This window comes from Ascaphus truei, chromosome 20, assembly GCF_040206685.1.
Source record: "Ascaphus truei isolate aAscTru1 chromosome 20, aAscTru1.hap1, whole genome shotgun sequence".
In the NCBI taxonomy this organism is placed as follows: domain Eukaryota; kingdom Metazoa; phylum Chordata; class Amphibia; order Anura; family Ascaphidae; genus Ascaphus; species Ascaphus truei.
The window spans coordinates 30,752,692-30,824,780 of record NC_134502.1 but is presented as its reverse complement, the minus strand read 5'-3'; the positions used below and the strand labels follow the sequence as shown (position 1 = coordinate 30,824,780).

The 72,089-nt window shown below is 43.0% G+C and overlaps 7 protein-coding genes across 7 annotated transcripts; 6 read left to right on the top strand and 1 right to left on the bottom strand.

The window, feature by feature from the left end:
- Positions 1 to 517: 517 nt before the first annotated feature.
- On the top strand, positions 518 to 2,870 carry LOC142471169 (olfactory receptor 1E16-like). The gene is made up of 3 exons (XM_075577956.1): positions 518 to 1,470; positions 2,078 to 2,108; positions 2,460 to 2,870. Exons 1-3 carry the CDS (start codon positions 518 to 520, stop codon positions 2,868 to 2,870), a joined length of 1,395 nt encoding a protein of 464 aa, XP_075434071.1.
- Positions 2,871 to 14,434: 11,564 nt separating this feature from the next.
- LOC142471167 (olfactory receptor 6B1-like) lies at positions 14,435 to 16,744 on the top strand. The gene is made up of 3 exons (XM_075577955.1): positions 14,435 to 15,387; positions 15,789 to 15,845; positions 16,618 to 16,744. The coding sequence occupies exons 1-3, from the start codon at positions 14,435 to 14,437 to the stop codon at positions 16,742 to 16,744; spliced, it is 1,137 nt and encodes a 378-aa protein (XP_075434070.1).
- Positions 16,745 to 28,057: 11,313 nt separating this feature from the next.
- On the top strand, positions 28,058 to 29,014 carry LOC142471166 (olfactory receptor 6B1-like). Its single transcript, XM_075577954.1, has one exon. It carries the CDS (start codon positions 28,058 to 28,060, stop codon positions 29,012 to 29,014), a length of 957 nt encoding a protein of 318 aa, XP_075434069.1.
- Positions 29,015 to 39,542: 10,528 nt separating this feature from the next.
- LOC142471165 (olfactory receptor 6F1-like) lies at positions 39,543 to 40,499 on the top strand. The gene has a single exon (XM_075577953.1). The coding sequence runs from the start codon at positions 39,543 to 39,545 to the stop codon at positions 40,497 to 40,499; it is 957 nt and encodes a 318-aa protein (XP_075434068.1).
- Positions 40,500 to 43,197: 2,698 nt separating this feature from the next.
- On the top strand, positions 43,198 to 44,089 carry LOC142471418 (olfactory receptor 6J1-like). The gene has a single exon (XM_075578224.1). It carries the CDS (start codon positions 43,213 to 43,215, stop codon positions 44,059 to 44,061), a length of 849 nt encoding a protein of 282 aa, XP_075434339.1. The 5' UTR covers positions 43,198 to 43,212; the 3' UTR covers positions 44,062 to 44,089.
- Positions 44,090 to 51,258: 7,169 nt separating this feature from the next.
- LOC142471164 (olfactory receptor 11A1-like) lies at positions 51,259 to 52,215 on the top strand. Its single transcript, XM_075577952.1, has one exon. The coding sequence runs from the start codon at positions 51,259 to 51,261 to the stop codon at positions 52,213 to 52,215; it is 957 nt and encodes a 318-aa protein (XP_075434067.1).
- Positions 52,216 to 60,227: 8,012 nt separating this feature from the next.
- Positions 60,228 to 68,553, bottom strand: LOC142471417 (olfactory receptor 11A1-like). Its single transcript, XM_075578223.1, has 2 exons — positions 68,445 to 68,553; positions 60,228 to 61,203 (listed from the first exon to the last, which is right to left on the bottom strand). The coding sequence occupies exons 1-2, from the start codon at positions 68,508 to 68,510 to the stop codon at positions 60,247 to 60,249; spliced, it is 1,023 nt and encodes a 340-aa protein (XP_075434338.1). The 5' UTR covers positions 68,511 to 68,553; the 3' UTR covers positions 60,228 to 60,246.
- Positions 68,554 to 72,089: the final 3,536 nt, after the last annotated feature.

Genomic DNA, 72,089 nt, shown 5'->3' with positions numbered 1-72,089 from the left:
TGATTGTCCCCAACATGCTACGCCTCATATGGGGAGAAGGTGGCACCATGTCTGTTGCTGGCTGCATTAGTCAACTTCACTTCTTTGCTTCCTGTGGGGCTGCAGAGAGTCTCCTCCTCACAGTGATGTCCTATGACCGTTACCTGGCCATCTGTCACCCGTTGCGTTACACAACCATTATGAATTTTAAGCTTACAATCTGAGTGATAATGTGCGAGACTTACAGGGACAGCAGGCGTGTATTCCACCTTTATCCTGTAAGTAATAATACATGATTTATTGTGCTTGCATCCTCCAATTACTGTATGGGGCAGTGGGGGAACATGGGGTTTAGGAGAACGAGAGCAGTAAAGACAAAGGAGTATAAAGAAGACAGTTGAGAGCAGAGAGAAGGGGTAATAGCAATGGCATAATGGAGGGGCAGTGGAATGGGTTGTTTTACAACCTTTAACCCCATCTCATCTCATGATATCCCAAGTATCGAAGAGGTAATTTGTGTTTACTCTGTTAACAGGCGATGCTAGGGAGGAATCAAACAATAGTCACAGAATTCCTGCTTCTTGGATTCCAGACTCTTCACAGCTTTAAGAATTTACTCTTCACTGTGTTCCTCGTGATTTACATTATGACCATAAGTAGTAATCTCCTGATCATCACATTGGTGTCAACTAGTCACCAACTCCACTCTCCCATGTACTTCTTCCTTGCCCAATTGTCCTTATCCGACATCCTACTCACAACAGTGATTGTCCCCAACATGCTACGCCTCATATGGGGAGAAGGTGGCACCATGTCTGTTGCTGGCTGCATTAGTCAACTTCACTTCTTTGCTTCCTGTGGGGCTGCAGAGAGTCTCCTCCTCACAGTGATGTCCTATGACCGTTACCTGGCCATCTGTCACCCGTTGCGTTACACCACCATCATGAATTTTAAGCTTCGCCTGCAGCTGGTCATCTGGTCTTGGCTCTTAGGTTTTATGTTTATATTACTCTTAATTCTTCCGACCAGTCAGTTACAGTTCTGTGACTCCAATGTCATTGACCATATCTTCTGTGATTTTGCTCCGCTTGTGAAACACTCGTGCTCAGACATCTCCTTCTTAGAAATTGAAATCTTTGTGCTATCCATCGCTTTAGCCCTCTTGCCTTTTGTTTTCATCATTGTTACCTACGTATGTATCTTCCTCACCATCCTCAGAATCCCCTCCACCACTGGGAGACAGAAAGCCTTCTCCACCTGCAGTTCTCACATCTTTGTTGTTTGCACATATTATGGGACTGTGATTACTATCTACGCTTTTCCATCAAGAGGACACTCATTTAACTTTAACAAGGTCCTATCTCTGCTCTACACGGTGGTGACTCCCTTCTTCAACCCCATCATATACAGCCTGAGGAACCAGGAGATAGAGGCAGCCCTGAGGAGAATGTTTCACTATTCAACAGGTTTCTGGCATGAAAGGAGAGGGAGGTAACCCAACATATGAACCTCATTGTACTGTATTGAAAGTAAGATGATTGATATTGAATTTGTGTAGGGACCTCGGGAGTAGTCACTGTAGGAGGACAGATGACCTCTGCCTGATAAGATTTATATCAGGATGTCCTGCCTTCCCAATGGGAAGAGTCACAGTATAGTTAGATGATCAGAAAGCTGTGTGCTGGTACCGGTACATGTACAGTTGTAGATAAGGTTATTACTCTCACAGGCGCATTGTGGTGGGAAATGTTCTTACAGTATATTCTGCGTTATCACTGACATTAAATCCCATGGAAACTTTGCTTTATAACATGAAAATCTATGTGATCAGTAGGTAAAATAATGCTTTTTACATCTGTCACAATGACTTGTATATTTCATGTATTGTAGTCCATCTGTATTATTGTCAGTAGAGATAATAATTTAATAGATATAATTAATGTAGATAAGAAAATACTAGATTGTTATCATATTAATAGTGATTATAACGTTATAGATATGTATATTATTATTATAATATTGGTATTCTTGCAGAAACGTATGTGGTACATGTATATGGTGGATGCAACCACAATACATAATGTATTATTACTTACAGGATAAAGGTGGAATACATGCCTGCTGTTCCTGTAAGTCTCGCAACATATCACTTAGATTGTAAGCTCTTCAGTGCAGAGATTTTATTTCCTATGGAAACTTATATTATGAGTTATCATAAGACAGTTTGTGTTATCGGGAGGAACAATGAAGCCTTCTACATTTGTACTCATTATTCCAGAATAGAAGGTGCTATCTATCTAGAAGATGTAGATTATTTCTAGAAGGAGTGTAAAGGAGACAGTTGGGAGAAGAGTGAAGGTGTTAATGCAAATGCATAAAGGGAGGGACAGTGGAATGGGTTGTTTTACAGCCTTTAACCACATCTCATCTTAGGATAACACAGGTATCGAATAAGTAATTTGTGTTTACTCTGTTAACAGGCGATGCTGGGGAAGAATCACACCATAGTCACAGAATTCCTGCTTCTTGGATTCCAGAATCTTCACAACTCCAAGATTTTTCTTTTCTCTCTGTTCCTCGTGACTTACATTATGACCATAAGTAGTAATCTCCTGATCATCGCATTGGTGTCAACCAGTCACCAACTCCACTCTCCCATGTACTTCTTCCTTGCCCACTTGTCCTTATCCGACATCCTGCTCACAAAATTTATTGTCCCCAACATGCTACGCCTCATATGGGGAGAAGGTGGCACCCTGTCTGTTGCTGGCTGCATTAGTCAACTTCACTTCTTTGCTTCCTCCGTGGCTACAGAGAGTCTCCTCCTCACAGTGATGTCCTACGACCGTTACTTGGCATCTGTCACTTGTTGCGTTACACCACCATTATGAATTTTAAGCTTCAACTTCAGCTTGTTATCTGGTCTTGGCTCTTAGGTTTTAGGTTTATATTACTCTTAATTCTTCTAATCAGTCAGTTGCAGTTCTGTGACTCCAATGTCATTGACCATATCTTCTGTGATTTTGCTCCTCTTCTAAAACACTCGTGCTCAGACACCTCCTTCTTAGAAATTCAAGACTTTGTGCTAGCCTTCCCTTCAGCCCTCTCGCCATTTGTGTTCATCATTGTGACCTACGTATGTATCTTCCTCACCATCCTCAGGATCCCCTCCACCACTGGGAGACAGAAAGCCTTCTCCACATGCAGCTCTCACATCTCAGTTGTTTGCACATATTATGGGACACTGATTATTATGTACAGAAGGGCCCCGCTTCTCGGAGCTCTGCTTTTCAGCGATCCGCCGATACGGTGGTGCCGAGAAGGGTTCCACTTTACGGCGATTTTCGCTTTACGCCGGGCCCTCAGAACGGAACCCGCCTTATTAGTGGGGCCCTCCTGTATATTATTCCATCCAGAGGACACTCATTAACCATAAACAAGGTCCTATCTCTGCTGTACACGGTGGTGACTCCCTTCTTCAACAACATCACAAACATCCTGAGAAACCAGGAGATCAGGGCAGCTCTGAGGAGAAGGTTACACAATTCAACAGATTTCTGACATGAAAGGAGAGGGAGGTAACCCAACATATGGACCTCTCTGTACTGTATAGAAAGTAAGATGATTGATATTGAATTTGTGTAAGGACGTCGGGAGTAGACACTGCTTAGTATGAGGACAGATGACCTCTTCCTGATAAGATTTATATCAGGATGTCCTGCCTCCCCAATGGGAAGAGTCACTGCATAGTTAGATGATCAGAAAGCGGTGTGCTGGTACCGGTACATGTACAGGTGTAGAAAAGGTTATTACTCTCACAGGCGCATTGTGGTGGGAAATGTTCTTATATTCTGCGTTATCACTGCCGTTAAATCCCATGGAAACTTTGCTTTATAACCTGAAATTCTATGTGATCAGAAGGTAAAATAATGCTTTTTACATCTGTCACAATGACTTGTATATCCCATGTATTGTAGTCCATCTGTATTATTGTCACTTTATAGATACAAGTCATTAATATACAGTAGATAAGAAAATACTAGATTTTAATCATATTAACAGTGATAATAACGTTATAGATATTATTATTATTATTATTATTATTATTATTATTATAATATTGGTCTTCTTGCAGAACGTATGTGGTACATGTACTGTATATGGAGGATGCAACCACAATACATCATTTATTATTACTTGCAGGATAAAGGTGTAATACACACCTGCTGTCCCTGTAAGTCTCGCACATTATCACTTAGATTGTAAGCTCTTCAGCGCAGAGATTTTATTTCCTATAGTTTGATTTCCTTTATTGTATTTATTGTATTAGATTTCCCTGTATTGTATGTATTGTGATGCGCTGAGAACACTGTGTGCGCATTATAAATAAATATAAATTTTACATACACACAAACATAACTAAAAATAAATCATTGTGAATGCAGCATTGCTGTGACTGTTATTGTTTAATAATGTCTTTAGGCCGAGGCTGAGACTGAAGGCATTGAGATATACATTGAGATAATATATACAGCTCAACCCTGTTAGAACGCGATCCGTTACAACGCAAATCCGCTTATAGCGCGGTGCGAGCGCGGCGCACAATTTTCGTATTTATGAGTACTTTACCACACGATTATTGGTGTCTTAAATACTTTATTGTACAATGCATACAATTGAACATTATCTCTAACGCGATCCGCGTTATAGCACCTTTTTTAATTTTAATATTTTATGTGTAAATTCTCAAAAATCCTTTGCAAGTGTATTCATCTACTAATTTCTAGTTAATATGGGACCTCTAAGGATGTTCTCTCACTCTTGTTCCTTTCCATTATTATCTATTATCTATTTTCATTATTATTCATTTTTAAGTTAACTATTCATATTGTAATGAGTTAGACTATATATTTAACATAATTTTCTCTCTCTCTCACCTCAACTCGCTGTTTTGTTTTTGTTTTGTTTTGTTGTTTTCTATCGCCGTTTTTATTATTATTTTATTATATTATCGCTTTATCATCTATCTATATGAGTCGATTTATTCATATATTTTAAGTTTTCTATCTGATAAATAAAGTTTAGTAATTGCTTGATTTGCATTTAAACACAGAGTTATGTACTCCATGTGAGAGAACCTGTCAAATTAATCAACAATTAGTTAACCAATTACCGAATTTGCTATATAATTAGTACATCCATTATGGAAGTTATACTGCTCCAGATGAAGCTGGCGCCAGTCAGCGAAACGCGTACAGCTTCCATTTCCTGCGCAGTAATCCCCGCTTCAGAGGAGAGGAGACCGCTGTACTACGTACCTGTTCCTTCCCCCGCATTACCGGAAGCTGTCAAGCCCCAAAACGGATGCGACTTCAGACGCCGCTCGAACACTGTCTGACTGCGGGAGTATTGGAGAGACGGTCCGGTCACCACTTCTCTAGCGTGAGATCTACTGCTTCACTATTTTATGTGCCTATTTTACTTGTACACATTGTGAGTACACTTCTTACCTTTTATTGCGATATAAACCTTTTTGCTGGTCTGCACTATGGTCTCTTTTCTGTTGTGTTTCCTCATGAGTTGATCCAGAGTGCATGCCCTCTCGAGTTCCTGCAACCCTGTTCCCTGTTACACGCTGACTCTTCACCTACTTTTTGTCAGTAGGGAATTCATCTGAGCCAAGTTTTCTTTTTTGTCCATTTTTGGTGATTTTATTGCCCTATATATGTTTGCTCTTTTTTTGGGATGTTCCTGATTTATCGCTCCCTTCCTACCCTGGATATACTGATACTGAAATCATACTTAAACAATAAAGCCATTTAACCGCGGTAAAGCCATTTTGCCTTTGCGGATCCCTGCAGCTTCCCCTCGGTTAAACCATATCTTCACGCTAGTGGCATGTCACACCTTACCCCGATACCAGCAATATTAGGTCGAGCTACGGCTGTACAACTATATATATATATCAGTGAAGATATTCTATGATTATGTGTGTTATGTTGAGTATACTGTATGTTTTATTCTTCATTATTGATGTAAAGACAATGGGATTCCGAAGGTTTATTATCTACCTAAATGTATGTTGAAGAGGTTTATTTAAACCTTACAGCTTTTTTTTTTTAATAAGAAATAATTAGGTATGTGTATATAAAGATCTCTTCAGAGATGAGAGATGATGTCAGCGCACACGATGTCAGCGTTACCCATCTACATTTACTCTGCTGGTCTACTTTTGCCCGCCTTATTACAAGAATAACTGCTCTTCATCCAATATAATATCCTTCCCCTCTACTAGAGGCATTAACCAACTCTCTCATTTCCCCACAAAAGGCAAAGGAGAAGGCAACACCAAATTATTTCTCCTCGAAACCACCTCAGTAAGAGGTGCAGATGATAGCGCAGTGAGAAAGCAACAACAGGTGTGAAACGCATAGGAAATTCCTGTGCTCTTTTTGGATCTAGTGTTCAGAATCTGACCAATATACTCTTGTTTTAATAATCTCAGTCTTCTTCCTTTGGATCATGGAGCAGTGGAACCCTGCGGGAGATTTTCAGTGTTTTAGACTTAAGGCATTAAGATATACATTGAGATACTGTATATACAGTGTAACAGATGTTTAGACTCCCTTAAATAAGTGTTATTATCTAAGCGTGAACCCTATGATAGCCACAGAGCATTAAACATATCTGTGTGTATATCCCCCCAAAATTCTAATTAAATATTACAATGTATCCACAAATATATTGTCCCGGTGCCACCTGGCATACAGATACTGAAATCATACTTAAACTATAAAGCCATTTAACCACGGTAATGTCATTTTGCCAGATTCCTGCAGCTTCCCCTCGGTTAAACCATATCTTCACGCTGGTGGCATGTCACACCTTACCCCCTGATACCAACTAAGTATGATATAAGTATGTTCCTGATGTGCAAGACCTGTTTAAAAGACTGACTCTGGCCTTTAGCATTGATATAAGTTAGTATGTTTGAATATGAAAAGGTGTTTTTTTTTTTCCCCCTCTTAACTCTGTGCTGTTAATTGACCAACTGGAACAAGCTGATTTATTGGGGAGGGGGAGGGTCATGTGACTCCTTTAGCTGTATAAAACTAATACCCCTCCTGCATTTGCAGGAACTGCATTGCCATGATATAGTGAGCCATTTAAAGTGAGCTTTTAAGTGACAAGTTATAGTTAGACTACAGTTTGACTAGAGGTGACTGGTGACTGCATTTTTCTGCAAACTCTTTAACTCACGACAACAAACGGTAAGCTGTTTAGATCACACTATGATCCCATTCTTGCTAACCTGCATATTTTAACCCCCCACCCCTTTACAACTTATTTCACTGCAGCCTCTCCCAAAACAGACTGCACAATACACTGAAACCCTGAACTGACTCTAGCATTGCAATGCACCAAAACATTTGACAAGGAACAGGCACACCCCTGCTGTTTAGTCTGCACACACTCACTTTGTTCACAACAGCTCCTTGCAGCACTGCCTACCTCTGGCATCATGAACCTGCTATTTATCTTAACTTTTTTCTTTCTCCTGGCCTCATGGAGATGTTACTCCCTCTATCCACTACAAGCTCCTCCATCCTGGTCCACACCCAACATCACCATACACCTTGGACTACTCAAAAGCCTTGCACTATCTACTGAATGTTGGTGGAGAAATCTAAAAAGCAGCACACCAACCACTGCTCACTCTAATGGCAAACACCACAAATTTACAACCTGCAAACAACTACCCAAATTCCTACTCGTACTGTTACTCTCTTTAGCAGGTGATATTGAACCTAGCACAGGTCCTCCCATTTCAGCTCTGTCCCATGCCCCTGAGAATTCCACCTTTAAATTCCAAAAAGGGCTATCTGTCGCCCATATAAATATCCGGAGCCTGCTGCCCAAACTGGACGAACTAAGGGCATGGTGCCTTATGCATAAACCCAAAGCCATCATTCTTACAGAAACATGGCTATCCCCTAAAACCCCTGATGCAATTATCGCCATTCAGGGATACTACATTTTTAGGAGAGATAGGTCAAAGAGAGCAGGAGGGGTGTTATTTTATATTGCAGACACCTTACAATTTACACTGTTAAATTGCCCACCAAGCCCACCCTCTTTTTAAATTCTAGTTGGCAGAATATGCCTCCCCTTTTCTAAGCCCATCTTGCTCGCTGGCATCTCCGCCCCCATAAAGCCCCTCTACAATCCCTGACTGATATCACCCAATTTCTTGGCTCCATTTCCTCTCTGAATGAGAAGAGTAAGCTGCTAGTTCTTGGGGATTTCAACTTCAATTGGCTTGACCCTAAAAAAAACACAAAATCCAGATACAACTCAAGTCACTTAACCTATCACAACTCATTTCCCAACCCACATGGATAAACCTGAAATCGCATAACCATACCTTGCTTGACTGGATTCTCTCCTCAAACCCCAACAGAATCCAACCCTCTGGCATCCTTCCTGACATTTTCAGTGACCATGCAATAGTGTACTGTGTAAGGAAAATTAAACCGCCCCAATCAAGCCCTAAAGTTATCCTCACTAGAACATTTAAAAACTTTAACCCACAACAATTTCTGGATGACCTTACCAACTGCCCATGGCACAGAATCGATTTAATTCCGGACCCTGATTCTGCACTCGACTATTTGCAATCCGAGTTCTTAAAACTTTGCGATACCCATGCTCCACTACGCAAAATAAGGGTACGGGGGGCCAACCTTCCATGGGTTACACCTGACCTTATAACACTCTACCAGTTCAGGGATAGCTTGTGGAAAAGCTACAAAGTAACTGGCACTACCAAGGATCTCAATCACTACAGATGAATGCGGAACATGTGCAGCAGGCAAACAAGGCACGCAAAAGCACAATATTACTCTGACAATCTCCACCAAAATACAACAAACCCAGCTAACTTCTGGAAGGTTATCAACAATATATTCCAGCCTCCTAACCATCAACAACCAAGTAATATCACTAAGGGGGATATTACTCTGACAAACCCCACTGACATTGCAAATGCATTCAATGATTACTTTGTGGGGTGTGCTACTAACTTATTAGCGAAACGCAGCCCAAACCACAAATCTGAATCTCATCCTGGGAGTACCCCTATAGTCCCACCCCTTCCCAACACTGCCCACAATTTTCCATTTGGCCCAGTATCTGAAGAGGAGATTATACAAGCGCTCCTCAAACTAAAACTAAGCAGCCAATGTGGACCTGACTTTCTACAATCTAGGTTCCTACGACTTGGTGCCCCAGCCATTGCCAAACCAATTGCGTCCATAGTCAACTCTATCCTGTCTGCAGGGCATATCCCTAAGACCTGGAAAACTGCCAGAGTTGTCCCAATCTTCAAAAGTGGGGACAAAAACACTGTCTCAAACTACAGGCCAATCTCACTTCTCCCAATTCTATCCAAAGTCATGGAAAAATGTGTCCACTCCCAATTAAGCGATTTCTATACCAAGACAAATTTCCCTAGCCAATTCCAATCTGGGTTTTGTCCCAACCACTCCACCGTAACTACCCTGCTAAAAGTTTGCAATGAAATCCAGTGTGGAATGGAACGGGGACAACTCACTGGTGCAGCATTCCTAGATTTTGCAAAGGCTTTTGACACAGTTGATCATGCTATCCTGCTTAACAAACTCCAGAGCTCTGGAATAGGGAAGCATGCTTTAAACTGGTTTCAGTCCTACCTATCAGGTAGATCCCAACATGTGTCCATCTCAGGCTCTAACTCCAACCCCCTGGATATCACCTGTGGTGTCCCGCAAGGCTCTGTTCTGGGGCCCCTACTCTTCTCAGTGTTCATTAATGATCTTCCCACAGCTTGTAAAGAAGCCTCAATACACATGTATGCAGTTGACACAATCCTATATGCACACAGCCATAGCCTCTCTGACCTTCAATACATATTTCAGTCTGACTTTTTGAGACTCGAAAACTGGATTTCCCAAAACAAACTGTTTTTAAACACTGACAAGACTGTAACAATGGTATTTGTATTGTATTGTATGTCTTTATTTATATAGCGCCATAAATGTACATAGCGCTTCACAGTAGTAATACATATCATATAAATAACAAATAATATAAATAACAGATCATGGGAATAAGTGCTTCAGAAATACTGTAAAAGTAACATTAAGGAAGGAGTCCCTGCTCCGAGGAGCTTACAATCTAATTGGTAAGTAGGGAGAACGTACAGAGACAGTAGGAGGGAATACTAGTAAGTGCATCTGCAGGGGGCCAAGCTTTATGTGTCATGTGTCCATGATTATCCAGTGCTACTCAAATGCTTCTTTAAGCAGATGTGTCTTAAGGTGAGTCTTAAAGGTGGATAGCGAGGGGGCTAGTCGGGTATTGAGGGGAAGGGCATTCCGGAGGTGTGGGGCAGAAAGTGAGAAAGGTTTAAGGCGGGAGAGAGCTTAAGATACAAGGGGGGTAGAAAGAAGACATCCTTGAGAAGAACGCAAGAGTCGGGATGGTGCATAGCGAGAAATTAGGGCTGAGATGTAAGGAGGGGCAGAAGAATGTAAAGCTTTAAAAGTGAGCAGGAGAATTGAGTGTGAGATACGTGATTTAATCGGAAGCTAGGAGAGGGATTTCATGAGGGGAGATGCGGAGACAGATTTAGGAAAGAGTAGAGTCACCAAGTATTGGGACCAAGACTAAATTTTTAAAGCTTCCAGTGACTGAGCTCCTGATTAGAACCAACGCTTACACCACCCTAACCCCTGTCACTAGTTTTAAATACCTGGGCTTATGGTTTGACTCCCACTTAACATTCGGGATGCACATTGATACCCTGTCAACTAAGACCTATGCCAAACTAGGGGTACTTTACAGGAACAAATCCTCCCTAAGTCTCCTGGTCAGAAAGCGTATCGCACAGCAAATGTTAATGCCAATTATTGACTATGGAGACATAGTATATGGCTCGGCACCTCAAACCTACCTTAGCAAACTTGACACCCTCTACAATTCAATTTGTCGTTTTGTTCTCCAATGCAACTACAACACACATCACTGCGAAATGCTCAAATAACTAGATTGGTCATCACTAGAGTCTAGGCGCAAAGTTCACCTTTCCTGTCTTGCCTTTAAATTCTTCATGGGCAAGCTACCCAGCTATCTGAACAAGTTCCTCAACCCTACCACTTGCAGCACTTATCACCTGAGATCAGACTACAAAAGACTGTTCATGGTCCCAAGGCTCAACAAAGTATCTGGACGTTCCTCCTTCTCCTACCGTGCACCCCAAAACTGGAACAACCTACCAGAGACTCTCACATCAACCACCATTTTAAGTTCTTTCAAATCTAAGGCTGTCTCACATTTTAATCTGGTCTGTAACTGTTTAATACGCCCATAATATATATTTTCTTTAACTGTGCATGCTATGTCTTGTATATAATGTATACCCTGCTCATTATGTAACTGTATTTGTAAACATGTATTATTTGTCTTAACTCTGTGCCCAGGACATATACGTGAAAACGAGAGCTCTCAATGTATTACTTCCTGGTAAAATATTTTATAAATAAATAATAACTATATTAGGTCAGGCTACGGCTGTACAATTATATATATATATATATATATATATATATATATATATATATTACAGTGGTCGACAAATCACCAAAAAATCTACTCGCCGAACAAAAAAATCTACTCGCCACCTAGTACCACATGTGTGCTGCTTGGGCCAATAGGTGCTCGCCACGATGTTAAATCCACTCGCCCGGGGCGAGCAAATGTATAGGTTTGTCGAACACTGTATATAATATATATATATATATATCAGTGAAGATATTCTATGATTATGTGTGTTAAGTAGAGTATACTGTATGTTTTATTCTTCATTACTGATGTAAAGACAAGGGGATTCCGAAGGGTTATTATCTACCTAAATGTATGTTGAAGAGGTTTAATTAAACCTTACAGCTTTTTTTTAATGACAAATAATTATGTATGTGTATATAAAGATCTCTTCAGAGATGATGTCAGCGCACCTTGAGAAAGCAACAACAGGTATGAAACGCGTAGGAAATTCCTGAGCTCTTTTTGGATCTATTGCTTTTAATAATCTCAGTCTTCTCCTTTGAATCAAGGAGCAGTGCAACCCTGCTAGAGTTTTTCAGTGTTTATTTAGTGACTTCATAATTTAGAAATGCATCTTAATTGTGAGCCAATGTGGACCAGATCCAAGTCATTCTACACTATAAAACGTTAGGAACACATGAGTATCAGAACGGGCCACGAGTCTCAGGCACAGACGAAGCATGGCTGTGGAAGGAACACTTAAAGACTTGGTTTATTACTCTTGCTCTGTCGGCCACCCTCTCCTTCCTCAATAACCTCCCCGGCGATCCGGTGACAATTACGGCAGCATCTCCTGGTAATCTGAGGGTGCTACACCTTCACCAAGCGGTGGCAGCAGCAATTACGCCAACCTGGTACACCCGAAAGAAGCCTACCGCGCTCCTACTCCCCCTTCCACCCATACAACTAGTTTAGCTCCTACTCCCCCCGTCCACGTTGGCATGGCAATGCGGCGTCATTTGGCGCCACGCGGCCATTTACAATGCTGAAAATGCCGTTACTCCCCACCCCAAGGCTGCCGCAATACCCTGCCACCGCACCCGCAATACCCAGCTGCCACAGCAACACTTCGTGAACAGGTAAAATGCAGTTACCCCGGGCGACTGGGCGAACGCATTTGTCAAGGACTGCACACATACATAACATATAATACAATACCAATGTATTACTGACAGGTAGGGGTAATGGTAGACTTAACCTTTATGAACAGCAGCCATATTTCCCCCTACGTTACACTGGTGTCTTACGAAATAGCATGACTAAGTAAATATGGGTCATAGCGTCTACATCTGGAGGTGACATGAACACAAGGAAGTCATCAACAAAATATAACAGGTTCTCCATCAATTTATTATTATGTACAAAGCTTTTAAATCATCTCAGGTCTTTTCAGTATCCCAACCTGAAGTTAATCTACTGTAGCAGGGGAAAGGTTAAATATCTGCAAGAGGAAGATACCAAACTTCAGCAAAGCTGTGAAAGTTACTAATTGGGATGGGAGTTTGTGTTTTCCACTAGGAATGACTTTCATCATCCAGATGGAGTCTCCATGGGATTCTGAAGACTGAGTACCACAGGGACTGTTCTCTTTCTATACTGTGTGAAGAGTATAAAAACCTATAGCAATCTGGGTGCAGTAAACATTACAGCTTGCCTTGTCAGACACGCTGCCAGGCGTTAGGAGAAGCTCCCAAATTCTAGGGTCAACAAGAAGCACAGAGAATTATCTCACAAAGACTTATCATGAATGTGGTTCCCTGAGAAAGCTGAGCCTGACACTGACTGAGTCTGATCATTGCCGTGGTGATTATAAGTGATGGTAAGTGTGGGATACAGAGGGAAGTCACATTGCTGTGTTCTTTTTACAGTAGGAGTGGTTATTTCATAAGAAGAAGTGTAACTACAATATAGCAAAGCTGTTGATATAACTTTGGGGTCTATAAATGAATGCACAATAACCAAGTCTTCAGTAAATGGATTCGGTCAATGTGGACAACCAATATTGACCTATATGTCCCACACAACATGACACGATTACAACCTACTGTGAGTGCATCTGCACTCAGAGCCTAAGAAACCCAGTATATACACTTTACTGAAGACTTGGTTATAGTGACATGTCATTTTACTTTGGTGTATTGTTTTTAGTCCATGAGTGGAGGGACGGGGCTGTGAACGTGTAGGGAAGTAACATTGTCCAATTTTACCCCAAAACGTTGCCCCTCTCATATTCCATGTACTTTTTCTTCCCTCCTGTTGGTAATTTTTTCCACCACACTTAGCTTGTCTGTGATATCACTTTCCCCTTCCTCCCCTCTCTGGCTGAGCCTGCACCAAGTTTTGATCCCATATCTGTTCATTGCATACGGTTGCGTTGCAGCCTTTTGGGGTTTATTTAATAAAAATACTCCTTTGTTGCAAACATTGACGTCTCATAGTACTTTTTTGGAGTGCTGGGAAACCCAGTTGTGTTATGAAGTTTATTTAGGAAGGATTGTGATACGTTGGGATATTCTGCACTAACACTGCCATTAAACCTTTTTAAACTTATATTATGAGTTATCATAAGACCGTTTGTGTTATCAGAAAGAACAATGAAGCCTTCTACATCTGTACTCATTATTCCAGAATATTGGCCTGTTCTATCTAGAAGGAGTGTAAAGGAGACAGGTGGTAGCAGAGTGAAGGTGTTAACGCAAATGCATAAAGGGAGGGACAGTGGAATGGGTTCTTTTACAGACTTTAACCACATCTCATCTTAGGATAACACAGGTATCGAAGAAGTAATTTGTGTTTACTCTGTTAACAGGCGATGCTGGGGAAGAATCACACCATAGTCACAGAATTCCTGCTTCTTGGATTCCAGAATCTTCACAACTTCAAGATTTTACTCTTCACTGTGTTCCTCGTGACTTACATTATGACCATAAGTAGTAATCTCCTGATCATCGCATTGGTGTCAACCAGTCACCAACTCCACTCTCCCATGTATTTCTTCCTTGCCCACTTATCCTTATCCGACATCCTGCTCATCACGGTTATTGTCCCCAACATGCTACGCCTCATATGGGGAGAAGGTGGCACCATGTCTGTTGCTGGCTGTATCAGCCAACTTCACTTCTTTGCTTCCTCTATGGCAACAGAGAGTCTCCTCCTCACAGTGATGTCCTATGACCGATACCTGGCCATTTGTCACCCATTGCGTTACACCACCATTATGAATTTTAAGCTTTGTCTGCAGCTGGTCATCTGGTCTTGGCTCTTGGGTTTTATATTTACATTATTCTTAATTCTTCCGATCAGTCAGTTACAGTTCTGTGGCCCCAATGTCATTGACCATATCTTCTGTGATTTTGCTCCTCTTGTAAAACACTCGTGCTCAGACACCTCATTCTTAGAAATGGAAGACTTTGTGTTAACCTTCCCTGTATTCCTCTTACCATTTGTGTTCATCATTGCGACCTACGTATGTATCTTCCTCACCATCCTCAGGATCCCCTCCACCACTGGGAGAACAAAAGCCTTCTCCACCTGCAGCTCTCACATCTCTGTTGTTGGAACATATTATGGGACTCTGATTATTATTTATGTTATTCCATCAATAGAACACTCATTTACCATAAACAAGGTCCTATCTCTGCTGTACACGGTGGTGACTCCCTTCTTCAACCCCTTAATATACAGCCTGAGGAACCAGGAGATCGGGGCAGCTCTGAGGAGAAAGTTTCAATATTTAACAGATTTCTGGCATGAAAGGAGAGGGAGGTAACCCAACATATGAACCTCTTTGTAGTATATAGATGATAAGATTAATATTGAATTTGTGTAGGGACCTCAGGAGTAGTCACTGTTTAGTTTGATGACATATGGCCTCTTCCTGATATGATTTGACTCAGGATGTCCTGTTTACCCAATATCAAGATACACTGTATAGTTAGATGATTAGAAAGCAATGTGCTGGTACTGGTATATGTACAGATGTAGGAAGGGTTATTACTCTCACTGTATAGTTAGATGATCAGAAAGCTGTGTGCTGGTACCAGTACATGTACAGATGTAGAAAGGGTTATTACTATCACTAGCGTATTAGGGTGGGATATGTTGTTACATTAATTCCTAAGAAAACTCTGCTTTATAATATGATTTGTATATTCCATATATTGTAGTTTGGAAGATCTTGATTTGCTTCAAATGACCTCGGAGAAGGTCTCAGGACGTGGGATGTTAGCAAATAGAAAATGCACAGTTTATACTGTGATATCATAACTGTCCTCTAGGGGCTGAATAGGGCAGCTATAGGGCTTTTGCAGCACACAGAGTTAATTCTCCATGGAATGGTTGTTCAGCTGTTACATAATGAAGCTAATCAGCATGGTCTGAATAGTCAGGAAGTGCTTTAAAAGACAGAAAGCTGCTCTGGTCAGAGAGACTGTTTTTCCCCAGAGAAGAGGGGAAGACAGAGGGCTCCCCAGCTACCGAAAGCTGGTTAAAGAAGCTGGTAGAGAATGAGAGACACTGCCGAGAGAGCCGTGCTGAAGCAGTGATGTCTGGTTACAGAGGAATTGCAGGAGTTTCTCTGACCTCACATGGGGCCGAATTCCCTGAGAAGAAAAGGAGGACACATTGTGCTGAAGCAAAGATGTCTTCTCCACAAGGGCTAAGATAAGCAAAACCCTTACTATTGTATGCAAAGACTGTGTTGTTACTTTATTGCCTAAGCTTGCTTAGATGCCGAACGCTTGAAACAAATCCCCAAAAAACTTACAGTATTAGCCTGCCTTCTCTCCCTCTCCTCCTCTGCATTGTCATCCTTTGGTCATGGGGGTTTCTTATAAACAGGGAGCAATGAGAAAATGTCCACATTCTTTCACCCCTTTTCAAACCTTCTCCTTCACCGCTTGTGACAGATGCATCCCTAAGGGGCTTGTGACTCAAAAATATGCATCCTTAATGTCACTTTTACTGCCCCTTCCTTTATCTTCTCCCATGCCCCAGATTTCAGCAATGTCCTGTGCCCCTCTCGCTTCACCACCAGCTGCCCCAGCCAGCCCACGTCTGCCAGCCATTGAAGAAACTGCCCCTGCGTGTGCTCTGCACTCCAGGTTCCTCCAGCACTGACTAAACCTTCCGGCTGCACCGCCCCGAAGCTGGAATTTTCCATCCATGCAAACCCTCAAGCGAGACACATCCTGTCCCCCACGGGGCACCCCCATGCCCCCGGTATTTATCACTTTCTCACAAAACCCATCATTCGATGGTATCACTACACTGTCCCCCTGGACCCCAATTGCCCATCATTTCCATCAATTCCCTAGTCACTAATCTACCTACTGTACACGCTACTCCTGGAATGCCAACCCCTGGGCCCCGATACCTCACCCCAGGGGTTCACACCAAAGTCCTACCACCAGTTTCCACTGCTCCATAGCTTTCCCATTATTCCTCTGCTCCTTCCTCTGCCAAGATGCTCCTGACATTCCGCTGACACCGTGTCCTGACAACCGCCCCTTACTTCCTTATAATGAGGAGCATGGAGAGCATGGAAAGTAATATCCCCCCCTCCCTTGTACTCCAACCAAGTGCAACACTGCAACCTTCATTCCCAGAAGAAGAGCCTGGAGACCCCTTTCTGTAACTACTCCCAGATAGGGTCTGCTTCTGTTCCTGATGCCTGCCAGCATCAGCTATCCTTCTCCTAACAGCCCCCCCTCTCCCTAACTGCTCCCCTTTGGGTCAAATCCTGCATACTTCTACCCCTACAGTCTGCCTCACTAAGGCCAACCTGGGTGAATGCCTACACACCTCCTTGACATAGCTGGATCAGTCCTGTTCCTCGCTGCCATCCATCTGCCCATCCAATGGGCTGACTCTCTGGGTGATGGGATGACCTACGCCACCACCAAACTTCCAGCTATGCCCCTACCATCCGCTTCTCACCCTCCCATCCACCACCTATAGCTGAGTAGAGGCCGATGCTACCACGCCAGAAAGGACCCCTTACTCCCTCTGCCCGGCACTGCAGAAAGGGACCTTCGGCGCTCCTCCCATCTCCGCTATCTCTCCATCTTTGCTTACCTCCATGGCTGCCACCCCATCGACCATTGATACTTTAGCAGCCAGGCCAAACCTCTCCTTTCCATCTCTTCTCTCACGTTGGTCAGCCAGGCATCTTCCATGACTGCCTCTTCCACCAGAGCTCTCGACCGATTTCTGCAACTACTCTCCTGGACCATGATCCCAGAATCCCAATTCTTCCGATTCAGTCCGGAAATTAAGTAGAAGGATCAAGGTGCACACCTCACTAATATGAGTTTCTACCCCCTCAGCTCTATTCCCCATCAAGCAACAATTAGTCCCTCCTCCCCATCACTCGGCCGGCAGTCATGTTTCACTTCACCCATGTGCTCAGAGTCTGGATTTTTAAGGCTTGAGTCAGTGTGTTTGGGATGATGATAAGACACATTGAATTATTATATGCTGTCACACTTTTTAGATGTCCTAATATTCATCATTTTCGACCACAAGCTACTGTAGCACCTCAAATGAAGTCATACATATTTAAATAATGTAGGCACAGGGTTAATATTTTCCCATCTCTTATTGCTTTACATAACCAACTATTAATCAAGCCCCTGGTGTCTTACAGAATAACACCACTCAGTGAATATGGGTCATAGTTTCTACATCTGGAGGTTACTTCAACACAAGAAAGACAGCAACACAATATAAGTAATACAAAGACAAGAAACGGGTTCTTCATAAATTATATTATTATGTACGGAGCTTTTAAATCATCTCAGGTCTTTTCAGTATCACTATAATCTAGCAGGGGAAAGGTTTAATTATCTGCAAGGTGGAGATACAGTACCAAACTTCAGCAAAGCTGTGTAAGTTACTGATTGGGATGGGAGTTGGTGTTATCCTCCTGGAATTTCTATCAAATCTCCTGATGAAGTCTCCATGGAATTCTGTAGACTGAGTATCACAGGGACTGTTCTGTCTGCTGTGTGAAGAGTATAAAAACCTCTATCAATCTGGGTGTAGTAAACATTACAGCCTGCCATTGTCAGACACGCTGCCCGGCGTTAGGAGAAACTCCCATGTTGTAGGGTCAACAAGAAGCACAGAGAATTATACCACAAAGACTTATCACTTTGCTGAATACATCTCACTAAGGACGTTTACCAGGGAAGGCTAATGTGGTTCCCTGAGAAAGCTGACCCTGATACTGACTGAGTCTGATCATTGCTGTGGTGGTTATAAGTGATGGTAAGTATTGTATTCTATTGTATGTCTTTATTTATATAACGCCAAAAGTGTACTCAGCGCTTCACAAAGAATACAGTACAAGGAATTATAATTATACAATAAGTGCAAAAAAATCAGACAATAGGAAAAGAAATCCCTGCCCCGAAGAGCTTACAATATAAGAGGTTTAATGGGAAACTTACAGAGACAGTAGGTGGGGGAGTAATTGCTGTAGATGGGTATGCTTGGTCACAATGGGTGGTAGGAGTGACTGAGTGTGGGACAATAGCCATGCATGCAGGCTATAGGGATACTTGATTTGTGGGGTGAGATTTAAGGCTGGTCAGTATTAAATGAAAAGGTTAACACCATTTACAGGGGAAGAGATGGCAGGGAGGCATGAGTGAGATCAGGTGTGTATGTCTGGCTTCAGGCTATGGGGCGATCCCCAGCAGCGGGAAGGAGTATATAGAGGGTGTGAATAGAGGATTTGTGTGGGTGTTTTTTATTGAGGGGTATAGAAGTTGTTGGGAGAGGGGTGCATAAATAATGGTGCAGTGGGTAAGTTGGAGTGAACAGAGACATTCACAAAGGAATGAGGAAACAGTAAACAGAAAAAGGAGTAGGGAGGGCATAGTAAGATGCAGGAGAAAAGATGTCAAAGGTAATGGAGAATAAAAATGAACAAATAATCACAGATGTTAAAAGAGAATGTCTCACAGTGGCAAAGTTGTAATGCAGAGTCCAGATCTTCCTCCAATCTTCACCTCCAATTTCAACTCCAAAATTAACTCTTGCAGACACTTTAGATATGACACTTAAGAGGGGACTCTTTTGATGTTACACGGCCATATGTATGGGTATCCCATAAGTGTGGGATACTGAGGGAAGTCACATTAATCTGGTTTGCAGGGAGTTGAATATGTGATATAATAAATAAAAAAATGAAGTATATGACCTTTATTAAAAAATAGCTGTGCTGATTTTACATTGGGATCTATGTAACAACGCAAATACAAATTGCTTTGATTCTGTGTATCATTATGTTCTCATAGTTTTGTTTAAGGCAAATAACCCATTAATCATGTATTGGTACGCTATGTTTGGGGAATCATACAGATACAGCAGGAGTTCAGAGGGTATCAGAGCCTGACCAAGATGGTTAGTAACTGCCACAGTGATTATGAGGAGATGTACAGATGTAGAAGGCTTTATTGTCCCCTCTGTGTTGGATATTGTGGGATACGTTGGGATATTCTGTACTAACACTGCCATTATACCTTATGGAATCTTAAATTATGAGTTATCATCAGACACTTTGTGTTATCAGGAGGAACAATGAAGCCTTCTGCATCTGTACTCATTATTCCAGAATGTTGACCTTTTCTATCTAGCAGATGGTTTTTTTTTTTTTGTAACTTAGATTTTATTGCATTTTTTCTAAACAAGTGATACAAAATACGGTGTACATTACATATACAGTAAGCTTGACGTTAATCTCCGCTATAAACAGTACCGTATGTCCATTTGAGAGATTTATTCCGGTTTTTCGGGCCCTACTTAACCGGGTTGTTCTGGGTGGGCTAATAACAAAGATAGCATAATTCACATAATACCAATAATTCGGATTAATAAAAACAAAAACAGAATCAACCATAAAAACAAAAACAAAAGCAAACATAATAAAAAAAAAAAAAAAGGGAGGGGGGGAGGATAGAGAGGGAGTAAGGGGCGGTGCGAACAAGAGAGGAGCCTCATCTCATGCTAGATCCCTCAACTGCTCCTGGTAAGGTTTTTTGTGGGTTGCGTGCTCCCTGAATGATCCCCTCTGTAGGCTGTCTCTTTATCTGCGTAGTCGTTGTGTGCTAAATTTCCACTCCTAAAGGAGAACGCATCTGCATCTATCACAGCCAGATTGTGTTTCTCTCAACCCCGGGGATATCCGTCTGCGCCAACCAAGGCGTCCACTATTTGAGATATTTTGTGCCAGTGTCGTTGACTAGACTCGTCAACTTTTCCATCTGACAGATAAACCACAATCGATTTAGAATCTTTGGGATATTTGGAATTTCGGGGCGTTTCCATAGTGCTGCGATCTCGCTCCGCATGGCTATTGCAAAATGTGCTATTAGTTTATTGTTTGCTTTGGACAGGCCCGTTAATGGTCTATTCAAGAGGAATAGCCATGGGTCTGGGGGAATAGTGAGGTCGAAAATCCTCTGTATCCAATTTCTGATTTCTTCCCATAGTGGGGAGATCCTCGGGCAAGACCACAGCATATGTAACAGATCGGCCGATCCTCCGCACTGCCTGGGGCATAGTGAGGAGGATCCAGGCACAAACTTGGCTAATTTCATTGGGGTGAGGTACCACCGCATTAGGACCTTATATGCGTTCTCCCTTAGTGTGGTACATATGGAGCTTTTTGCCGTGGCCAGGTATATAGCGTTCCACTCGTCGTCTTCTAATGTCTCTCCCAGGTCTCTTTCCCATTGGGTTCTAAATGACGGTGGCTGTTGTCTAGAGCTCGCAGAATTGACTACTTCCTTGTACAGTTGTGATGTGAGTCCCTTTGTGTCGGTCTCTGCCAGACAGAGCTTTTCGAATGACTTTAGGGTGGGGTATGGGGAAGATTTGTTATAAAATGCTCGGAGCTGGAGGTACCTAAAAAATTCTGAGTGGGGTATATCTTTTTCTTCTCTGACGTGTTCAAATGTTTTAATCTTGCTATTGTAACCCTCCAGATCTTTGATCCGTATGTAACCTTTTTGTTTCCAAATTGATGCATCTCCCTCTAGTAGGCCAGGAGCGAACTTGGGATTGTTCCAAATTGGGGACATTGAAGAATTACTCGTTGTGAGGGAGTATTTAGTCTTATTGGCCTCCCTGAAAGTCAGCGAGTTGGTCATTGAGGAAAGCGGCATGTCAGCAGATTGTCGTGCTGTTTTAGGTAGCCAAATCAAGTTGCGTAATTTTAAAGGAACGCAGGCAGCACTCTCTAATTCCACCCACCGTTTTAGATGTGGATTGGATTGCCATTGAACAATTTGGCATAATTGGGCCGCTTTGTAATATGAGAGCAGGCAGGGTATCGCTAGGCCCCCCGCTAGGACAGATCTTTTCATATTTAATTGTTGACTCTCGGTTTTTTCCCTCCCCAGATAAATTTAGAGATTTAAGACTGAAGTGAGAGCAGGGCCTTTAGTCTGAGTGGCACTGGTAACGTCTGGAAAAGGTATAGGATACGGGGGAGTAGGTTAATTTTGACGCTATGTATCCTACCTATCCAGGATATTCGTATAGAGGACCATTTATGGAGATCAGATATTAACGTCAGAATTAGGTTGGAATAATTTGCATTGTAAATGTCTTTGGTGTTCTTGGTTATGTGGACTCCTAGATATTTTATATATTTCTGTTGCCAGTGGAAGTTAAAATTTAGGTGTAGTAATTTCTCTACATGTCGAGGGAGATTGATGTTGAGAGCTTCGGATTTAGCTTGATTTATTTTAAATCCCGAAATGGTCGAGAATCTGTCCAATAAATCCAATAGGTTTGGCAAGGAAGTGAGGGGCTTTGAGATAATTAGTAGGATATCATCTGCATACAGGGCCGCTTTATGTGATTGAGAATATGTGTTTAACCCCGAGATATCCGGGTTGCCTCTAATTTGCGCCGCCAGTGGTTCTATACATAGAGCGAACAGGAGAGGGGATAATGGGCATCCCTGTCTCGAGCCACTCTTAATTTGGAAGGGGAGAGATGGAAAGCCCTGATGTATTACCCTGGCGGTGGGTCCTGAGTATAGCGAGAGAATCGCTCTACTCACCTGATCCCCAAAGCCAAATGCCGAAAGCGTCTCCTTCAGATAAGGCCAGTCTATCCTATCAAAAGCTTTTTCTGCATCCAGACTTAACAGCATACTTTGTGTGTTATTTTTTTTAGCCAATTCTACCAGATCAATAAATCGCCGGGTATTGTCCGCTGCCTGTCTGCCTTTAATGAATCCGACCTGATCTGGGCGTATAAGTCTGGGTAGGATTAGACATTATCTATTGGCCAATAGTTTAGCATATAGTTTAATATCGGTATTGATTAGGGATATGGGCCTATAACTTTTGCAGTCCAGCGGATTTTACCGGGTTTATGGATTACTGATATAGATGCCTGTAACATTTCTCTGGGGATGGGGGCCCCTGCTAATATTGCATTGAACACGCGGAGCAACCTAGGGGCTAGTACTTTGACAAATTTCTTATAGTATAGCCCCGAGAAGCCATCTGGTCCTGGGGATTTTGAGGATTTGAGTTCCTTAATGACTTGTGACACCTCCTCTATAGAGAAATCAGCGCCCATGGCCTCTCTCTCTGCCTCTGTCAATCTCCCTAGCTTTGAGCTGGCTAAGAAATCTCTCAGCTTCTCGCTCGTTTCAGCGTTATGTGCCACTTTCTCTCCATTATATAATGTCTCATAGAACGAACCAAATTCTTCTACTATTTTCTTAGGGTTGGCCGTGGGGGTGCCTGATTTTAAGCGTATAGCTTGGATATTAAACTCCACTTGTCTGTCTCTTAACGCTCATGCCAGCATAGTATCCGGTCTGTTCGCTTTTTCGTAAAATTTCCTCTTAGACCAACTCAGCGCGTTATCTGCCCTGGAGGTCAACAACATGTTTAATTCAATTTTGGTATCTTTCAATTCTTGTAGGGTTTGCAGGTCAGGGTTACTCTTATGGAGTGATGTAAGGGAGTGTAATCTCGCTTGAAGCTTAACAATTTTTGAGTCCCTTTCCCGTTTTCTCCTAGCTGTGGTGCTAATTAGTATGCCCCTCAGCGTCGCTTTGTGAGCCTCCCATAATACAAACTGGGAATCTACAGAGCCTGTGTTTGTGTGGAAGAATTGAACTATTTCTTCCTTTATTGTCTTATAAATCTCAGGGATTTTTAGGATTGATTCGTTGAGCTTCCAGTTCGCTCCTGGTCTGCCTGTCCGGATGTGCTCGCACCTCAGCTCTATCGGTGCATGGTCAGACCATGAAATATCCTGGATCCCAGGTCGGGAGACCAGAGGTACCAGTTGGCTAGAGACGAAAAAGTAATCGATTCTGCTGTAGGAGCCGTGTGGGTGGGAATAGAACGTATAGTCCCTATCAGTCGGGTGTAGTTCTCTCCATATGTCAGTCAGTTGGTTGTCCTTGAGGCCCTTGCGTAACGAGGTCCCCGCTTTTTTATGTACCGTGCCCATATTCCCTGATCTGTCTAAGTTTGGTTGTATGACCATGTTGATATCCCCTGCGAGTACTACACCGCCCTTCGCTAAGGCGCATAGGGTCCGAAAAAAGTCATCAAAGAAGGCTGCGTCCTGCTCGCAGGGGGCATAGATTGTGGCTAGTGTGATGCATTGCTCCCGTATCGTGCCCACTAGAATAAGAAAGCGTCCCTCTGCGTCTCTTTTAATGGTTTGGGCTACAAATATGATTTTATTATGGAACAAGATGGCCACCCCACAATTTTTAACTGGTGCGGAGGAAAGGTAGAACTGGGCATAGTCTTTGTCTAAAAATTTGGGTGCATTGGTCTTGCTAAAATGAGTCTCCTGTAACATCAGGATATCTGCGTGTTTTCTTTTGTAGTCAGTGAAGGCTATTTTTCTCTTTGTTGGGCTATTAAAGCCCTTAACGTTATGTGATAGAAGGGTTAATGCCATCACTTAGTATGTGAGAGGTGTAACAAGCTAACATTTGATGACTCACCCAGGGCATCTTGTCTCTTGTTCAACTGGCGAACGTTTTTGATGTTGCCATCTCGCATAGTTCTTGTCCAGGTCTGCACCTTCCCCGTCCGGGTGGGGAAAGGATTGGGAGGGGTAGGGAGGGAGGAGACAGTACGAGGGAAAGCACATTAGGGGTAAAACAAAATTCAAAACATAAATTAACCAACTTTGTAATAATCATAAAAAATAAATGAAAAACCACAGCTCCCCTCGGGGTCCGTCGAGTGGGAGTCTGACGCCCAAAGGGCAGGTCATCATGCCTGACCTTCCAAATCGGCCGGCTTTCCCTTCCCGGGAATGACCCCCCTGGGACTTGTCTAGGGTCCTCATTCGTCAGGAACCTATATTAGGAACACAAGTACGACGCCGTGGGTGAATCCCACCGGCGCAAAACTGGTATCTAACTTAACCTTAAACTTCAGAACGATTTTAAGCTTCATAACGACTTACAGCAGTACTTAAGTTATACTGAGTGCGTATCCATATATTTATACATCTACACACATATATATATACACATATATATATTCATATACCCATGTACACATACATACACATATATACCCAACGTTTGAATGAACCCAGTTATTTAATCCTATATTTAACATATTTAACGTATTAACTCTATATAACATATAAAACATATAGAACATATAGAACATATGCAACATGCATTCTATACCATATAACGTATATTGCCTCGTTGAAACTTTATTGAAGAGGGCTCAACGTCAAATGGTAAACTGAGTCTTTGGAGCTTGAATTATGACATGTCCATGCAGCCATGTAACCGCATGCGCCCGCATTCAGAAGCATACCTGCGTGTATGCCTCCTGAACCCCCAAGGTGCCATGTACTCAACTCACCTATATACCACAGACCATGCACACTTACATACCCATACACCTAGCATGCACGGCACATCCAGCAAATAGCACACATGACTTACATACACATAACCCAGCCTCCTCTGCCCCCCCCTCCCTTCTCATCCTCCTCTCCCCCCTCCCTTCCTTCTCATCCTCCTCTCCCCCCCTCCCTTCCTTCTCATCCTCCTCTCCCCCCCTCCCTTCCTTCTCATCCTCCTCTCCCCCCTCCCTTCCTTCTCATCCTCCTCTCCCCCCCTCCCTTCTCATCCTTCTCTCCCCCCCTCCCTTCTCATCCTTCTATCCCCCCCTCCCTTCTCATCCTTCTCTCCCCCCCCTCCCTTCTCATCCTTCTCTTCCCCCCCTCACTTCTCATCCTCATCCTCCCTTCCTTCTCGTCCTCCCCCCCTCCCTTCTCATCCTCCCCCCCCTCCCTTCTCATCCTCCCCCCTCCCTTCTCATCCTCCCCCCCTCCCTTATCATCTTCCTCCCCTTCCTTCTCATCCTCGTCCCCTCTCTTCTCATCCTCCTCCCCTCCCTTCTCATCCTCCTCCCATCCCTTCTCATCCTCCTCTCCGTCTTTCTCTCCCCCACCCTTCCGATCTCCGTTTCCTCTCTCCCCATGCTCCCTCCCTCCACGCCCCTGGTCTTTACGCCGCCGCTAAACCCCCTGCCTCCCGAGCCGAGTCTCCCTGTTGTGCGTGCAGTGTCACATGGGGCCGCGCCGTACTCTTGCGAGAGAGCTGCCCCTGGCTCATCGCCCGGCAGTGACGTCAGCGGCAAAGCCCGCGAAAGCCAGGGCCGCTCCCGCCGAGCATGGGGGAAGATAGAGGCAATATGGATGCCCTCCAAAAGTCAGCGTCGGACACGCTGGAGACCAGGAGGGCAGCCGCAGGGTCTGGGGGCAGCTGGGTCACCGGAGGACGCGTTCTTGGTGCCTCCTACCGGGTGAAGTAAGATGTTGCAGCTGAAATAACCCAGCTGGCAGGGAACATAAAAAGCAAAATAACATGATGAAGGTCATGAGCTTTTTGAGGTTGTGGATACCAAAAGGGATCTCTTTTATAGGGTTATTTCTTAGCTTGGGCACTTCCAAATTTTATGGGGCGAGAACTCAGTTATGGGCAGCCACTGATCCCATTGCTCCTGCCACCGATCGAGGAGCCCCCACTTTGCTCCACGTGGGCAAGGGCACATCCGTGTCTCCTGCGTCTGCTTGTGGGGATGCCTGCAAGATCTCCGCCGCTCCCCCTGCTCCCAGCTTGCCGAGGAATCCCTCGCTGTCCTCCAGACGCCTCAAGGTATGTGCCACCCCATTCCGCAGCACCATCAGTGCACATGGGAATAGCCACCGGTATCCAATCTGCTGGTCCCTCAGGATCTTTGTAATGGGGGCTAGGGCTCTTCTTTTGGCCAGGGTGGCATGGGACAGGTCTTGGAACACCTGGAATCTCACTTGATCAAACTCCATATGTTTAGTATCCCGTGAGATCCTACAGACCTCCTCTTTTGTGCGGTAATGGTGGAACCTGATAACAATGTCTCTTGGGAGATCCCGTGCCTGGGATCTCCCTCTCAGAGCACGATGACATCTGTCTAACAGGAGCTCACGGTCTGTCCTGTCAGGGAAGAGTTGTTCTAGCCACTTGGTGGCAAAATCCTCTGGGTCGGTGACAGACTCAGGGACCCCCCTTAGACGGATATTACTTATTCTGTCCCTGTTTTCAGAGTCCTCAATCTTTTCCTCTAGAAATCTGACCTGGTCCCCCAGCTTAGTCACTTGTTTCTGGGTTTGTGCCAGTGCTGGGACGGTCTCATCAGACTTAGCCTCTAGGGAATTTGTCCGCTCACCTATGGCATCAATATCTTTCCTGAGAGCCCAAAGTTCTGTTTTAAAAAATTGCTTCATTTCAGCGAGAAGGCTTTCATATCCTTGCGCCTCATTACCTCCATTTCGTCTGATGCAGTACTTGCATTTTCTCCCTCAGGGTCTGTCATGGTGGGTTGTGCAGGGGATTCAGGCCTGTCTCCCTGTGCTGCCTCTCCTTTTTTGAAATAAGTAGAGACTGTCTGGGGTTTTCTTCGAACTGTTTTGTTAGAAGCCATCCTGGTATGTTTAGAGATTCTTTACTGTTGGTTGTGTTTGCTGTTGTCACGATTTTGCTGTAGTTATTGATATAACTAGTGCCGGTGAGAATGGAGCTCAGGTACTAAGCAGCCATTCACCTCCCCGTCGTCACGTGACCTCAAAGATGTTTTTTTAAGATTGAACAGTTAAACATGGAGAGAGGGAGCCATGCATATATCGAGGGTATAGGATTTTCATAAGTACTGTATGGGGCAGTGGGGGAACATGGGGTTTAGGAGAACGAGAGCAGTAAAGACAAAAGGAGAATAAAGGAGACACTTGTGTGCACAGTGAAGGGGTAACAGCAAAGGCATAAAGGGAGGGACAGTGGCATGGGTTATTTTACAACCTTTAACCACATCTCATCTCATGATATTCCAAATATCGAAGAAGTAATTTGTATTTACTCTGTTAACAGGCGATGCTGGGGAAGAATCAAACCATAGTCACAGAATTCCTGCTTCTTGGATTCCAGAATCTACACAGCTTTAAGATTTTACTCTTCTCTCTGTTCCTCGTGATATACATCATGACCATAAGTAGTAATCTCCTGATCATCGCATTGGTGTCAACCAGTCACCAACTCCACTCTCCCATGTATTTCTTCCTTGCCCACTTGTCCTTATCTGACATCCTGCTTACCACGGTTTTTGTCCCCAACATGCTACGCCTCATATGGGGAGAAGGTGGCACCATGTCTGTTGCCGGCTGCATCTGTCAACTTCACTTCTTTGCTTCCTCCTTGGCTACAGAGAGTCTCCTCCTCACAGTGATGTCCTACGACCGATACCTGGCCATCTGTCACCCGTTGCGTTACACAACCATTATGAATTTTAAGCTTTGTCTGCAGCTGGTCATTTGGGCTTGGCTCTTAGGTTTTATATTTGTATTACTCATAATTCTTCCGATCAGTCAGTTACAGTTCTGTGGCCCCAATGTCATTGACCATATCTTCTGTGATTTTGCTCCTCTACTAAAACATTCGTGCTCAGACTCCTCCTTCTTAGAAATTGAAGACTTTGTGCTATCCATTGCTTTAGCCCCCTTGCCATTTGTGTTCATCATTGTGACCTACATATGTATCTTCCTCACCATCCTCAGGATCCCCTCCACCACTGGGAGACAGAAAGCCTTCTCCACCTGCAGCTCTCACATTTCTGTTGTTTGCACATATTATGGGAGTCTGATTATTATTTATGTTGTTCCATCCAGAGGACATACATTTAACATAAACAAGGTCTTATCTCTGCTGTACACGGTGGTGACTCCCTTCTTCAACCCCTTAATATACAGCCTGAGGAACCAGGAGATCGGGTCAGCTCTGAGGAGAAAGTTTCAATATTTAACAGATTTCTGGCATGAAAGGAGAGGGAGGTAACCCAACATATGAACCTCTTTGTACGTTATAGAAAGTAAGATGATTTAATTTGTGAAGGGACCTCGGGAGTAGTCACTGCTTAGTATGATGACAGATGGCCTCTTCCTGATAAGATTTATATCAGGATGTCCTGCCTCCCCAATGGGAAGATGCACTGCGTAGTTATATGATCAGAAAGTTGTGTGCTGGTACCGGTACATGTACAGGTGTAGGAAGGGTTATTACTCTCCCTGTATAGTTAGATGATCAGAAAGCTGTGTGCTGGTACCGGTACATGTACAGGTGTAGGAAGGGTTAATATTCTCACTGGCACATTATGGTGGGAATTTTTTTTATAGTCTGTGTTATCACTGCCATTAAATCCTATGGAAACTCTGCTTTATAACCTTAAATTCTATGTTATCAGTAGGTAAAATAAAGCTTTTTACATCTGTCCTATAGTCTCACCATGCTTTGTATATTCCATGTATTGTAGTGCATCTGTATTAATGTCACTAGAGATAATAATTGTATATACAGTATATCATTAATATAGTTAAGAAAATGATAGATTGTTATCATATAGATAGTAAAATAAACACTATATATATTTATATTATTAATTAATATGTTTAAAGTGTAGATCGTATTGTCAATATTATTCATATCATTATTAATATTATTTATATTAATATCGATCATACCACCAATATGTATATTAATATATGGAGTATGGTGTACTTTTATATCTACTGTATGTATTTATTGTGTGCAGGAATAGCTTCGAATAATGCTTCCTATTTAATGCATTTAGAGATGATGGATCCATTAGGAAAAGTAGAAATGGGCTGTACACATTCACATTGGCGTAAGCTCTGAACACGTCCCTCACTTCCATGCTTGTATATTTCAATAAGGCATTGGACATTGTATTCAGTAAGTGAATCAATGGTACGGTTCCATACAGACAATGTAGCAAATTCCCTGGACGAGATGGCTGGGGTCAAAAAGTGTCTAGAAAAGACACAATTGGATGAAGGAAAAAGATGAATAATCAATAGTTCTTTTTCCTTCCTTGAAATGACTTCATGTTGGAAGTGGGTGTGCCCTTTGCAAAGTGTCCATAAATCAGCACTCCTTTTGTGGACTGTTTATTGAAGAAAGGATAATTCCTACCGGGCTCTAACTCTTCTGAGAGTATGAAGCAGCCAGGCACATGACTTTAGCCTACACAATTTCCTCTTAAGCTATAACAGTTCATAACCTCAGCCCGTAACGATGAGTTCAAACTCACAGAGAATCATACGTTGCCATGTAGTGGTTCCCCTGGTATAGGTATGGAGCTTTCATCACTTGCGGGGTACATCCAGTGTGCCGGTCCGCGAAATACTATGAATTGGAAAGAAGCAGGAAGCTGATTCGATGCACCACCAAAAAAATGGTAGAGAGGGTGACTGAATGAAAACATCGTCAATGTATTGCTTCATGGAGAACCGATGATCACACTGGCATGTTTCACGCTGTGCGCTTTATCAAAGACTCTTTGATAACCCGAAAAGACTGCTTCACAAAGCCGACCTGGGTGATTATATGCTCTCCTCCCTCTCCTAGCTGGATCCGTCCTGTCTCTCGCAGCCCTCTGCCCACATGCTAGGTTTAGTCTTTTCGGGGAATGACCAAACCTCCTCCAGCCATGCCCCCACTGTCCACTGCTCACCCTCACATCCACCGCCTATAGCTGATTGCAGGACGATGCTACCACTCCTCACTTGTCTGCTGAAAAATGTGCCTCACTTGTTTGCGTCCTCGAGTGTGCGCTCACACACACTATGGCCGGCCCCATAGATCCCCTGCATTTAGTTTGAGCCACTAGCGCCGTCGCACACTCTGGCTCTTGCACCATGTCCGCGGTCTTACTCCCTCTGCTGACACTGCAGCAAGGGACGTTCGGCAATCCTCCCACCTCGGTTATCTAACCATCTTTACCATCTCTATTACTGCCATCCTACGACCAACGATACGCTCCAGCTGCCAGGCTGCACCTCTTCTTTCCATCTCTTTCCTCAAGTTGGTCAGCCAGGCCTCCTCCATGACCGCATCTTCCACCAGAGCGACCAGAGCGACCTCCTGACTGACTTTTGCTGCACCTCTGCTGGACCATGATCCATGAATCCCAACTGTACTGGAGCTGCTTCTTCTGGACCTGTCCGTAAATTAACTGGTAGGATCAGGCTTTACCCTTCACTAACATACTGGACACCTAACAAGCTCCTATTAAACCCCCAAAATAACCACAACATATATATAAGCATATGAGTGTCACAGAGGAGTGCTACTGAGCATGGCAATATATATTTAAAACCAGACACAGAACATAAAACACAGACAAAGCTCAGTTTTAGCACATCCAGTGAGACTCATACACGGTACAGTGCCTAAATATATATGTATAAATATCTAATAAGTAAATGGTCTTTTAGTTTGACATTTTTGGCCAAAATTGTTGTAAGCCCCTGAGCCAACGGCACGGCAGACTACATATCAGGGGTCCCTAACGCTAATATAAATTCTTAATAACCTGTGTAATAACAGGAAGAATGATTTATAGTACATCTGTCAATATTAGTTGCAAAGTTCTAAGTCTGACTGAAGCTTTTATTAACCTGTACATTACCAGGAAAAGCACTCTGTATTAGAGATGTCACAGCCAAACTGCAAGCAGGCAAGTTCCCCTGAGTGGAAGATGCTATGGAGTGAGCCCATAACCATTTAAATGTGGGAGGGGGTGAGCTTCAATTAGGAAGGAGGTTGCCAACCTCCAATCAGCCATGACTAGCTGGACAAGAATTGTCAAACATACTGGACACCTAACAAGCTCATATTAAACCCCCAAAATAACCACATTAGGCCGTGTGAGTGAATAATTATCATTATTATATTGTCCCACCTGATGACACTGTCTCATTGCCCCCCTTTACATTGAAACTGATTTAGTGTGCATATGTGTCTAATTACCTTCTTATCCAGAGACTCTCATATCCACCACCAGCTTAAGTTCTTTCAAATCTAAGGCTGTCTCACACTTTAATCTGGTCTGTAACTGTTTCATAAGCTCATAATATATATTTTCTTTAACTGTGCATGCAATGTCTTGTATATAAATGTATACCTTGTTCATTTATGTAACTGTATTTGTAACCATGTATTATTTGTTTTACTCTGTGCCCAGGACATACTTGAAAACGAGAGGTAACTCTCAATGTATTACTTCCTGGTAAAATATTTTATAAATAAATAAATAAATAAATAAATGTTTACACCCGTATGAGAGGAGAACCATTGTCAAGATTCGTCCAACGACAAACATCAAGGTCACAGTAAGAAGAAAAGACAGAGAGAGAAGACCATAAAGAAAGAAGAAGGATCATCTAGAAGAAAGAGACGACTGCAAAAGAAACCTTGATGGGATATAACTTACACAAGGCCGTGTAAGTTTTTCTTTTATTGATTTATTTCACATCCATAGACTTATTTCACCCACATAAGTCTTAACACTTCTCTAGGGAGTACCAATCTCCCTTTGAGGACACTTTAAGGGTGTCAGAACCCCACTGAACATCATAGAGAGATAATACAACCACACCCCACCATTCCTTACGCTGTGCTCCCCCATCCCTTCGCACGTTCCATATCAAGGGTTTTGGATAGACCCTAGTGGGGTAGTTTGAGTCACACAAGGACATCACAATCAAAGTTGCATAAATTATCACTCACCTTATTAATAATTTATTTAAATCCTATACCAAACACGGTCAGAGTTAGCGCCTGGGGAATACACTACAACTTTATAGGGCTTGAGTCAGTGTGTTTTGGATGAAGATGAGAAACACGTAATTCTTAAATGCTGTAGCACATTTGAGACAGGGATTAAACATGCACATGTACACATATACAAGTCCTAATATTCATAATTTCAGACCACAAGCTAGCGAGTTCAAATGAAGTCAAACATACTTAAATAAATTGGGCACAGAGTAAATATTTTCCCACCTATTACTGCTTCACATAACCAACCCTTAATCAAGCCCCTGGTGTCTTACAGAATAACACCACTAAGTGAATATGGGTCGTAGTCTCTACATCTGGAGGTCACTTCAACACAAGAAAGACAGCAATACAATATAATTAATACAAAGACAAGAAACGGATTATTCATAAATTATATTATTATGTACAGAGATTTCCTTAGGTCTCTTCAGTATCACCACCTGAAATTAATCTAGCAGGGGAAAGGTTAAATTATCTGCAAGATGGAGATAGCAAACTTCAGCAAAGTTGTGTAAGTTACTGATTGGGATGGGAGTTGGTGTTTTCCTCCCGGAATTTCTTTCATTACTCCTGATGAAGTCTCCATGGGATTCTGTAGACTGAGTATCACAGGGACTGTTCTGTCTGCTGTGTGAAGAGTATAAAAACCTCTATCAATCTGGGTGTAGTAAACATTACAGGCTGCCATTGTCAGACACGCTGCCCGGCGTTAGGAGAAGCTCCCATGTTGTAGGGTCAACAAGATAAACAGAGAATTATCTCACAAAGACTTATCACTTTGCTGCATACATCTCACTGAGGACGTTTACAAGGGAAGCCTAATGTGGTTCCCTGAGAAAGCTGAGCCTGATACTGACTGACTCTGATCATTGCGGTGGTGGTTATAAGTGATGGTAAGTGTGGGATACTGAGGGAAGTCCCATTATATCTGATTTGCAGGGTTGTGAATTGGCGATATAATAAGAAAAATATGAAGTATATTGTATGACCTTTATTAAAAAAATAGCTGTGTCTCTTTTACATTGGGATCTACAGTGTATGTACAAACATGGATAAAAATTGCTTTAATTCTGTGTATCATTTTTCTCTCATAGTTTTGTTAAATCCAAATAACCCATTAATAAGGTGTTAGTATGTTATGTTTGGGGAAACGTACAGATACAGACGGAGTTCAGTGGGTATCAGAGCCCACCTAGATGGTTAGTAACTGCCACAGTGATTATGAGGAGATATACAGATATAGAAGGCTTTATTGTCCCCTCTGTGTTGGATATTGTGGGATACGTTTGGATATTCTGCACAAACACTGCTGTTAAACCTTATGGAAACTTATATTATGAGTTATCATAAGACACTTTGTGTTATCGGGAAGAACAATGAAGCCTTCTGCATCTTTATCACTGAGAAAGAATATCAATATATGCTAATCAAAAAAACAAAAATTGCAACATTTTACAGTCTCTCCAAATTGCATAAAAATTCTAAACATCATCCAGGTAGACTGATAGTATCGGGGATAAACTCACTCTCAGGACATGCAAGCATATATCTTGACAAAGTTCTAAGGGAGTTTGTTGTGAATCTTCCCTATATACCAGGGACACAACGGAGATCCTCAAAAAACTAGATGGCATTCATGTCCAGCCTAATACATTCTTGGCATCACTGGATGTGGAGTCACTGTATACCAGTATCCTACATCCAGTGAGACTAGCCTCCGTCTACTTTTTTCTGCAAACAAGAGGACAAGCAGTATCAAACCATAATGATTTCATTATGGATTTATTACAATATGTTCTCACTCACAACTATTTTCTGTTCCAAAATAAGTATTATCACCAACTACAAGGCAAGGCCATGGGGACAACATGTGCCCCTACATACGCCAACATATACCTTGGGTGGTGGGAGGAGGTTCATATATTCTGCCAAGAGATGTCACTCCACACCCAACACATCGAATTGTGGTCACGCTACACGACGATGTGCTGGCGTTGTGTAGTTGCACTGCATCACAATTCAAGACCTTTGTAAAGTTTTTAAATAACAACAATTTCAATCTGAAATTAACTAGTGAGATAAACTCTCACAAAATAGTCTTTTTAGACTTGGAGATCTTGAAAGATAAAGATGGACTAATTCAGACCACAGTCCACACTAAGAAAACTGCAACGAATAACCTACTCTTGGCAACTAGCCACCACCCCAAACCCCTAATACAGGGAATCCCTACAGGACAATTCCTAAGAGCAAGGCGGAACTGTTCCACTGATGCCAATTTTGAGGAACAAGCCACAATAATGAGTCGCAAATTCAAACACTGGGGATATAGTCGTAATACTATAGATAAAGCATAGATGAGAGCCAAAACTACAAATCGGAGTAGTTTGCTGTATGATAAAAGGGATCCAAACAGTGGTCCAAATCCTATACATATCATAGGAACATACAACAAACAGTGGCGAGAGATAAAATCTGTAGTCAATACTCATTGGTATATTCTATTAGATTATGTCGATCTGAGAACATCTCTTCTTCCAACCCCCTCTATTACGTATAGACGACCTCAAAATTTAAGTGACACCTTAATACACAGTAATTTCCAGGGGACACAGAAAGACACATGGTTAAAATCTAAGACTGTAGGTTCTTACCGTTGGGGCTCCTGTAAAGTTTGTCCTCTGATTAACACCTCGAAAGATTTTCAAAATTGGAACAATTCTGAGAAGTTCCATATTCAGAAATGTATAAACTGTAAAACAACAGGAATTGTATATTTATCAACATGTAGCTGTGGGGTTAAATATGTAGGCAAAACATCCAGAGAATTTAGGAGGAGAATATTAGAACATGTTAGCGCCATCAAAAACCATAATGATACTCCAATAGCCAGACATGTGAATGCTTTACATGGAGGTAACTCTTCTTGTCTATCCTTTCAAGGGATTAATCATATCACACTAGGAATTAGGAAAGGAGACTTAGACAATGCTCTCCTAAAGTCTGAAGCCAGATGGATATACATTTTGGGCACTATGGCCCCTCAGTGTCTTAACGAAGGGTACACTTACACAGCATTTTTGTAAGTAGTAAATAAGATCTATGCATGAAATAGTCTTCAATAACAGCACTTGCAACCCTAATACGACCACACATCTATGGGGTGGATGTGAATACCATATAATGTAAGGTATCCATTCTACATTCCCTTATGATCTGTTCACTCCATGCATTATTTAGTATAATCCATATTACTGCCTCACATTTCATCAGCCTCGGTCTCGCTATAATCACCATCTCTCAGTGATATATGTAGTTCTTTAATGTGATAACACCATAATTTATAATAATGGTATTCTTTGGACACTCCTCTCTGGTATATTTAATACTCATGTAAATTATTTTAACTTGTTAGAATGTTTATTCTAATTTTATTGAGTTGCCCTCTAAGTATCAGCATATCAGTATACAGCAGCTAATTAATCCAGTGACATATACTTACCTCAGTAAAATCCTATGTTTCCGTTTCTATTATTACGCCTTAATTTACCAAGGTTACCATGGAAACCACAGGATATAAGAAGGAGACACCTAGAGAGGCACGCCCACCCCGATGAAGTTCCTGAAGGGAATGAAACGTGCGTCGGGTTATGATGACATCACTGTCATCTATTTTGTAGCGTGACTGCGACAAAGGTTGCAGTTCTAATTGCCTTATGATACTTTGTATCTTGTAGCTAGCTAAAAAGATGTGGACCGATCAGAAATCCACTAGCAGCTAGAATCTTGCTTATAACGTATGTTAAAAGACGATATCAAGAGTGGCTTATACACGAGGATTACGGGGAGTAGCTGTGAGAGTTCTATATGGAGTGGACAAGGTATACTCACAAGTTATAACCAGCCGTGAACTCACAGCTCCCACAAATATCCCAGGTACACTATGCATATATATGTAGTAGCTTTGGGAGTTCTATACGGAGCGGACACGGTATACTCACAAGTTATAACCAGCCGTGAACTCACAGCTCCCACAGATATCCCAGGTACACTATGCATATATATGTAGTAGCTTTGGGAGTTCTATAAGGAGCGGACAAGGTATACTCACAAGTTATAACCAGCTGTGAACTCACAGCTTCCACAAATATCCCAGGTACATTATACATATATATGGAGTAGCTTTGGGAGTTCTATACGGAGCGGACAAGGTATACTCACAAGTTATAACCAGCCGTGAACTCACAGCTCCCACAAATATCCCAGGTACATTATACATATATATGGAGTAGCTTTGGGAGTTCTATACGGAGCGGACAAGGTATACTCACAAGTTATAACCAGCCGTGAACTCACAGCTCCCACAAATATCCCAGGTTCATTATACATATATATGGAGTAGCTTTGGGCATCAACCGTACTACATATGGTGGTAAGGGTGGATTAAATATCTCCAATCCATAAACAACTAAATATACAAATATGTATACTTAGTCATTGAGCCATTGTATACCGTTTGTTTACATAGCCTCTTAAGGTCTGCAATTAAGTAACGACATCAGAGGCTCCACGTGCATGTTTAACATAATGTATGCTGTGATCCATCAGTAATCCTCTAAGTAACCTGTCGACCCCTGAAGAAGTCATCATAGATGACGAAACGCGTAGGGCGTGGCTAAAGCAGAGGAGGCACTATTCCCAATGAGAGCACTATTGCGGATTGAGAGGAACGCAGATTGTGAGAGGCTCAGCGAAACAGAACAGTGGATACATCTCTGGCTCCCTTGGTGGTACAGCAGCTAGTAGCAGGCAAGCGAGGGCTCGGTTTCCTGGCGGGACTTCCGTTTTGCGGGACACCAGACCGGGTGAACGTCACTTCCGGTAGAAGGAGACCGCGCACTAGAGGACACCATTGCTGGCTCGAACGCTACCACTGGCATATAAGGGCCTATCTCATAACTGCATTTTAAAACCGTTATACTTGTGAGTGGGCATTTGTCTGTTTTTAATGTTCCATAAAATCATTGTTATACTTTAATGCACTAGGTGTGCGCCTGTTTTTTTTTCTTTTCATACAAATATGTATACTTAGTCATTGAGCCATTGTATACCGTTTGTTTACATAGCCTCTTAAGGTCTGCTATTAAGTAACGACATCAGAGGCTCCACGTGCATGTTTAACATTATGTATGCTGTGATCCATCAGTAATCCTCTAAGTAACCTGTCGAAATTATATTCAAACTACCTTTGAAGCAAGAGATGTTGCAAACTGTTTGCAACATTTGTTACTAAACAAGTTACGCAGGGTAAACATTGTATGCTGACCCCACTGAAAAAGGGGTCACGCAGGTCACCATCATATGCTCAATTTTATTACCAGGGATATATGGTTAATTCCATTATAATTGGCACGTTATTTATCACAGATACCTGGTGGATATACATGATCACTATACTCCTCTTACACTTTACTTATTAGGGTGCACTTCACCTCATTTAATATTACTTTGATTAATCACACATCCATTTTCCCTGTGTACTGCACCGACACACTTTATTCGAGCAAATACCCGGTATGTACCTGGCAGATACCTGGAATGCGCCGCTCCTCACCTCTGACAAGCCCTGTTGCATTTGCCTTCCCAGCCTGGGTTCATGCCTGGCTGACGGGCGGCTTATCTGTTAAATGATAATGATTAGGATTTAATAGGCTGCAATGCTTCGCGTGTCTACCAGATGGCATAAATTCATGAATTGTAATGCAGTATATATACATGTACTGTGCAGTATTGCAGCCAGCGGGAATAAAATGCTTCAATCCCTGCCGGAAAATAACTCAATGCACTCGGGCAGAAAACAGTCACAAACCTCAATACACCCGGGTATACCCGAATTCGTGGGACTAGCCGAGCTCGAATAAAGTGTGTCGCCAGTGTATATGTGCATATCTGTTACTTAAAACATATGATGGCTATCAACTCATGACCCGAGAAGGCAAATCATTATCAATCTATCTATGTTCATACACAGGATTGTATTGATTCGCTAGTTGTTAAAATAGGTTTTAAACATTTGTTGTGCTAATTAAATAAAATGATGTATTAGTGGAGATGAATCTTCATCTCTTAAAGGAAAAGGAAAAAATAAATAGAGTTCACTTTATAGGCTGAGTGCCCGCATTATAGGGATCACTTTGCTCCATTTTGCTTTATGAGGAGATGTACAGATGTAGAAGGCTTTATTGTCCCCTCTGTGTTGGATATTGTGGGATACGTTGGGATATTCTGCACTAACACTGCCATTAAACTCTATGGAAACTTATATTATGAGTTATCATCAGACACTTTGTGTTATCGGGAGGAACCAGGAAGCCTTCTGCATCTGTACTCATTATTCCAGACAATAGACGTTTTCTATCTAGAAGATGTTTTTTAAGACTGAACAGTTATTCATGGAGAGAGGGAGCTATGCATATATCGACGGTAAAGGATTTCCATAAGTACTGTATGGGGCAGTGGGGGAACAAGGGGTTTAGGAGAACGAGAGCAGTAAAGACTAAAGGAGAATAAAGGAGACACTTGTGAGCACAGAGAAGGGGTAACAGCAAAGGCATAAAGGGAGGGACAGTGGCATGGGTTATTTTACAACCTTTAACCCCATCTCATCTCATGATATCCCAAGTATCGAAAAAGTAATTTGTATTTACTCTGTTAACAGGCGATGCTGGGGAAGAATCAAACCATAGTCACAGAATTCCTGCTTCTTGGATTCCAGACTCTTCACAGCTCCAAGATTTTACTCTTCTCTCTGTTCCTCGTGATTTACATTATGACCTTAAGTAGTAATCTCCTGATAATCGCATTGGTGTCAACCAGTCACCAACTCCACTCTCCCATGTATTTCTTCCTTGCCCACTTGTCCTTATCCGACATCCTGCTCACCACGGTTTTTGTCCCCAACATGCTACGCCTCATATGGGGAGAAGGTGGCACCATGTCTGTTGCTGGCTGCATCAGTCAACTTCACTTCTATTTTTGCTCCGGGGCTGCAGAGAGTCTCCTCCTCACAGTGATGTCCTACGACCGATACCTGGCCATCTGTCACCCGTTGCATTACACCACCATTATGAATTTTAAGCTTCACCTTCAGCTTGTTGTCTGGTCTTGGCTTTTAGGTTTTATGTTTACATTCCTCTTAATTCTTCCGACCAGTCAGTTACAGTTCTGTGGCCCCAATGTCATTGACCATATCTTCTGTGATTTCGCTCCGCTTCAAAAACACTCGTGCTCAGACACCCCCTTCTTAGATATTGAAGTCTTTGTGCTAACCTTCCCTGTAATCCTCTTTCCCTTTGTGTTCATCATTGTGACCTACATATATATCTTCCTCACCATCGTCAGGATCCCCTCCACCACAGGGAGACAGAAAGCCTTCTCCACCTGCAGCTCCCACCTCACAGTTGTTTGCACATATTATGGAACACTGATTATTATTTATGTTGTTCCATCCGGGGGACATTCATTTAACATAAACAAGGTCTTATCTCTGCTATACACAGTGGTGACTCCCTTCTTCAACCCCATTATATACAGCCTGAGGAACCATGAGATCAGGACAGCTCTGAGGAGAAAGTTTCAATATTCAACAGATTTCTGGCATGAAAGGACAGGGAGGTAACCCAACATATGAACCTCTTTGTACTGTATAGATGATAAGATTAATATTTAATTTGTGTAGGGACCTCGGGAGTAGTCCTGCTTAGTTTGATGACAGATGACCTCTTCCTGATAAGATATGACTCAGGATGTCCTGCCTCCCCAATGGGAAGATGCACTGTATAGTTAGATGATCAGAAAGCTGTGTGCTGGTATCGGTACATCTCGGTAACTACTCCCAGATAGGGTCTGCCTCTCCACCTGCTCCCAGCCAGCATCAGCTATCTTTCTCCTAACAGCCCCTTGCTCCTTAAACGCTCCCCTTTGGTAAAGTCCTGCATACTTCTACCCCTACAGACTGCCTCACTAAGGCCAACCTGGGTGATTTCCTGCACTCCTCCTTCCCCTCGATGGATCCGTCCTGTCCTTCACTGGCCCCTGCTCATCCAATGGGCTAAGTCTCTCTGTGGGATGGGAAGGCCTACTCCACCACCCCTCCTTCAGTGATGACCCCACAGTCCGCTGCTCACCCTCACACCCACTGCCTAAAGCTAGCTGTAGGCCGATGCCACCACTCCTCACAGGCCCCTTACTCCCTCTGCCTGGCGCTGCAGCAAGGGACCTCCAGCACTCATCCCACCTCTGTGATCTCTCCATCTTTGGTTATCTCCATGGCAGCCTCCTCAAGACTGACGATACTCTCCAGGCCGCACCACTTCTTTCCATCTCTTATCTCAGGTTGGTCAGCCAGATGTCTTCAATGACTGCATCTTCCTTTGGAGCTCCCGACCTATTTCTTCTACTCCTCTCGTGGACCATGATCCCGGAATCCCAACTGTACTGGGGCTGCTTCTTCTGGACCAGTCAAGAAATGAAGAGCTAGGATCAGGCTGCACACCTCACTAATATAACTATCTACCCGTTTACCAACCCCTCACCTCTATTCCCCACTAGCAACAATCAGGCCCTCCTCCCCACCACTCGACCGGCAGTCATGTTGCCCTTCACCTATCTGCTCGGAGGCCTGGCTTTATTGGGCGTGAGTCAGTGTGTTTGGGATGATGATGACACACACGTAATTATTATAGGCTGTCCCACATTTGAGGCAGGCGTTAAACATGCACACGTACACTTATACAACTCCTAATTATCATGTTTCGACCACAAGCTAGCGACTTCAAATGAGGACATACATACTTAAAAAAAAATGGGCACTGAGTTAATATTATCCCACCTATTATTGCGTCACATAACCAACTCTTAATAATGCCCCAGGAGTATTATAGAATAACACCCCTAAATAAATATGGGTCGTATTCTTTACATCTTGAGGTCTCATCAACACAAGAAAGACAGCAACACAATATTAGTAATTCAAAGAGAAGCCACTGGTTCTTCATAAATTATATTATTATGTACAGAGCTTTTCAAACATCTCAGGTCTCTTCAGTATCCCCACCTGAAGTTAATCTAACAGGGGAAAGGATCAATTATCTGCAAGATGGAGATAGCAAACTTCACCAAAGTTGTGTAAGTTACTGATTGGGATGGGAGTTGGTGTTTTCCTCTTGGAATTACTTTAAAATCATCCTGATGAAGTCTCCATGGAGTTTTATACAATGATTATCACAGGGACTGTTCTCTCTACTGTATGAAGAGTATAAAAACCTCTATCAATCTGGGTGTAGTAAACATTACAGCCTGCCATTGTCAGGCACGCTGCCCGGCATTAGAAGATGCTCCCATATTGTAGGGCCAACAAGAAGCACAGAGAATTATACCACAAAGACTTATCACGATGCTGCATACATCTAACTGAGGACGTTTACAAGGGAAGGCTAATGTGGTTCCCTGAGAAAGCCGAGCCTGATACTGACTGAGTCTAATCATTGCTGTGGTGGTTATTGATGATGGTAAGTGTGGGATACAGAGGGAAGTCACATTATATCTGATTTACAAGGTTGTGAATTGGCGATATAATAAGGAAAATATGAAGTATATTGTATGACCTTTATAAAAAAAATAGCTGTATCTATTTTACATTGGGATCTAAGTACCAACATGGATAAAAAAATTACTTTTATTCTGTGTATCATTTTTTCTCATAGTTTTGTTAAATGCAAATAACCCATTAGTCAGGTATAAGTATGTTATGTTTGGGGAGCGTACAGATATAGCAAGAGTCCAGTGGGTATCAGAGCCTACCAGGATGGTTTGTAACCGCCACAGTGTTTATGAGGAGATGTACAGATGTAGAAGGCTTTATTGTCCCCTCTGTGTTGGATATTGTGGGATACGATGGGATATTCTGCACTAACACTGCCATTAAACCCTATGGAAACTTATATTATGAGTTATCATAAGAGAGTTTGTGTTATCGGGAGGAACAATGAAGCCTTCTACATCTGTACTCATTATTCCAGACTATAGACCTGTTCTTTCTAGAAGATGTAGATTTTTTCTAGAAGGAATGTAAATGAGACAGTTGGGAGAAGAGTGAAAGTGTTAAAGCAAATGCATAAAGGGAGGGACAGTGGAATGGGTTCTTTTACAGCCTTTAACCACATCTCATCTCAGGATATCACGAGTATCAAATAAGTAATTTGTGTTTACTCCATGATCAGGCGATCCTGGGGAAGAATCACACCATAGTCACAGAATTCCTGCTTCTTGGATTCCAGAATCTTCACAACTTCAAGATTTTACTCTTCACTGGGCTCCTCGTGATTTACATTATGACCATAAGTAGTAATCTCCTGATCATCGCATTGGTGTCAACCAGTCACCAACTCCACTCTCCCATGTACTTCTTCCTTGCCCACTTGTCCCTAACTGACATCCTGCTCACCACGGTGATTGTCCCAAACATGCTACGCCTCATATGGGGAGAAGGTGGCACCATGTCTGTTGCTGGCTGCATCAGTCAGTTTCACTTCTTTGCTTTCTCTGTGACTACAGAGTGTTTCCTTCTCACCGTGATGTCCTACGACCGATACCTGGCCATCTGTCACCCATTGCGTTACAACACCATTATGAATTTTAAGCTTCGCCTGCAGCTGGTCTTCTTGGCTTGGCTCTTAGGATTTATGTTTACATTACTTGTAAGTCTTCCAATCAGTCAGTTACAGTTCTGTGGCTCCAATGTTATTGACCATATCTTCTGTGATTTTGCCCCTCTTCTAAAACACTCTTGCTCCGACACCTCCTTCTTTGAAATTGAAGACTTTGTGCTAGCCTTCCCTGTAGCCCTCTTTCCATTTGTGTTCATCATTGTGACCTACATATGTATCTCCCTCACCATCCTCAGGATCCCCTCCACCACTGGGAGACATAAAGCCTTCTCCACCTGCAGCTCCCACCTCACGGTTGTTTGCACATATTATGGGACTCTTATTATTATTTATGTTGTTCCATCCAGGGAAGACTCATTTACCATAAACAGGGTCTTATCTCTGCTGTTTACGGTGGTGACTCCCTTCTTCAACCCCTTAATATACAGCCTGAGGAACCAGGAGATCGGGGCAGCTCTGAGGAGAAAATTTCAATTTTTAACAGGTTTCTGGAAAGAAAGGAGAGGGAGGTAACCCAACATATGAACCTCTTTGTACTGTATAGAAAGTAAGATGATTTAATTTGTGTAGGGACCTCAGGAGTAGTCACTGCTTAGTTTGATGACAGATGACCTCTTCCTGCTAAGATATGACTCGGGATGTCCTGCCTCCCCAGCACTGTATAGTTAGATGATCAGAAAGCTGTGATCTGGTAACGGTACATGTACAGATGTAGAAAAGGTTATTACTCTCACTCTGTGATATTCTGCGTTATCAGTGCCATTAAATCCTATGGAAACTCTGCTTTATAACCTGAAAATCTATGTGATCAGTAGGTAAAATAAAGCTTGCTACATACGTACCATAGTCTCACCATGCCTTGTATATTCCATGTATTAAAGTCCATCTGTATTATTGTCACTAGAGATAATCATTTTATAGCTATCATTAATATAGATAAGACAATTCTAGGTTGTTATCATATACAGTAGATAGTAATAACAACATTATATGTATTTATATAATTCATTTATATGTTTAAAGCGTAGACCTTATTGTTAATATTATTTATATCGTTATTAATATTATTTATATTAGTATTTATATTAGTATCGATCACACCAGCAATATGTATATTAATATATAGAATATTCTGCACTTTTATATCCACTTTATGTTATTATTGTGTGCAGGAATAGCTTTGAATAAGGCTTTCTATTTAATGCATTTATAGACGATGGATCCATTAGAAAAAGTAGAAATGGTCTATACACATCCACATGGACGTAACCTCCAAACACGTCCCTTATTTCCGTGCTTGTATTTTTCAATAAGGCATTGTGCATTATATTCAGTAAGTGAATGAATGGTAATTTCCATTCAGAGAATATAGCAAATAGTAGAATTCCCTAGGACAGGTATAGCTGTGGATCAAAAAGTGTCTAGAAAGGACACAATTGGATGAAGGAAAAAGATGAATAATCAATAATTCTTTTTCCTTCCTTGAAATGACTTCAGGTTGGAAGTGGATGTGCCCTTTGCAAAGTGTCCATAAATCAGCACTCCTTTTATGGACTGGTTATTGAAGTAAGGATAATCCTTACCAGGCGCTAACTCTTCTGAGAGTATGAAGCAGCCAGGCACATGAATTTAGCCTACACAATTTCCTCTTAAGCTATAATAGTTCATAACCTCAGCCCATAACGATGAGTTCAAACTCACAGAGAATCATACGTTGCTATGTAGTGGTTCCCCTAGTATAAGTATGGAGCTGTCATTTCTTGCGGGATACATCTAGTGTGCCGGTCCGCAAAATACTATGGATTGGAAAGAAGCAGGAAGCTGATCCGCTGCACCACCAAAAAATGGAAGAGAAAGAGGCTGACTGAATGAAAACATCGTCAATGTATTGCTTCATGGTAAAAAACGGAGAACAGATGATCACACTGACATGTTTGCGCTGTGCGCTTTATCAAAGACACTTTGAAAACCCCTAAAGACTGGCCAACCTGGGTGATTACCTGCGCTCCTCTCTCCCCTAGCTGGATCTGTCCTGTCTCTCGCAGCCCTATGCCCACCTGTTGGCTTTAGTCTTTCCGGGGGATGACCTACTGCCCCACAACTTCTCCAGCCATGCCCCCACTGTCCACTGCTCACCCTCACATCCACCGCCTATAGCTGACTGCATGCCGATGCTACCACTCCGCACTTGTCTGCTGAAAAATGTGGCGCTCCGTCGTGCTTCCTCGCGTGTGCGCTCACACGCACAATGGCCGGCCTCATAGATCCCCCGCCTTTAGTTAGAGCCACTAGCGCCGTCGCACCCGCTGGCTCTCGCACCATGGCTGCGGCCTTACTCCCTCTGCTGACACTGCAGCAAGGGACCTTTGGCAATCCTCCCACCCCAGCTATCTATCCATCTTTACTTACCTCCATTACTGCCAGCCTACGACCAAGGATACTCTCCAGCTGCCAGGCTGCACCTCTTCTTTCCATCTCTTTCCTCAGGTTGGTCAGCCAGGCCTCCTCCATGACCGCATCTTCCACCAGAGCGACCGCCTGACCAACTTTTGCTGCACCTCTGCTGGACCATGGACCGGTCCGTAAATGATGAGGTAGGATCAGGCTGCACACCTCATTAATAGGACTTTCTACCCCCTCACCAACACCTCAACTCTATTCCCCAACTAGCAACAATCAGGCTGTCTTCCTCACCACTCGACCGGCAGTCATGTTGCCCTTCAACCTATATGCTCGAGGGCCAGGCTTTATAGTGCTTGAATCAGTTTTGGATGATGATGATGAGACACGTAATCTTATAGGCTGTAGCACATTTGAGACAGGCATTAAACATGCACATGTAAACATATACAAGTCCTAATTTTCATCATTTTCGACCACAAGCAAGTGACTTGAAATGAAGTCATACATACTTAAATAATGTAGGCACAGGGTTAATATTTTCCCACCTATTATTTCGTCACATAACCAACTCTTAATCAAGTTCCTGGTTTATTACAGAATAACTCCACTAAGTAAATATGGGTCGTAGTCTCTACATCTGGAGGTCACATCAACAGAAGAAAGACATTGACAAAATATAAGTAATACAAAGAGAAGCAACTGGTGTCACGGGAGACAAGGCCATTTACACCTTTTTAGCCGGGATCATTCACTGAGCAAAACAAGGTAATGAAATAAATTAAAGTTTATTCGCACGAATTCGCTTACACACAATGAAACTCAAAATTCAGACAGAAAGACACACTTACTGGGGGTCTGGGGTCAAAAACTAGACTCTCCTAGGTGCAGGGAACTCTAAATAAGAGTTTTACCCTGACCGGGACATAGCCCGGAATCTCCTGGTTCACAAATCGGCGTGAAGTTCCACACGCCACTGCTCCCTTCTCTTCTGAGAACTTGGACTTTCCTGACCGCGAGCTTCCACCGATCCTCTGGAACTCATATTGGCATGAAATCACAGCCTCGTCCACTGTGTTCGATTTTGAGACCTTGGGCGCAAATGTCGGGACTTCGTTTTTGGCAGGCTTTTCTGGCTTGAAATCGAAAGCCGGTTGCTCTGCTATTTGCGCAAGAGCAGATTTGAAAAGCCCACCCGCGCTCTTTCTACCGGAGAACTCAAATCTCATTGGCTCACAGGTTCTTTATAGTATTCTGAGTTTCATTCATGAAACTCAGCAGCCAATCATCACGTGGGAAAATTCCCAGCAACCAACCAGAGCCAAGCCGTTAAGAAAATCAGGGTCAGCGGGAAATATAAAATAGCCAGGAGACATGAGCAAGCCTGGCAATATCAATGCCACACAGTGGAACAGGCTCCTCCAGGTCTGGCAGATCAAGTGGCATCCCGCAGGGCTGCCATTGATCTCCGGACCTGGTACTGCACCTTGCCCCACTGACCAAATGCTATTCTCCCCTCTGGGCATCCTCTGGTTTCTTTGAACTCCAATGTCCAGCAGACTTACTGGCGCCCATGGGTTAGCCCTGGCACTCTGTTTGGGTATCGTTCCTAAAGTCTCAAGCACATTACTTTATAATACGTTAATAAAAAGTGGTTTTGATACACTCCTAAGTTCCTGGTTATGGGTAATAGAAAAAGAAAGATGTACTTTTATTCCTATCAGACTTATTCCCGGTACATTATCTTTTGGGATTTAATCTGAGAGTCCCCCTTCAACCTTATATATGGTTGGGGCACCCACAAACCCAATACAGGTTCTGGGTAACTTGGGCACTAGCTGGGGTACCCCCTTAACCCAGGGATCCCCTCAGCTACAGGGACACTTGTTCATCCCTGTGCCTCATGGTTACACCCCATTTGGCCACCCCCTGCTCTCACCTGGGAAGCGAGGGGTTAACTGGAATGATGTCCAGTACTGTAGTTATGCCCTTGCTTCAGCACCAACTGTGTATCCCCCTGTGAATATGTATTTTTCCCATTCCAGTGTCTACCCCAACACATACACTGGGATCTATGCGGGAGGGAAAGGGTTAATGTTAATTTTGTGTTTATGGCCCTTTGTCCCTTTTCCCGCCCTTGCAGGCTCCATTTTGCAGTCTCTCCATAGGTCGCCATTATAGCCCGTATAACGCAGGTGGCGCTCGAGAGGAGGAGCAGTGGTTCCCCACTGAAAGGGAATGGAGTAATGAAGTTCAATGGGGATTCCTGGAAGCCAACCTCCGGAGATGAGCTGGCAGCCAGCCAGACCGCAAAACCGCAAGAGCGGAAACATTGTCAAAAAAAAGCTTTGGTCGCGCAATTGGCGTGGGAACTAGGGCCTCGGTCAAGTTCACGGCCAATTGGCGTGGGAACTTCTGTTCTAGGGCACCTAGAAATAAAATGCCTTTTGTCCCTAGATGTTAGGAAACCCCTCCCTTCACCACAACAGGGTCCAGCAATTAATGGCGGCGAGAAAGGGTCGCACCGGCCAGGAGGGTCCTACAATTGACCGTAATGGCGGAGAAAGCCGCGTGGCTTTCAAACACTAAGTGTGAAACAAGGTAAACTGCAAACCCATAACTCCGGTTCCGTGGGGACCCGAGGGTTGGGATTTGGCAAGGATGTAGTCACTGCTCTGGCATGACTGCATGGCAATTTCCAGCACTCTCCCCTCAAACGAAAGGAGTAGGGTTAACTGTAAAAACGTGTGTGTTTCCCATTAACTTCAATGGTAGCGGAGGTCCCATTGAATCCTTTGGCGGCGCCGGCCCATGCATTGCCTATGGAGGCACCGGCAATATTGATTCTAATGGAAGAAAGCCGCGTGGTTTTGAAACGGCTAAGTCCGAAAGTGTGTAAAGTTAAAACCCATATCCCCGGTTCTGTGAGAACCAGAGGGCTGGGATTTTGGTAGCATGTAGTCACTGCTCCGGCATGACTGCATGGCAATTTCCAGCCATCTCCGATCAACAAGCCGGAGTATGGGTAAATGTGAAAAAAAAGGTTTTCCCATTGACTTCAATGGCGGAGTTACTACATTGAAAGCCTATAGCGGCGGAGCCCATTGATTTCAATGGGAGAGTGAAACGCAGTGATTTCTTTTAGCTTATAGCGGAGAATCCTGCATTAAAGTTAATAGGGGATTTTAACTTATTTTTGGTATCTCCGGTTCTGGGGGTCATGGAAGACTGATATTTGGCCACTATGGCAAAGGTCCTCCGGCATAAGGACCTGGAAAATTTCAGCCCGCTCAGACCCACAGAACAAATTATTTTAATATGTGTAGATATTAAAGAATATACTGTTTTGCAAGGCTGGTAAAAAAGCCCGGGAAAGTTTTAGACGCTCAATGTTAGAGGATGGGGCTGAAACTCCATATAAACGAGTGTAAGCCCTATATCCAGTGTCTTTCGTGATGTCTTCATTTGAACATGTATTGCTGAATGAATTGCCCATCCTGTACCTGATTGCTTCATTGTCCAACCCCTAAGTAAGTGTATATTTTGTCCGTTATTTTTACCATCTTGTGTGTTCACCTATTTAAGGAATAAACTATATTTATTATATCTAAGTCGTGTTCAATTCAACCCAGATATTTTGTGTATATCATCACTAGCAACCGTGACATTCATTCTTCTTTCTGGGCTGTGCTGAAGCAGGGAATCCTAGTGGGGAGTCGCGCTTGCATTTTCAAGGGGAGGTATTGCCGGGACAATGTGCCTTCATGTATCCGAGAATTAAGCATGATTCCTGGGTACATTTTTAGAGGAACCGACAACTCCGGACCCAACCTCCTAGACACATTCTGACAACAATTCTTCTGCAAAATCCCCCTTGAAACGTATCCCGTAGCAATCCCTACTCGCTGACACGCCCGTAAAGGTAAAAACACAAAAAGTACTTTTACTATATACAGCATGTGGAAACACTGTTGCTGGGCCCAAGAGCTAACTCTCTTAAATCCTTATACACGGATCAGGGGTAACTAAAATGGGCTTAACCTTTATTTGAGAGCCTGGTTACCCCCTACCATCACAACTGGTCCTTTAAATTATATTATTATGTACAGAGCTTTAAAAACATCTCAGGTCTCTTCAGTATCCCAACCTGAAATTAATCTAGCAGGGGAAAGGTTAAATTATCTGCAAGGTGGAGATACCAAACCTGCAGCAAAGCTCTGTAAGTTACTGATTGGGATGGGAGTTGGTGTTTTCCTCCCGGAATGACTTTCAATCCTCCTGATGAAGTCTCCATGGGATTCTGTACACTGAGTATCACAGGGAATGTTCTGTCTACTGTGTGAAGAGTATAAAAACCTCTATCAATCAGGGTGTAGTAAAAATTACAGCCTGACATTGTCAGACACGCTGCCCGGCGTTAGGAGAAGCTCCAATATTGTAGGGTCAACAAGAAGCACAGAGAATTATATCACAAAGACTTATCACAAATGTGGTTCCCTGAGAAAGCTGAGCCTGACACTGACAGAGTCTATTCATTACTGTGGGGGTTATAAGTGATGGTAAGTGTGAGATATTGAGGGAAGTCACATTAATCTGATTTGTAGGGTGGTGAATTGGTGATATAATAAGGAACATTTGAAGTATCTAACCTTTATTGAAAAATAGCTGTGTTGATTTTACATTGGGATCTATGTAGCAACGTAACAAAAAATTGCTTTGATTCTGTGTATTATTATTTTTTCAGAGGTTTGTTAACTGCAAATAACCCATTAATCAAGTGTTATAATGCTATGTTTGGGGAGACGTACAGATACAGCAGGAGTTCAGTGTATATAAGAGCCTGGCCAAGATGGTTAGAAAATGCCACAGTATTTATGAGGCGATGTACAGATGTAGAAGGCTTTATTGTCCCCTCTGTGTTGGATATGGTGGGATACAGTATGTTGGGATACTGCTGAACTCCGTGGAAACGCTTATATTATTATGTTATGGAAAGGAACAATGAAGCCTTCTGCATCTCTACTCATGATCCAGATTATGGAAATGTTCTATCTAGAAGTTGTTTTTCTGGACTTAACATGAAAGCATGGAGATAGGACACGTTGCATTTATCCACAGGTATGTGGCAGTGAGGAAATATGGGGTATTGGAGAAGGGGAGTAGTAGAGATCAAGGGAGTGTAAGGGAACCAGTTTTGAGCAGAGTGAAGGGGTGACAGCAATGGGTTATTTAAAGACCTTTAATCACATCTCATCTCAAGATATCAAAAGTATCAGAAGAAGTAATTTGTGTTTACTCTGTTAACAGGCGATGCTAGGGAAGAATCAAACAATAGTCACAGAATTCCTGCTTCTTGGATTCCAGACTCTTCACAACTTTAAGATTTTACTATTCACTGTGTTCCTCGTGACTTACATTATGACCATAAGTAGTAATCTCCTGATCATCACATTGGTGTCAACCAGTCACAAACTCAACTCTCCCATGTACTTCTTCCTTGCCCATTTGTCCATATCCGACATCCTGCTCACCATGGTTATTGTGCCCAATATGCTACGCCTCATATGGGGAGAAGGTGGCACCATGTCTGTTGCTGGCTGCATTAGTCAACTTCACTTCTTTGCTTACTCTGTGGCTGCAGAGAGTCTCCTTCTCACAGTGATGTCCTACGACCGTTTCCTGGCCATCTGTCACCCGTTGCATTACACCACCATTATGAATTTCAAGTTTTGCTTGCAGCTGGTCATCTGGTCTTGGTTGTTAGGTTTTGTGGTGACATTAATTTTAGTTCTTCCGATCAGTCAATTACAGTTCTGTGTCCCCAATGTCATTGACCATTTCTTCTGTGATTTGACACCTCTTCTAAAACACTCGTGCTCAGACACCTACTTCATAGAAATTGAAGACTGTGTGCTATCCATCCCAGTATCCCTCTTGCCATTTGTGTTTATCATTGGGTCCTACGTGTGTATCTTCCTCAGCATCCTCAGGATCCCCTCCACCACTGGGAGACAGAAAGCCTTCTCCACCTGCAGCTCCCATCTCACAGTTGTTTGCACATATTATGGGACTCTGATTATTATTTATGTTGTTCCATCCAGAGGACATTCATTTAACATAAACAAGGTCTTATCTCTGCTGTTTACGGTGGTGACTCCCTTCTTCAACCCCATAATATACAGCCTGAGGAACAAGGAGATCGGGGAAGCCCTGAGGAGAAGGTTTCACTATTCAACAGATTTCTGGCATGAAAGGAGAGGGAGGTAACCCAACGTATGAACCTCTTTCTACTGTATAGAAAGTAAGATGATTGATATTGAATTGGTTTCAGGACCTCGGGAGTAGTAATGGCTTAGTTTGATGACAAATGACTTCTTACTAATAAAACTGAATCCTGGCTTTCCTGTTTCCCCAATGAGAAGATGTATTGTAGTGTTTACTGTACATGATCAGAGAGCTGTGTGCTAGATTTGTCACATGTACAGTACTGTATATATAAGAATATATTAAGAAGTCTTCCAACAACTTTAAGTCAGATCTTTCTAGGTCCAACCAACGACTTGAAGCACCACATTTTATTACAACTTTTTATGGGTCAGCACATGGAATACATAAGATGCTTAGCAAACGTTTGGAGCATACTTCTGTGTGATCTTCATATAGGACCAATCCTACCTCAGAAGGCCCTTAATTTACAGAAAGGCTAGGAATAGAGTATTAAGAACACTTTAGCACCTACAGATGCAGCCACCTGTATCTGATCACTTGCCTGGGTAAGCACTAAGGCATCTCACTGTAAATGCCTCAACATTTCTGTGAGATTCTGCTCCAAGGCTAATGGCCCATTGGATTAAAACAGCAGGGGTCCCTGCAGTCCCATTCAGTGCAGGTATAATACACACCAGTGTCAGTCTGGACATCACCCTCCATTGAATGGTGGGTGAATGTGTAAGGCTGACTGAGAGATATATACTGCTGCGGCACAGTTTATTCGAGCATTTGCCCGTTCTGTGCCGCAGCAGTAGCCTGGCGCGCGCCCGAGTGTGACGGGCGCGCGCCGAAGCAGCGGAAGAGCGCCCTCCGATCGGGGCGCTCTCCCTCCCGCTGCCGGGTCCGCTGGGTCCCCCGGAACCCCCTGCCGCTGTCCCGCGATCGCGGGACACCAGGGCTCCCTCGGGGAGCCCCTGGACGCGCGTGCAGGGGGCGCACGCTCCCGAAGACGCGTGACCGCGCGTCTATGACGCGCGGCACGCCGAGGGGCGGCCACTAGCAAGCCGGGAAATCTCCCGGCTTGCGGATCTGGCCGCAGTGCAATTAAATGTGTCGCCAGTGTATGTGTAAGTTTTATTATATTCACACCTGGGAATTTGTGCACCCAGTTTACCTTTATAGCAAAGGTAAGTATGATACTGAATTTAGCCAGATTTTATTTGCACTACTCACATAAGCTCATGCTTTATTTAACCCTTTCAGGGCTTTCACACTTTTTTCACCAGTCCATTTGACAACTATTATATATATATATATATATATATATATATATATATATATATATATATATATATATATATATATATATATATAGTAGGCACCTGCATTAACGGGTATGCCTTGACGTGGCATGCAGGCTTACAAATGCTTTGGCCAAAGGGTTTAACAAAATACCCTTTTTCATGAGAATATTATTTTGTCTTAGCCTAATTAGTAGGAGCGCAGGAATCGTCCTTTTTGTTTTTCTTTTTGTGTATCTCACTGTAAATGCCTCAACATATCTGTGAGATTCTGCTGCCAGACTAATGGCCCATTGGGTTAACACAGCAGGGGTCCCTGGCAGTCCCATTCAGTTTGAATAGGACTGCCGGGACCCCCGCTGTGTTAATCTCATAGAAATCTCATAGAAATGTTGCAGTTTATTTGGAGATTGTCCCAGATTTTTAAAGGCAAGTGATCTAATGCTGGTGGCTGCATCTGTAGCAGACTAAGGCCCCTAGATCTCTCTGCCTCTTCCCCACCGGTTTCTGGTAACTTTAGGTGTGGTAGAGGCAGATGCATCCCATGTAAGTATATCCATTTGGATAACCAGTTTTGTTCTATGGGGAATAAAGAGGTATTTACAGTCAAAGGGAGGATCAACTGTCTGAGAACGTTTGTCACATACCTGTTGTTCTACACCTGCGGTCTACAATATATAGGTAAAACTACACGTACTATGGGACCAGGTTCTTAGACCACATTTTCCTGCTCCACACAATTTTTCATCAAGCTGAACAGCTGTGGGAGTCGTCCTACAGGGGACAGACGGTTTCTTCTAGCATCTTAGAGCACAAGTGCAACATTATCAGGGGTGTCACTACACACAGAGTGTCCAGGCACTTCTCTTCCCAACACAATAAAGTCCCAAGTTCACTTAGAATGATGGCGCTTGAACTGATACCTGCACCACTAGCAGGTGGGGATAGATTTAAGTCTCTTTGTAGAAATGAATCCTACTGGATTTATCGACTTAGCACCTTAGCGGCTGGCGGTCTCAATGAATTGCCTAGACACCAGCACTTTGGTTTGAGATCAAATCAGTGTCTATTCTTTATCAGAGTTTTCCCCTCCCTCTCCCTGGTTTTTCTTATCTAGGCTATTTTATACCTTTTAAAAGTTTTTTTTTTTTTTATATTACAACCATTTCAATAACAATATTCACTATTCATTTCTATTATTATTATTATTTTTTTTCAAACGTTTTTTTATTAGGCAAAAATGGTAACACAACAAATCATAGTTTATACATAGCCTAATACACATGGTTTTTCAAACATAAAGGAAAGACAGGATAGAACATTTCTATTATTTTTAATAGTGAGATTTAGTAAGTGGTCATCATTTTGGAAGGGTTGTAATGTATGTTTGATTTTGCTTATTATTTTATAATATATATATATATATATATACATAAATACATTGTTTTTCTATTAGGGCTATGTATGTATTTTTTTTTCATTTTTTTTTATTATTATTGTTTATTTATATGTATTGGTAGTTGTTACTTTATTAGTGTACATTTATGTTGATTTTAGGTTATATCCCATCCTTATTATTGCCGTATGTAAGGTGTTAATTGCATTTATGAAAATGAACCTATTCACACCATACAGGTGTACAGTAGGTATTTTGGGACATTATTTAAACGGTCCTAAATCCCTTTAGCTGACCCCTGATGAAGCCCTCTCTCCCTCTCTCCCTCTTTCACCCTCTCCCGAAGACTTTGCTGACTACTTTAACACAAAGGTACGGTAGATCCAATCCATCAAGACATCACCCTTCAATATTCTTCTTCAAACCAGACTAAGTCCACACAATGACACACCATGAAGAAGGAAGATATTTCACTCCAGTGGGACACCACTTCTCATAGCCAGATCATCCCATAAACGATGTAAACATCCAAATACACAACAGAATGTTTAAAAGCATCAAGATGGAAAATATTGGAACTCAAAATGATAATACACTGCGACACTAAAATAAGGGATTTCTAACACCCTATCATAATGTTTCTCCCTCCCTCTCTGCTAACTTTACAATTAAACCCCTACCCCCTTTGCATCCCCACTCCCTGCATACTGTTAATGGATGGTCCTATTTCTGCCCTGCCCCTTTCATCCCTGTATTGCCCGGGCTGTTTATTTACCCTTCTCTCTGCCATCCCTTTCTCTTCCTGTACATCATCTGCCTTAGATTGCTTCCTTGGCTTTCGTTTACATCTGTATTTAACTGGATTCTTTGTCAATCAGATTTGCTGACCTGAGGAAGAGAGGAGAACTCTTCAAAGCTTGTCCTAGAATATCATAATACCCTAGGGGGCAGCATGGGGAGAAGTCTTGTCCTAAAATATCAATTGTTAGTCCAAATAAAAAAAGGTATCACCTAATTGTAACATTGAAGGGGTACCCAGGCCAATAATAAAGGTAATATGCCCAGCTGGGTGCCCCTGAGCCATATCCGGTGAATCGTAGATTGTCATCTCTGCAACCCAGTAATGGCATGAACACTGTAATTTCAAGATAAATGTATGTGTGTCTCCCACCAGGTATAAGGTGGCGAGACTAATGTGATTTCTAAATGTAAAAGGTGTTACTGTGGCAGTGTTTTCCTGTAACTGTGCAAATGAAAAATGGTTTTAAAACCCAGCAGCTAGCAGCATAGCAGGCGGCTTTTTGTTAACCTTCGCTAGAAAGCTCCTAGCACAGTGAAATTTGCGGAGAGCACTGTTCGGGTAAAATCAAGAAATATCATATCACACAATTTGTATACAGTTATATAAAAATTGATTAAAGTCCCCCTATTTTAATTGTGCCAACATGTTAGGCATATTGGGATTATCATCTAACACACCAGAGACAGAGGAAACCCTTAATTTGTCAGTACTGTCATTTAGAAATGTATGGCAGGAAACTCCTGCAAGGGAATGGTGCGTATTCAGCCCTGGACTTCTAAGACACCCCCCCACTGGCGTGCTGCCAGGATGTCTGAAAAAGTCCGGAGTTGAAAGGCTCCGACCTACTAAGGTGTGAAGTGGGGAGGTGTAACTCAAGTATCCCTGTCTTAGTAAATGTCCAGGCAAATGGGCCAGATGTCCGGCCTGCTCAGACAAAATGTCACCAGGTATGGGGGCTGGGTCTGGTATGCTAAGCGGCAAAGGTGCGAGGTTCGTGCATGCCCTAAGAAAACTAAGAAGCCCCTCTGCCAGGTTTTGCAAAGTATTGGTAACTCCGGGATAGGTGGAGAAAATGATTCCCACGGAGTGGATTGGCTGCACGGGTTAGTTATAGGACTGTTTAGTGTATAAGAATCCCTGCAGCCCCTCGGGAACCAGATTCCTCATGTAACAAGATTCATCCAAGATTAACTTCGTAACAAGCTTTGGTAGTTCGTAAGAACTAAGGTTCCCAGATCCAATACCACAGCGGCAGAACGAAGGAAGCAGCTCTGGTGGAGTAACAACGGTTGCGAGCGGCGCCACTGACCGAGGATTGCCTTCCAGCACTATTTGTGCACAGCTCTCGCTCCTGGGAAATTGTGCCTAGAGACTTTATTTCCAAAGATTTCGTTTTGGGAACAAGATTTTTTGTTTGCCCCCAATCCCAGTAAGTGTAATTTTTTGCGTAATTGTAAACTAATGTGTTCGTGTTCTTTTCTGTAAGTAAACCACAATTTATTTTATCTCTTCGCTTTGCTCAATCGGAGGATCCGGGTATTAAGGTGTTAAAAGTGATGGTCTCCCGTGACCCGAGTACTGAAGTATTCATTTACTTTGCACTAAGGAACTGGAAAAACACAGCTACTTCTACTTACAGTGTAATTCATGTTAAACTCACACACACATTTAATATAAGTAGTGCTAACGGAGGCAGCGGGTGCTTCCCACTGTGCGGCCGAGTCTTGTAGTCCCCGGTTTTCTGGATTTGGGTTCCCAAGCATGTTTCTAATCCATTACTTTATTAGCCTCTACCTATCCATAGTTTGGGGGTGATTCCATGAATACATGCATTGAATACCCCTCTGGGAACAAGTAAATCTTTGAACACGCTCCTAGAGGAAATCATTTTATGTATGGTTTCCAGCATTTGGACTTTTTCGAATTTCACAAAGTCTGTTTTAGCAAGTCGTTCTTGTTTCGTCGCCGAGGCTATGAACCAACAAGTTTGTCCCTCAACATAGCTTTCTGAGCCTCCCACAAGCATGATACAGAGGAGACACTATCAATATTCAATTTAAAGATCATTTTCTTTGAATAAATGCTATTATTGACATTTGTATAATATGCATAGTTGCTCTTGTTTTTTTGTTTTTGGGAAAATAACAGGTTAGAATATAAAATAGTTCATTGGATCACTACCAGGTGAAATATTGAAGAAGGAGGGGAATGTTCTAAGTGTCATTGTTCTTGAGAAAGCCCTCTGTGTTGGGAGAAACGTGTTGGGCTCTGTTGCTACTTTGTCTCCTATTATTGACAATAAAGCCAAGTATTTATATATATGGCCCATAAAACTGTAATATATATATATTACAGTTTTATGGGACTGGACACAGTAAAAAATGCACACTCACAAACAGAGTTTGAATACGAGCAGTTATGAGAAAATCTCAATCTCCAACACAGCAAACGGGTCCTCGTAACTTCAGCTGTAGTCGGACGCCTCACGCTCCCTGCAACCAGATGTGGAAGCTGCACGCCGTGTCGCCTCCAATTTCGGCTCCCCCGGCTACAGGAACTTCACCACTATTCAGCCCGGCACTCGTTTGGTACACAATGGAAGATAAGGCAAGGATCCTTTGCTAGTCCTTTGTTAGGTCAGATGTAATGCCTGCTCCAAAGCTTCTGTTGAGTGAGTACTGCACTCACTTGCACTGGCACCCCAGTCCCTGTCATTGTCACTTTGACCCTACGTGGCACTGACCACTAAATACGTCCCTGTCATTAGGTCACTTTGCCCATACATGGGACTGACCTTTTAACCCATTAAACACGTCCCTGTCATTAGGTCACTTTGCCCTTATGTGGGACTGACCCTTTAACCCATTAAACGCGTCACAGTTATTAGATCACTTTGATTTAACCTGAACTGACCCTTTAACCCATTAAAGACATTGCTGTTAGGTAACGTTGCTCCTAAGTAGACATCTCCACATCAAGTTGTCTAGGGGCCGATTTGGTCCAGCGCTGAAGGGCTTGCAAACTAATAGGAATGCCGAAGACACAGAGATAAAGTCACTCGTGTAAACCAGGTCGGAAGAAAGTGATATCCCCCTTAGGTACAGCAGGGCCCTGGGCATGCGGCGGGTCCGTTCTAAGGGACCACCGCAAAGCGAAAATCTCCGGAAAGCGGATTTTTCGGTGTGTGCGCATGCACACATTGGCAATTTCCCCTTCTGCGCCTGTGTGACCTCCGTTTTGTGCATGCACGACCTCCGTTCTGCACATGCGCAACCTATGTACCCCCTGTTCTGCGCATGCGCGGCCTATGACCTCCCAGGTCTGCGCATGCACAGACATGGCGGCCCCCTTCTCAGAACCGCCGTATCGGCATATCGCCGAAAAGCGGGGAGCCGAGAAGCGGGGCCCTACTGTAACTTTCTGGAAGGATTAACAAACATTCCTTTTTCTCTGTTCCTGTTTCATGCTTCTTTACCTACAGAAAAACATTACATTCAAACACAGTAAACATAGTTTTGTATGTGTGATGGTGCTCTAACAGTGCTAGGACCAGATATATGGAAGGGAGTGTAGACTGGTTATATAATAAATAATAGTACTAAACCTTAAGTGGGCATGAGGTACCCTGAAGGTTGGGGTGGGTTGTCCAAAGACACCCCCCCTTCCTCATTGGGTTAGCCCTAGGTGTGTACTCACGTACTATTCTTCCCAGAATCTCCCTTCCACGGCGTGCAGCTGTTGATATAAAAGTTCCAAAGGCCAGGGTGTGCAGCGCACAGCAAAGATGATGAGAGCAGGTCTTGCAGTAAAATTCCTTTATTGGTAAGTCATCTGGATGTGGGACAGCAGCAAACTTCAACGCGTTTCGTTCTAGAGAACTTTTTCAAGAAGTGCTGTATACTATACTATCACAGGTTTAAATACAGCTGCCCGCCGGGTTTTCGCGCCAAAAATGACGTCATCCGCATCATCAGGCCAATGAAATCATGTGCAAAAATTGTAGTATAGAGATTGTTTTTATTATTTAAAAGAATTCTGAAAAAATTAAAAACAAATTAAAAAGGTATAATTTAATCTTGTACCTATATCTGAAGAACAGCAAATTGCTTGCTCCTATATGTGGGATGGAGTTTACAGCCTAATAATCATATTGTTGAATAGATGCCTTTGTTTATATATGTAGTGTGGAGGACTATGTAGTAGGCATGTGAATTTGTGAGTAGAATATTTTTTCTCCTCTTAAGCATTATTACAGTACTAAGGTTACATACATGTTAGCGTAGATGGATGTGTAATTTATGACAAGTTGTTAGGTACATATGCATTTTAGGAGAAACCAGAATACATGGACAGCAATAAATGTACTTAAGTAAACGTAATGACCCCTTTAGCAAAGATAAGTCAACATGCCTGGGAACGTTTTATTTTATTGCTAATCTGATGCACAGATGTAACAAGTGACATTCTTCCACCATTACGTATATATCGTTATGAAGCAGAATATTAACATGTTTCCATTGGCAGTGTCGGGGTACAATATCACAAAATATCCCACCAGAGGGGACAATGAAGTCTTGCACATTTGTATGTCACTGGGTGGTTGAAAAAGACGTCATATTTTTACTTCTACCGATATATTTGTCTATCACTGCCCTGATCTCCTGGTTCCTCAGGCTGTATATGATGGGGTTGAACAGTGGGGTCACCACTGTGTACAGCAGAGATAGGACCTTGTTTATGTTGAGTGAGTGTCCTCTTGATGGAACCACATAAACAGTAAACAGGGTTCCATAATACGTGCAAACAACAGCTAGGTGGGAGCTGCAGGTGGAGAAGGCTTTTTGCTTCCCGATGGAGGAGGAGATCCTGAGGATGGTGAGGAAGATACATGTATAAGTGCCAATGATGAAAACAAGTGGGGATAGGATTAAAGGGAAAGAAAACAGAGTAATTTCCAGTTGCACCAAGGAGGCACCATTTGAGCAAACAAGAGCTAGAAGAGGGCCAACATCACAGAAGAAATGGTCAATGATATTGGGTCCACAGAACTCCAAATGACATATCAGATTAACTGTAATGAGTGTTACCATAAAACTTAGAAGCCAAGTCCAGATAACAAGTTGGAGACGAAGTTTGGGTTCCATAATGGAGGTGTAACGCAATGGGTCACAGATGGCAAGGTATCGGTCATAGGACATTACTGAAAGGAGAAGACATTCAGCAATGGCTGAAGCGCCAAAGAAATAAAATTGAACCATGCAGCCAGTGAAAGATATGGTGCTCACATCTGCCAATATGATGTGTAGCATGTTAGGGACAATATTTGCAGTGAATAACATATCAGCGAACGACAGGTGGCTGAGGAAGAAGAACATGGGCGAGTGGAGGTTGTGACTGGTGGACACAAGTACAATGATCAGAAGGTTCCCAGCTAAGGTGCCAACATGAAGAGTGAGGAACAGAAAGAAGAGTGGAATTTTAAAGCTCTGAAGGTTGTGGAATCCAACGAGAAGAAATTCTGTGACCATCGTCTGGTTCTCCATCACCTGTTGGTTGAATGAGAACAGAGATTGCATATGGTTATTTATTTATTTTATATATAAAATGTTTCACCAGGAAGTACAGTAATACATTGAGAGTAACCTCTCGTTTTCAAGCATGTCCTGGGCATATAGAGTTTGATGATAAATACATGGTTAAAAATACATAGTTAAATTAAGTGTGCAGGGTTATACATTATATACATTGCATGCACAGTTAAAGATAATATATATTATTTGCGTATGTAACAGTTACAGACCAGATTAAAATGTGAGACAGCTTTAGTTATGAAAGAACGTAGACTGGTGGCGGCTGTGAGAGTCTCCGGCAGACTGTTCCAGTTTTGGGGTGCACGGTAAGAGGAGGAGGAACGGCCGGATACTTTGTTGAGCCTTGGGACCATGAAATATGTGTTTTGGAGTCAGATCTCAGGTGATAAGTGCTGCATGTGATAGGGGTGAGGAGCTTGTTCAGATAGACAGGTAGCTTGCCCAGAAAGTATTTGAAGGCGAGACAGGAAAGATGAACGTTGTGCCTAGATTGTTAAGGTACAGAACAAGATTTTAATGGCTGTACTGATTCTAATGAATTGTAGGTTGGTTGGAGGTTGTACAATCTTACCTTTTAGTATACCTTTTAATAAACTAATATGTTAGTTGGTCGTAGATTTAGTTGTTCCGGAGTTTTTGATACCCCTAAAGATGATCTTCCAATAAGTGCCTCCACCATCTGTTGAATGAGACGGCAATTTATTGATTGAATTGAATTGCCTTTGCTTTCATTGAGTACAGTAACCAAATGAGTAGGGATATATTTTAATGAATAAGACTAATTTCTAAAGAGCGGGACTCTTATCTAATAGAATGTGACTGGTCTCCAATGATGGTTAGGCTGCCATCTCTTGAGTGAGACTGCTGTCTAATCGGTAACATTACTTTCTAGTGAGTTAGACAGCCAACCATTATAGAGACTGCCTCACAATGAGTGAGACTGCTTTTGAATTTGTGAAACCACGGCCATCTAATAAGGGTCAATGCTTTAAATTGAGTGAGACTGCCTTCTAGTGAGCGAGACTGCCTTCCAGTGAGCGAGACTGCCTTCCAGTGAGCGAGACTGCCTTCCAGTGAGCGAGACTGCCTTCCAGTGAGCGAGACTGCCTTCCAGTGAGTGAGACTGCCGTCCAGTGTGTCAGACTGCCTTTCAGTGAGAGAGACTGCCTTCAGTGAGTGAGACTGCCTTCCATTGAGTGAGACTGCTTTCCAGTGAGTGAGACTGCTTTCCAGTGAGTGAGACTGCTTTCCAGTGAGCGAGACTGCTTTCCAGTGAGCGAGACTGCCTTCCAGTGAGCGAGACTGCCTTCCAGTGAGCGAGACTGCCTTCCAGTGAGCGAGACTGCCTTCCAGTGAGGAGGACTGCCGTCCAGTGAGTGAGACGGCCTTCCAGTGAGTGAGACTGACAGTGAGTGGCACTACCTTGCAATGACTGAGACTGGTGAGTCACTAGTGACAGCATGTCTGAACAAAATGTTCGTGAGATCTCAAAAGCTGTTAGTGGTTACTGGAATGGTCTTCAAGTTGTCTCACGGAGTAGCCAGCTTAGTAAAAATGGACTTAATTCGCCGTTATAAAAAACCCAACAACATTGTATCTGTTTTTTCCACATGTAACACGTATCTTCGTCAATTCCCGGCTGCCTTAATGAGCGTATTTTGAGCGACGGCCGATGGCCAGAGGAGACTAGGGAACTCTGTCCTATTCTCAAACTGGCAGAAATATGTCCGATAGGTACATTACGTGCAATAAAGAAACAACATAAATTGGGAAATTATATTGTGCTTATCAGTTTCTTGTTTTTACACAGCTGCTGTGTCCTTGTGGATGGCACTGGCCTTTTTAATTTTACCCAAGAAGCAAGGTATGTCTTAAGAATGCAAACCCTGAATTTAGGATGGGCAGGATTGCTAAATAAAGCAGCAAATCATTTTTTCCAATGGTAAAAAGAAAGAAAACACATTTTTATATATTAAAAAGGGAGCACTGCCGATTTAAAACATTCCCTGTCATTAGGTCACTTTGCCCCTACGTGGGACTGACCCTTTAACCCATTAAACACGTCACTGTCATTAGGTCACTTTGCTCCTACGTGGGACTGCCCCTTTAACCCATTAATAACGTCACTGTCATTAGGTCACTTTGCCCCTACGTGGGACTGACCCTTTAACCCATTAAAAACGTCCCTGTCATTAGGTCACTTTGCTCCTCGGTGGGACTGACCCTTTAACCCATTAAACACGTCCCTGTCATTAGGTCACTTTGCTCCTATGTGTGACTGACCCTTTAACCCATTAAACACATCCCTGTCATTAGGTCACTTTGCCCGTACGTGGGACTGACCATTTGTGAAAGGTTGAGTCCCAGCCTTTTTATTTAAAGAAGCAGCAGCATCAGACCCTGAGAAGAATGAAAGAGGCTTCTGCTGTTCTCTGAACCTTCTTTTTATTAGGGATTCCACATTCAGGTGTATAACAACCAGTTCCCCCAGCGCGATGTCTCCAGCCACAGAGTAGCCAGCAATATCTGCATTAGAAAGTTTGCATCCTTTCACTGAAGTTCCACAGACACCCTCATATCACATAGCAGCAACAAGGAGTGCAGAAGGGGACAACCTCATATCACAGAGCGGCAACTAGGAGTGCAGAAGGGTACAACCTCATATCACATAGCAGCAACAAGGCGTGCAGAAGGGAACAACCTCATATCACATAGCACCAACAAGGAGTGCAGAAGGGACCAACCTCATATCACATAGCAGCAACATGGAGTGCAGAAGGGAACAATCTCATATCACATAGCAGCAACAAGGAGTGCAGAAGGGAACGACCTCATATCACATAGCAACAACAAGGCGTGCAGAAGGGAACTACCACATATCACATACTGCACCGACACACTTTAATCGAGCAAATACCCAGTATGTACCTGGCAGATACCTGGAATGCGCCGCTCCTCACCTCTGACAAGCCCCGTTGCGTTTGCCTTCCCAGCCTGGGTTCATGCCTGGCTGACGGGCGGCTGATCTGTTAAATGATAATGATTAGGATTTAATAGGCTGCAATGCTTCGCGTGTCTACCAGATGGCATAAATTCATGAATTGTAATGCAGTATATATATATATATATATATATATATATATATATATATATATATATATATATATACTGTGCAGTATTGCAGCCAGCGGGAATAAAATGCTTCAATCCCTGCCTGGAAAATACCTCAATGCACTTGGGCAGAAAACAGTCACAAACCTCAATACACCCGGGTATACCCGAATTCGTGGGACTAGCCGAGCTCGAATAAAGTGTGTCGCCAGTGTAGCAACAACAAGGCGTGCAGAAGGAAACAACCTCATATCACATAGCAGCAACAAGGAGTGCAGACGGGGCCAACCTCATATCACATAGCAGCAACAAGGAGTGCAGAAAGGAACAACCTCATATCACATAGCAGCAAAAAGGAGTGCAGAAAGAGACAACCTCATATCACATAGCACCAACAAGGAGTGCAGAAGGGAAAAACCTCATATCACATAGCAGCAACAAGGCGTGCAGAAGGGAACAACCTCATATCACATAGCAACAACAAGGCGTGCAGAAGGGAACAACCTCATATCACATAGCAGCAACAAGGAGTGCAGAAGGGGCCAACCTCATATCACAGAGCAGCAACAAGGAGTGCAGAAGGGAACAACCTCATATCACATAGCAGCAACAAGGCGTGCAGAAGGGAACAACCTCATATCACATAGCAACAACAAGGCGTGCAGAAGGGAACAACCTCATATCACATAGCAGCAACAAGGAGTGCAGAAGGGGCCAACCTCATATCACATAGCAGCAACAAGGAGTGCAGAAGGGGACAACCTCATCTCACATAGCAGCAACATGGAATGCAGAAGGGGACCACCTCAAATCACATAGCAGCACCAAGGAGTGCAGAAGGGGACAACCTCATATCACATAGCAGCAAAAAGGAGTGCAGAAGGGGCCAACCTCATATCACATAGCAGCAACAAAGAGTGCAGAAAGAAACAACCTCATATCAAATAGCAGCAACAAGGAGTGCAGAATGGGACAACCTCGTATCACATAGCAGCAACAAGGAGTGCAGCAGGGAACACCCTCATATCACATAGCAACATAGCAGCAACAAGGAGTGCAGAAAAAGATCAGGGAAAGAAACCCCCTCCCTTTTATTACTGGTTAATTAGGACAAAACCAAATAAAGTAAAACACAGGGGAGTTGTCTCCCAAAACTTACACAATTAGCAAACATAATACACTTCACACAACATACAATTTTCTATAGCAAGCCCCAAAAAACAGTACCTTTCACAAACATCCCATGCATGTCTTTACTCTGCAAAATAAATGACATTCAGTATCACTTACTTTAATTCCCCCCCCCCCCCATACCGTGGTATAATCTACCCTGGATGGTATGCAGGAAGGAAACGCCCTTTTCCTTTTTAACAGAGACTGCCCATGGCTGTGTAACATCAAACCGGTTTTAACATTAACTATACCTGCATTATACTGACTGACCTCAGGACACCACATTAAAGGTTAGTAAAGTTTCAGGTAAAGGAAACAAAAAAAAGATCGCTGGGCCCAGCAAAAAGCAAAACAGAAAGAAAGAAAGAAAGGTGGTGCACTTGATGCCAAAAAGCAAACATGCATTTAACTTACACAATAGTACAAGCAGCCCTGTCACACCCTTTAACCCTTTAACCCATTAAACACGTCCCTGTCATTGGGTCACTTTGCCCCTACGTGGAACTGACCTTTAAACCCATTAAACACGTCCCCGTCATTAGCTCACTTTGCTCCTACGTGGGACTAACCCTTTAACCCATTAAATAGGTCCCTGTCATTAGGTCACTTTGCCCCTATGTGGGACTGACCCTTTAACCACGTCCCTGTCATTAGGTCACTTTGCCCCTACGTGGATTGACCCTTTAACCCATTAAACACGTCCCTGTCATTAGGTCACTTTGCCCCTACGTGGGACTGACCCTTTATCTCATTAAACACGTCCCTGTCATTAGGTCACTTTGCCCCTTCATGGGACTGACCCTTTACCCCATTAAACAGGTCCCTGTCATTAGGTCACTTTGCCCCTATGTGGGACTGACCCTTTAACCACGTCCCTGTCATTAGGTCACTTTGCCCCTACGTGGATTGACCCTTTAACCTATTAAACACGTCCCTGTCATTAGGTCACTTTGCCCCTACGTGGGACTGACCCTTTATCTCATTAAACACGTCCCTGTCATTAGGTCACTTTGCCCCTTCGTGGGACTGACCCTTTACCCCATTAAACATGTTCCTGTCGTTAGGTCACTTTTCTCCTACAAGGTACCAAGAGGCAGATCTTCTAGCAGAACCGATCTTTCTCCCCTTATTTGTTTATTTTTGGGGCTTGCTTAGGATTTTAATTTCAATATTCCTTTATCCTCTTAGAAGTACTAGCAGGAAGATACTTACATTGAGGTGTCTGCTCATTGTTCAAATACCAAATAAGGACCCTTCCTTCTTAGGCTGTAGTCATCAATCTTCTGCTTTTGTGGTACCAACTACATCTAAAGAAGTCATAGACTTTAATGTTCCCATGAAGAGCACAAGATATCCCGTTATAAGGGGTAGCAGAGAAGGACCTAATGACTTGGTCAGAGTCCACAGCTTTCTCCACGGCTTTCCCCATTTACTATTCCAGCCAAAGGACTGGGGAACATTATAGTGGTTCATGGCTTATGTAGCCACTTTCTCAGCACCTTCGAGTGTGCACCATGTAAGAGGATCCCCGTCCCTTTCCACCATTGCTCGATCTGTCCGATTATAAAGCAGAATATCCCAGAGTTTGCATAGAATTTAATGGCAGTTTTGGTGAAGAATATCACAATATATCCCAACAGAATCAATGCTGCCAGAATCACTCTACTCTTTCCTAAATCTGTCTCAGCGTCTCCCCTGCAGAAATCCCTCTCCTGGCTTCCTATCAAATCCCGCATCTCACACTCAATTCTCCTCCTCACTTTTAAAGATTTACACTCCTCTGCCTCTCCTTACATCTCAACCCTAATATCTAACTATACCCTCCTCTGCTCCTCCTTACATCCCAGCCCTAATTTCTCACTATGCACCGTCCCAACTCTTGCGTTCTGCTTAAGGATGCCTTCTCTATGTATCTAAAGCCCTCTTCTGTCTTAAACCTTTCTCACTGACTGCCCCACACCTCTGGAATGCCCTTCCCCTCAATACCCAACTAGCACCCTCTCTATCTACCTTTAAGACCCACCTTAAGACACACTTGCTTAAAGAAGCATATGAGTAGCACCGTGGCTAATACTAAAGCTTGGCCCCCTGCAGACGCACTTACCAGAACTCCCTCCTACTGTCTCTTTACGTTCTTCCTACCTACTGTATTAGATTGTAAGCTCCTCGGAGCAGGGACTCCTCTTCCGAAATGTTACTTTTATGTCTGAAGCGCTTATTCCCATGATCTGTTATTTGTATTATTTGTTATTTATATGATTGTTACATGTATTACTGCTGTGACGCGCTATGTACATTAATGGCGCTATATACATACACATATATATACACACACATACTGCACCGACACACTTTATTCGAGCAAATACCCGGTATGTACCTGGCAGATACCTGGAATGCGCCGCTCCTCACCTCTGACAAGCCCCGTTGCGTTTGCCTTCCCAGCCTGGGTTCATGCCTGGCTGATGGGCGGCTGATCTGTTAAATGATAATGATTAGGATTTAATAGGCTGCAATGCTTCGCGTGTCTACCAGATGGCATAAATTCATGAATTGTAATGCAGTATATATATATATACTGTGCAGTTTTGCAGCCAGCGGGAATAAAATGCTTCAATCCCTGCCTGGAAAATACCTCAATGCACTCGGGCAGAAAACAGTCACAAACCTCAATACACCCGGGTATACCCGAATTCGTGGGACTAGCCGAGCTCGAATAAAGTGTGTCGCCAGTGTACATACATACATACTGTACATACATACAACATTGGGGACAATGAAGCCTCCTGTTATATACTATAAATAATTACATTCACAGAAACAATACATCATTGACAATAGTAAAAGCATTTAAAAAAAACATGTTGTATAATGCATTGTGGAAATGTGATATATATATTCCTTTTACTTACTGATCTGCTTCTCACCACCAGTGTAGAGTGGATGTTTTCCAAGGTGGGAGTCAACCAAGAAGACATGAGACCCTTTCTCCTAACCCTCTCATCGAAGGGTGGGAGAGAAAATGAAGATGCATGGCGCAGAAGGTAGTGTGAAGGACTTCTCTGTGCTGAGCAGAATGTGCATCAATACAGCTTTAATGTTCAATCTCAGAGGCACCTTTATATGTTTGCCCAGAGAAAGCCGTGTTATGTCTACTGGGTATAGAATCCCAGAATGGCCAATTACCTCGATGACAGAGAAGCGACGTCATACTCCTTAAAGCCTCATAAAACATATACAGTAAAACAAATATGTAATTTTTGGATATAAATGACCCATCAAACACTATCTTCTCCAAAAGAAACTCTTACAGTAGATCGTAGATTCATTACAAAGAAAATTATTAATTACAGTGTAATAACTGAACAGTGCAATAACATGTCCCCATACCTTTACTGAGAAGGAATCACCGTATAGTGCTGTAGGACGTCTTGTTTATAATTCTGCTGAGATATACAGTACTGGAGCGTGGTTATTATATTTAAAACAATAGGTTATTTTTGTGCAGTTAAGTGTAGATGATCGAACTGGTGATTGCACAGTTTTATGCTGGTTTGATTGCAAGCTCTTTGGTCCAGGGGTTGCTTCCTCCTAATGGTTGTTATTCAGATTATTTCTTTTCTTAGAGACGTGTGTCAGTACCGTTCGATGTCCTGCCGACACTATGCATTTTATATGTAGCCATGTGTAAAATTGGTGTACAGATCTCTCTCATACTGAGCAGTAACTCCTGGTAAGAAGGCAGGATTGCCAGTAGTTATCATGGAGGTTTGCCCTCAAACCCTGTGATGCGTCATATGTAGTAAAGGAAGTGACAGCATGCTTTATGTCCACTGTTAGTGACACTGAGGTGGGTCTTTCTGGAGCCTATATATTGCACAGCACTTCCAAAAGTTAGGAGGTTTCTTCAGAGGCTGGGTCAAGTGTCTGCAGCAGTTCAAGTCTGTCTGTCAGAGTGGCAAAGTGACAAGCTGATTACACACTGTGTCCAGGGCTCTGGCACAGCTGGTGGTCTCCCTTTGGGGAGAGGTGGATCCACAACTTGATTAAGAGTCAGGAGGAACTTTCTGGATGAAGTGTCACTACAAGATGTGCGGCTAAGTGTCGGCCGCTATGATGGGCAGTCTGCCACAAGACATGCTAATAAAAATGCTCATGAAAGGACCCTTCTTGCCTGTGAGTGGAGTTACTCAGGGAGAAGATGCACCCAGGAGTTCTCTTCCAGAAACTCCTCCCTGCTATCGTGGGGATCTGGATGGGATGGAGGCGCTGTACCGACTGTGAGTTGTACTCAGCACACTACCTCAGATGCCTGTCATGGTGAAATTCCCAACCACATCAAGCTGGAGACTCAGGAGTCCTGTGAGCCAGCAGGTGCACCACACTACACTACATGTAACGGGGGCAGTTTCTCACATAGGGGTCAGGATCAGAAGGGCTCAGGGAAACACCGTTACATATACATTACAAGACTTTACAAAATTACCATTTCATTCTTCAAGCTATACAGAATAAAAAATAGTTTGACAGTGTCGTTGGCAGGTAACCTGGAGAAAAATATATATACTAAACCTCATAAAACATATAAAACAAATATGTCATTTTTGGATATAAATGACCCATCAAACACTATCTTCTCCAAAAGAAACTCTTAGATCGTAGATTCATTACAAATAAAATTATTAATTAAAGTGTAATAACACCGATTGGATGATTGGACCGCATGGAATCACCACCCTGTTGATTTAAATGGGAGTTTCATTGCCCAATTAACACTATCGCGATTTAATTAATGTCCACAAAAGAATGAACTCAATATGAAGAGCTTGGAGAAGAGACGGGAGAGGAAGGTCTGATATAAACTTATATATAACAAATATATTGCCTCCTAATCGACCACTGATCCATGCAACATATGAATTGAACTTCTGCAGCATTCTTTCCTCCGTTGGCTTTGAACTCGTAACTAATGAAAGTAAAGACGCGACAGATGTAGCGTGTGATGTAGGTTCTCCCAGAGAACACAACACACAGTATCCCGTTATAAGAGTTTCCTTAGTATTCGATGGCAGAGTTGGTGGAAATAAATCACAAGATATAACATAGAAGAACGGACACGCGGATAATTAAAGAGCTAAACCAGAGGAGACATCCAAGAAGAGACAAATGTAGTGTTATCTTGGGTTAGTAGTGCCTGGAATTCATTTCTCCCGCTAACATAATTACTGTGTTTTTTCCCCTTATTTAGCAATGACCCTCCAACTAGTCCCTAATGGAAGCAGTAGCTACAGATGTAACAAGCCTTACTGTTCTTCTGGCCGCGGAAATTTGTTGGGGAAACCGATCGGAGCCACAAGAACAGCAAAGGTCTGCGGCCCGGAAGAATTAATGCTCTGAGGGTCCAGGCTTTTGCATGGGATCCCGTTAATCCTTCGGTGCATGGGCCATCAGCTGGGGAGAGAAAACTGGAGCCCCCCAGTCCCCGTCTGCTGTCACCTCCCCGCAGCACTGAAGATAAGATGCCGGCAGTATTTCCTCCCCCCTGGATAATGTAGATGTCCCTATTTGGGTCTCTACATCATGAGTGGGAGGCTATATGGCCATATTTGGTCATCTACATCATTAAGGGGCTGGACAGCTCCAGCTCCCTCGATGACGTAGATGACCAAATTTGGCCACATACTTTATAGCCTCCCCATCGACATCTGCTTTCTCTTCCCCATCCTCTCTTTACCTCTAGCTCTCTCCCATATAAGGGCAGGGAAACAAATGGGTTCACCCATATAGAGATGTCTACACATCCTTGCCTAAAGAAAGACTATGCTATTAACATCAGCCGGACAAATAATTTTTTCCTTTATTTTGTCGATTTAGTCATTTGGGTTCTTTGCTCTTTAGTAGTAAGGAGGATGAGGGAGAGCAGAAGGTGGAGGGTTCAGGTATTTGACCAGACAGTAGACCTATTGTGTGTCTAGACGTGCAGGAAGAAAGCTTCTCCTCTATGTGGACCCAGCTCCGAGGAGCCACGGGATAGGAAAAATAATAGTGAGGAGGAAAGTTACTGTTTTGTAAAGAAAAAACATGGAGCCCCCACTCTATCAAACTTTGGGGTTGTTTGCTTCAATGGAGAAGTTTCACGTTCCTTTCGAGGGACAAACCAGATACGGGACATGACTTGTTGGCGGCGTGGAGGAGAGATGCTAACATATTGTTCGGCAGAAATGCCGTGGGGTTAATCAGAGTCTATTGAACTGGCTCACGTCAAGTCCATATACAGTATCATGGAGATACAGATGAAGCAAGGATTGACGCCATCGGTGCCACGGTCACTCCCGGTAATGTGACTATGGCGGTCTCGGCAAAGAAGGTTTAGTGCTGCAGGTGGTCCCATTCAGAAGCGTGAACCCCCGCTGCCCGATCGCGGCAGACACGGTCCCTGGCGTCACAGACGTTTGCTTGTTCGACCCTGGGGACAGTAAGTCTTACTAAAGATGTAGGATAACAATGGGAGTCCCTGGTCCTTCTGGAGACGGTGGCCCATATATACTAAGCAGTCT

Excerpts from the sequence above, each read along its gene's own strand:
- LOC142471169 (XM_075577956.1), top strand. The coding sequence starts at position 518 with ATGCTAGGGAGGAATCAAACAATAGTCACAGAATTCCTGCTTCTTGGA. Across the intron at positions 1,471-2,077 it reads TGGCATGAAAGGAGAGGGAG|GATAAAGGTGGAATACATGC; the intron begins GTAACCCAACAT and ends TATTACTTACAG. Across the intron at positions 2,109-2,459 it reads AATACATGCCTGCTGTTCCT|GCGATGCTGGGGAAGAATCA; the intron begins GTAAGTCTCGCA and ends CTCTGTTAACAG.
- LOC142471167 (XM_075577955.1), top strand. The coding sequence starts at position 14,435 with ATGCTGGGGAAGAATCACACCATAGTCACAGAATTCCTGCTTCTTGGA. Across the intron at positions 15,388-15,788 it reads TGGCATGAAAGGAGAGGGAG|TTTGGAAGATCTTGATTTGC; the intron begins GTAACCCAACAT and ends CATATATTGTAG. Across the intron at positions 15,846-16,617 it reads AAGGTCTCAGGACGTGGGAT|ATTTCAGCAATGTCCTGTGC; the intron begins GTTAGCAAATAG and ends CCCATGCCCCAG.
- LOC142471166 (XM_075577954.1), top strand. The coding sequence starts at position 28,058 with ATGCTGGGGAAGAATCAAACCATAGTCACAGAATTCCTGCTTCTTGGA.
- LOC142471165 (XM_075577953.1), top strand. The coding sequence starts at position 39,543 with ATGCTGGGGAAGAATCAAACCATAGTCACAGAATTCCTGCTTCTTGGA.
- LOC142471418 (XM_075578224.1), top strand. The coding sequence starts at position 43,213 with ATGACCATAAGTAGTAATCTCCTGATCATCGCATTGGTGTCAACCAGT.
- LOC142471164 (XM_075577952.1), top strand. The coding sequence starts at position 51,259 with ATGCTAGGGAAGAATCAAACAATAGTCACAGAATTCCTGCTTCTTGGA.
- LOC142471417 (XM_075578223.1), bottom strand. The coding sequence starts at position 68,510 with ATGTCTTCTTGGTTGACTCCCACCTTGGAAAACATCCACTCTACACTG. Across the intron at positions 61,204-68,444 it reads TGGTGGTGAGAAGCAGATCA|GTGATGGAGAACCAGACGAT; the intron begins GTAAGTAAAAGG and ends TTCAACCAACAG.